At 41.3% G+C, this 72,089-nt stretch overlaps 2 protein-coding genes across 3 annotated transcripts; one reads left to right on the top strand and one right to left on the bottom strand.

Moving 5' to 3' along the window:
* The first annotated feature begins 573 nt into the window (after window positions 1-573).
* Window positions 574-25,898, top strand: NUDT4 (nudix hydrolase 4). Of its 2 annotated transcripts, none has more exons than XM_012500079.2 (5): window positions 574-1,111; window positions 16,837-16,947; window positions 18,017-18,061; window positions 21,940-22,024; window positions 22,285-25,898. In XM_012500079.2, exons 1-5 carry the CDS (start codon window positions 1,013-1,015, stop codon window positions 22,485-22,487), a joined length of 543 nt encoding a protein of 180 aa, XP_012355533.1. In that variant the 5' UTR covers window positions 574-1,012; the 3' UTR covers window positions 22,488-25,898. The 2 variants fall into 2 exon arrangements, with proteins under 2 accessions (XP_012355533.1, XP_030675722.1); XM_030819862.1 differs by having other exon boundaries at window positions 21,937-22,024.
* Window positions 25,899-31,734: 5,836 nt separating this feature from the next.
* On the bottom strand, window positions 31,735-66,568 carry UBE2N (ubiquitin conjugating enzyme E2 N). The gene is made up of 4 exons (XM_003259664.3): window positions 66,159-66,568; window positions 34,406-34,652; window positions 34,087-34,227; window positions 31,735-33,444 (listed from the first exon to the last, which is right to left on the bottom strand). The coding sequence occupies exons 1-4, from the start codon at window positions 66,186-66,188 to the stop codon at window positions 33,404-33,406; spliced, it is 459 nt and encodes a 152-aa protein (XP_003259712.1). The 5' UTR covers window positions 66,189-66,568; the 3' UTR covers window positions 31,735-33,403.
* Window positions 66,569-72,089: the final 5,521 nt, after the last annotated feature.

The following is a 72,089-nucleotide window of genomic DNA, read 5'->3' as shown; positions in this document are numbered from 1 at the left end:
GAGTTGACTCTTTAAAAAATACAAGCCATCCCCAACCAAAGATTAAAAATTTAAATACCAAAAAAAAAGGAAATTTGCCTACCCCTCATTTGTGAAAACAAAGAAAAAAAAACACTTAAGGTCTTAACCTTTCTAGGCCTTCACTCTCGCCTCTCCTCGCGCTACACGGGCGAATTCTGGACGTATCTACACAGTCACCGCAGAGTCTGCAATCGCCGCAACGTCCCCTGGCATTTCTTGGCCAGGCTGTAACTTTGGTGACGGTGTATGTAGTTAAATTCCCTGTAGTGCTGCCGGTATTTAGGGTCCTCATTGGCAAAGTTGAGGGTATAAGGAGGGAGGGAGGGGACCTTGGCTTCTTTCCATTCACTGGCATGTTTCCGGGGCACGGTCATCCCACGCTGGGCTCCAGCACCAGTCCCAAGGCCTCGCCGAACTCCAGCCCCGGAGTGCGCGCGGCCCCGCCCACCGGGCGGCCGAGGTCCCGCCCCTACCTCCCCCGCGCCACCTACCCACCCACCCCATTGCAACGGTCTCTATACGCAGGCGCAGTGGCGCGCGGGGGAGGCGGGGCGCATGTGGGCCTCACTTAAACCGAGCAGAGGGGGCGGCGCACGGTCGCCGCGGCGCTGCTGCTCAGTGGGAGCAGGTCTTCGCAACTGTCTCCGCGTGGCGCGCGCCTTTTAGCCGCCCTTCCTCTGGCGGCTACGGCCGGAGGGAGCGGAGGCGAGCAGGAGTCGGGCTCCATGGAGAGCGGCGGACAACTGGGCAGAGGCGGAGCCTTCATCTCGGCACCTGGGCTCCAGTGACCCGCGCTAGCGTCCCGTCCCGCCCGCGTCCGAGCGGCCGCCGGCCCCGGGACTGACCGGCCTCGCGGCACCTCCCGCACCGACTGGCGCTCCCGGGCGCTCCTGCGCCCGACTCGCCCTCGCCCCCACTCCCCGGCGGGGTGGCGGCGGCCGGGCCCCCACGGCGGCGGCCGGAGCAGCAGCAGCAGCAGGAGCCCGCCTCTATGATGAAGTTCAAGCCCAACCAGACGCGGACCTACGACCGCGAGGGCTTCAAGAAGCGGGCGGCGTGCCTGTGCTTCCGGAGCGAGCAGGAGGACGAGGTAGGGCGCCCGGCGCCGCACGCTGCCCTCCGGGGCTCCGGGATCTGGGGCCCGGGTGCTTCCCCTCGCTCCCCGCCCCTGCTCAGGCTGCCGGGCTGGGAGGGATTAGCCCCCTTCCTCCCTCCCTCCTTTCCTCCCTCACTTCTTCCTTCCTTTCTCTGGGTTGATAGATGAGACAAAGGGGGCTCGCCCAGCCGGTTTCTCCATCTGGGCACTCGAGAAGGCGCCTGGTCCCTGGGAAGGTCCCGGGCCGTGTAGTCTCGCCTAGCGGGAGTCACCATCTTAACGTGCGAATTCAGTTGAAAGCCGGATAAACCTCGAGTGCTTAGCGAGAGGAGGGTGGAAATGGCGTGAGTGTTGCAGCAGAGCCCTTGTGCCTCTTTTACATATTTTCCTTCCATGTTACAGCCGTTTGCGGTCTCGGATTCGATCTAAGCATGTCTGTGGAGTAACAGACAGTCCTCGTGCTTGGAATTGAGGACCCCACCGTCTAGTCTTTGCAATTCTTGTGGGTCCATGAACCCACAAGCTGTTGGGATAATTATGCCTCATTTTTAAAACGGCCTTCCTTTCTTAAAGTTTTCTGACTGCAGAAAAATGGTTAGTGAAAAATGTGGAATAATGCCAAAAGGGAGACGATGGACTAGAGATGGGCAAAGCTGCCATTTTCAGACAGTAATCTCCAGCTCTCAGCTTATGTGTAAAGGGTTCTTTGCTGTCTGGCTTGACATCTGGAAAGGAGTAGCCTTTCTCGTTCTAAGAGCAGTCGTTCTTCTGTAATTTACCCATCTGCATTGGGCTGAGAATGAGACCCTTGGGGTTTCCCTGGAGAGCGATTTTTACTTAATTCAGTCATATTTATTTAAAATGGCTAACTGTTGAAGTTTGCTTAGGGCAATAGTAGCCTTTTGGTATTGCCACTCTTAAGATAAATTACACAGGTGAAAAAAATTAATATTCTGAGTTCTGCTTTCATAACCAACCGTATATAAAATACTAGGCTAAGGCTGGAGATGGGAATTTAATGGCTTCCTTACTGCTAGTCCCTGTAGTTGTGATGAGTATGACACAGAATACACTCAGTGGCTTAGTTCTTGTTATGTTAACGAAAAGTTCTCGAAATTTGCCCTTCAAACCCTTGTTTTGCCTTTATTTTTTTGAAAAGAAACCAAGCCCTTTAAATGGGTTGCCCTGTGCTCACTCATAACCTTTACGTATTAGACTTGAATCCCAAACGAGTGTGCAGAGAAATACGGCCCCAGCCTTTGAGATGGGTCTGCTTAGGAGAGCTAGAAACTGCAAAGGGAAAGGTTATTAACTTTTACAAAATGAACAAGTCAACAAGCATTAAGTGTGTTCTGTAAAAAAGATAAAGCCTTAGCGGAAAGGGGCCATGTTGAGGCAAAGTAGTAAACTTTAAATATAAAAGAAATGGTAGCCAAAAGGGATCAAGATAGATCAAGGATCTTGTCTGGTTTCCTCAATATTGGGTAATGATATTCTTAATTGAGTGCTTACAATGTGCCAGGCGCTGCCAGAAGAAAACTTGTTATACATTTAATCCTTTTAACACTGGGAGGTAGTGAAGTTACTCCCATTTTATAGGTGAGGAGACAGTTGCAGAGCATAAGTACTTTCCCAAATGACACAATTAGGAAGTGGTAGAGTCAGGATTCAGGGTCCAGTCCTTACTCCTGACGGTGGGCTCTGTTGAATGAGTGAGATTTTTGTGAGGCTAAGTTTGGCAGCCTTTCTGAAAGTGGCGACTGAAGTGTTGCCATAATGTGAACTTGGAATTCAGGCTTTGTAAAAATACTAGACTCTAGGGGAAAATATGAGTGATGGAAATTGAAATGATGATCTATATTGTGTTTATGGTAAAGCAAAGACTGATAGAAGCTTTAGGAATGACTTTAGCAATAAAAATAAATGATTATTTTTATGCTTGGATATTCTTTCTACTGAAATAAATACTAAATTCATAGCGTCTGGTTGAGTCAAGAGACCAGTGTCATTAGGTAAGGTGAAGTAGGGGGCAAGTTTCGGAGAATGTATTAGAGAAATCCATTGTGTAAAACTTTGTAAATCTGATAACCTGTAGGTTGAGAATCAAGAGAGTGAGTCATCTTGTTAGAGGATATGATCTGAGGGAAGGCTCTAGAATTCTCCTTAAGTGAAATGCACAGCCAACTTTAACATCTGGTTTAGCTCTTCAGAATTTTCATTTCTGTGATTGTGTGTAGTTGAGGCTCTATCTATTACATGATGATTACAGAATAAACTCTGTTAGCTTTCCTGGAGATCCTATTGTTTCTCTATGAATTTGCCTTCACTGTTGAAATTGCATTGCCAGACTTCCCAGGACAGTCTAGAAAACCAGCTTGAACCCACCTCTCTAGTTAATAGGTGAGAAATGTTTCCCTCTACTGGATGAAAAACACCTAGATCCTGGTTAGGAGATTTAAATATATGTTTTGTTTGAGGATGAAATGTTTATATAGAGTACAAATGGAAGTTAAAAGAGTAATTGCAATTTGACCCCAAAAAAGCTATGTGGTGCTCCCATCTGGCTGTTCCTGTACTGAAGTTCTCAGTAAGTTTCTGCTTTAGAACAGATTGTTCTAGGAAAGAAGGTTGTTCTAAGAGCAGAGTTATTCTTTAAAGGTGGCTTTATATATTAAATATTTTCCATTTTATCTTTTGCTGTTCTATAGGGTAAATAAGTATTAGTATTTGTTTAGGAAGAAATTAGGTAGCAGAAGTAACCTATCCCAAGGTCACAGAAGCTGGCAGATCCTTTTGAGCTCTGGTCCTTTGTTTCTAAATGTTTTGTTTATTTGACCTACCTCCCCAGCTAGTTATTTCTGTGGGGAAGCACCCTCAGTTTTGGCAGCTGGGCTTCTAAACAGGCCTACAACTAATTGCCCTGTAGAGTAGCTGGGTTCTGTGCTTGTACAGTGAAAGATGACAATGCTTTTACAAATAGGTAATCAGAAATGGATTCTGTTGAATGTATTTGCATATATGATAGTTTAAAAGGGGATGAAGAGATGAGGTCTTAGCTCCTAAGAAACATTCTGTAGGGGAAGGTTGGACAAGGGATCAATGGAAAGGGAAATAAAGTAAGGGAAAAGTGCGGTCAGGTATTCTGGGGTTCAGATCCAATGTGAGTCATTTGGAGTTGGATGTGGGTGACTGGGAGAGGAGGGACCAGATGTCCCAAATAGAGCAAGACTTGGGGCTGTGGTAGATTTGGCTACAGCTTAGGGATAGCATAGAATCAGTAATAGTTGAAAAATATGCAACACTTCAAATGTAAGGTTGAGAAATTGCTACACAAGAACAAAGTTTTGTTTTGAACTTAGTTTTGAACAAAGAACATTTAGATATTAGATGTGTTCAAGCTTGAGAGTGATCTGGCAGCAAAATAGGTTTAGACTGCTAAAGGGAGAAGTAGAATGACTTGATCCTGGGTGAAATCCAGGCATAGTTGCAAGAGAGGCATTAACAAATCAGTCTTAAGGACTAACCACTACAGGCCAGACGGGTGGCTCAGGCCTGTCATCCCAGCACTTTGGGAGGCGGAGGTGGGCGGATCACCTGAAGTCAAGTGTTCGAGACCAGCCTGGCCAACATGGCGAAACCCTGTCTCTACTAAAAATACAAAATACAAAAAGTAGGTGGGCGTGGTGGCATGTGCCTGTAATCCCAGCTACTCAGGAGGCTGAGGCATGAGAATCCCTTGAACCTGGGAGGCGGAGGCTGCAGTGAGCCGAGATCATGCTATTGCACTCCAGCCTGGGCAACAGAGCAAGACCCTGTCTGCAAAAAAAAAAAAAAAAAAAGAAAGAAAAAAACCACTACTCTTCCATAGGACTTGCTGCCCTAATTAGCTTTTAAGCTGTATGAGCCAGGGGCTGTCTTCTACAGATGGTCTGCTATAATGCTGAATATATATTCCTGAAAAATCTTGAGTTGTACAAAATCATGCAGTAAAGCTTTCGTGGGAAAAGTCGAGTCTGAAAACCAGAGCTCCGATGAACAACAAAAATATTACTAGAGTTAAATCTCAACTAGCATTTTTATACTTAGAATCAATAGTCAGTCCACCCTTTTCACACATACTCTGGGGCTCATAGTTCTTCAGAGTTAAGTTCTTGAAGGTATTTGTTTCAAATGGAGACCACTTTCATCAAAAATAAGTACTATCCAAAGGTAGCCTTTCTTTTTTTTTTTTTTTTTTTTTTGAGACAGAGTCTCAAGGCTGGAGTGCAGTGGCGCCATCTCAGCTCACCGCAAGCTCCGCCTTCCAGGTTCACGCCATTCTCAAGTAGCTGGGACTACAGGCGCCCGCCACCATGCCCGGCTAATTTTTTGTATTTTTAGTAGAGATGGGGTTTCACTGTGTTAGCCAGGATGGTCTTGATCTCCTGAGCTCATGATCTTACCCACCTTGGCCTCCCGAAGTGCTGGGATTACAGGCATGAGCCACCGTGCCCGGCTTGGAAGCCTTTTTTAAACACAGGGAAGTGTCACCAACTTCTTCATCTGTGCCTCCAGCTCTCCCAGAAGGTTTCCTGTCATTAAACCAGGCATTAATGCAGAATTTGCATTGGATTTTTTTTTTTTTTTCCTTAGGGTCTTGGTGTAGCTCAAGCCTTTCTCTAATTGAAAAAAAGCTTACCCCATCACTTTAAAACATTGACCTGCTAGGTAAAAAAGCCATGGTCAACCTGACTTACCACATTATTGATAATACTTATCTACCAATCCTATATAACTTAGAGCTAAACATAGTTTAGAAGAAAGAACTGTTATTTCTGGTCTACTCTGCCTCTGTGGTCCAAAAAGAAGTACTAATTTTCTTAGTAATAGTAGATAGCTGTTTAGCATGTATCAAACCATCTTCATAACCTATGTTCTTTTAAAATGTCTATGTGCATAGTGGGTGTTCCTAATAACACTGCTGGCCTAATTTTGGCTAAATTTTGGTTAAATGTAGTAGAAGTAGGTTAACATGTAGTTTTAACCATTCATGATACCCTGATTCATGATAATTTGGAAACAAAGAACAGCAACCTCGAAACAGCCTCTAAGTAGGCCAGGTGCAGTGGATCACACCTGTAATCCCAGCCCTTTGGGAGGCCAAGGTGGGTGGATCACCTGAGGTCAGGGTTCAAAACCAGCCTGGGCAACATGGCAAAACCTCGTCTCTACTAAAAATACAATAATTAGCCAGGCGTGGTGGTGTGTGCCTGTAGTCCTGGCTACTCCAGAGGCTGAGGTAGGAGAATCCCTTGAACCCAGGAGGCGGAGGTTGCAGTGAGCTGAGATTGCTGCACTGCACTCCAGCCTGGGCGACAGAGCGAGACTGCATCTCAAAAACAGCAACAACAACAGTTTCTGAATAGCTACAGTTTTCATAATAAACCTCTTCATTCTTAGGGATCACTTGAGGTTCTCTGGATGGCTCCTCCACTTCTCTTCCTGGGAACAGAAGTGGTATCTGTAGTGGTTGGAGTTCCTAGAGCCAAGCCATGACAATTGCAGCTTTAAGGGTAAAAGCCGAAACACAAATAGGAATTCGAGGCCTAGGTACCTACAGCCTCTGAAGGCATAAATGCATTACATAGCCCTTGAACAGCACCCTTTTATACATCGCCAGCGAGGAGGACCCGTCAGGTGATAAAGGGTATAGATTCTATACAATAGATCAGGGGTGCCCAATCTTTTTTTTTTTTCTCACTCTGTCACCAGGCTGGAGTGCAGTGGTACAATCTCAGCTCACTGCAAACTCTGCCTCCTAGATGCAAGTGATTCTCCTGCCTCAGCCTCCCGAGTAGCTGAGACTACAGGCGTGTGCTACCACGCCCAGCTAATTTCTTGTATTTTTAGTAGAGACGGGGTTTCACTATGTTGGCCAGGATGGCCTCGATCTCCTGACCTCGTGATCTGCCCACCTCAGCCTCCCAAAGTGCTGGGATTACAGGCGTGAGCCACCGTGCCTGGCCTGGGGTGCCCGATCTTTTAGCTTCACTGGGCCTCATTGGAAGAATTGTCTTGGGCCATACATAAAATACACTAACATAAATGATAGCTGGTAAGCTAAAAAAGTAATAGTTGCAAAAATATTTTATAATATTTTAAGAAAGTTTACAAATTTGTGTTTGGCTGCATTCAAAGCCATCTTGGTCTGCATGCAGTCCACGGGCCACAGGTTGAGCAGGCTTGCAATAGATCATTCTAATTCACAGACTTTTATCTAGTAAGATTTACGGTTGGTTTCCTGTTGACTACTGTCAATACACTATTCTTTTTTTTTAAGAGTCTCACTCTGTCACCCAGGCTGGAGTGCAGTGGTGCGACCTCAGCTCACTGCAACCTCCGCCTCCCAGGTTCAAGCAATTCTCCTGCCTCAGCCTTCCAAGTAGCTGGGATTACAGGCGCATGCCATCACGCCCGGCTAATTTTTGTATTTTTAGTTGAATTTTTATTTGAATTTTAGTTAAATTTTGTATTTTTAGTCACCATGTTGGCCAAGCTGGTCTCTTACTCCTGACCTCAAATGGTCTACCTACCCCGGCCTCCTAAAGTGCTGGGATTACAGGTGTGAGCCACCATGGCCAGGTAATACACTATTCTTAAAGTGATAAATGCTTCTCTCCAAATGCTTAAAACCTTAGGTATCTAGGAAAAGAAATAACTCTTCAGCAGTGCCAGGTGAGCGGTGTTTTATTCTGGTAATTGTCAATACATGGAAAGAGGGAGTAAGATTTAGTAGTGTAGTAGGAAGAACGCTTATGTGAAGATAGGTTGAATAGAGTAGGAAGAGATGTCTTCACTTTTCACCACACTAATAGCGCTGGTTTTGGGATCTGAGTGTGCTCCAGGTCTGGCTCTGCAACCTGGTAGAATAAGTAGCATCCTTTTCGTAAATCTTTCATATGGTCACAGCTCTGATTTATCTGGAAGGTTGAATGCATCTTCCTTCATCTTTGTCATCACTAATGTAACAGACCGGCATCTTGATGGATACAGAAAATCTAATATACTCAGAGAAGGGAATTTCAAACCTATGAATGACCATGTGTGGCTCTGTCAACTATTGGTGTGTCTTTGTAGAATGAGCTTTTATAACCCATCTTTAGAGCATTAATTAGCATGCTAACTATACTAGTAGATTTGGGGGTATTATAGAAATGTATAGATGGCTGTTGTGTGCGTTTAGAGGGAGTATTGAAGAATAATGCATTGTGATAGGGTTCTAGAGATTGAGATTCTTCCACTTTTGTAGGAGGGGCTTAGGAGCAGCTGCCCATTATTTGAAATCAATATTATTGCAAGAAAAGCAACCGTTATGATTATGTTGCTGTGATTCAGCAAATGGCGCCCCCAAAACAAGCTAAAAAAAACTTTACAATAAATTGTGCTGAAATTTGATTTTAGATTTCTGCATGTATAGATTTTATATATATAGTAAATCTTTTAAAATATATATATGCGTGTATTATATATATATGTATATATATACATAATTTTTTTTCTTTTTGAGACAGAATCTCACTTCTGTTACCCAGGCTGGAGTGCAGTGGCACAATCATGGCTCACTGCAGCCTCGACTTCCCAGGCTCAGATGATTCTCCCACCTCAGCCCCCTGAGTAGCTTGGACTACAGGTACATGCCACCATGCCTGGCTAATTTATCAATTTTTTTGTGGAGACAGGGTCTTCGCCTAGGCTGGTCTTGAGCTCCTGGACTCAGTCCGCCTGCCTTGGCTTCCCAAAGCACCGGGATTACAGGTGTGAGCCATTGTGCCTGGCCTATAGAAGATATTAATAGTTCAGGCTGGGCACAGTGGCTCACACCTGTAATCCCGGTGCTTTGGGAGGCCGAGGTGGGTGGATCATTTGTGGTCAGGAGTTCAAAACCAGCCTGGCCAACGTGGTGAAACCCATTCTCCACTAAAAATACCAAAAAAAAATGAGCCGAGCATGTGTGTACCTGTAATCCCAGCTACTCAGGAGGCTTACGCACGAGAATTGCTTGAATCCAGGAGGCAAAGGTTGCAGTGAGCCGAGATCGCACCATTGCACTCCAACCTGGGTGACAGAGTGAGACTCTGTTTCAAAAAAAAAAAGCTATTAATAGTTGAGTTTTCCACAGAGTTTTAGTAGAAAAGATATAACGAAGCTGAAAAATGTGAATATATAACTAGTAAAAACACGGACTGCTCAGAACTAGTGTCTCCAAAATTTATGTAAGAAATAAAATTTCCGTTATTGACTATACTAGATATTTTCATCATTCTCAAGAAAAATTTTTTGTGGAACACTTAAAATTTGTATTAGCAGATACGTCAAATCTTTTGTCTAGGTTGGAAAACTCAACTGGAAGAACACAGCTAAATCTTTGATAGTGAAAGTATACCTTCTTATTAATTTTGGCCTCTGGAAAACAATACTGAATGGACTCTGATTTTTTTTATTATTATTTTTGAGACAGAGTCTCACTGTGTTGCCCAGGCTGGAATGCAGTTGTGCTGTCTCAGCTCACTGCAAACTGCCTCCTGGATTCAAGTGATTCTTCTGCCTCAGCCTCCCGAGTAGCTGGGATTACAGGCATGCACCACCATGCCCAGCTAGTTTTTATATTTTTAGTAGAGATGAGGTTTCACCATGTTGGCCAGGCTGGTCTTGAACTCCTGACCTCAAGTGATCCTCCTGCCTCGGCTTCCCAAAGTGCTGGGATTATAGGTATGAGCCACTGCACCCGGCTAGACTGTTTTATTTGCATGCTCTTTACCAAACGTGTTTTTTCAAGCTGAATTGCTTTAGTAGTTCTATAAAAATGTAGTCCAGAAAAATCTACATTGATGATTTTCATCTTCAACAGATTCCAAGTGACTTCAACAGAAAAGCTGTAATTCTTGAGTTCTTGATAGTTCTGGAGTGACAATACTCCACTACGGTGCAACTCCTCACCACCATCCCCAGTTTCTCTTTTATAATCTCAGGCTTTTTAACTTGGTGAAATGTTTTTCTGGAAAGAGAAATGGTCATATAGCACTGAACAATAGAGCAGGTGTGGGGGTTCTTAGGAAACACTGAGTTATGTTTTCATCTTAATCTCAACCCCTTGCCTAAAAAGTTGTTAGTGTCCTCTGTTGTCTGCCTAATTAAAATATAAACATGCTCCAATGTGATACCAACTTTTTTTCATCTGTACTGGTCTAGATCTAGTGCTGGGGACCGCTTCCAAGTGCATGACAGACCCCAGGTAATCACAGGATGGCCTAGCTATCACACTTGTTGGCCTTAAGTTAAAAAACTTTTCACTGTTATTGGGGTGGGGGGCAGGTAGGGGACTGCTTTAATTGTCCTTTCTACTAATGCTATTCATATTTTTCCACCCTGGCAGACATACACCATCATCCAGTCTATTCTCTTATCTGGAGCGTATCCCTCAGTTCTTGCTCACTCTTAGTCACTGCCATGTCCCCACCACCACCCCCAAGATGTGGCCTTGCCCTCATTTGAACACCCAAATGAACTATTCAAGATAAGTAGGCAAGTACTTAATGAAACAGACAGACTTTCAAATCTGTCACCATGACATCTGTGTGAGACCTCTTTTCATAAGCTAGTTGTTTAGATTGCCAATCATTTCTATATCACAGATATTAAGTACCCATTTAAAGCGATCATTTTATGGAAAGATAATTTGAAGTTATTGGTTTGACTAAATTTATTCTTCCTGGGATGTCAAGGGAGTCTTAGATGATAAGTTACTGGATTAGGCCAAATCGTTTGTCCACAATTTATAGTGATATAGATTTATATACATGTATATGTTCTTGCAGTTTTTAGACACAAAATATTGAGCATTCTATGTGACTTTACTCCAACCCCACCTCCAAGAATATAAGCTCTTTGAGGGAAAGATGTATATTCAGTATCTTTTCATCACATACAATTCTTGTTGAGTATCACACAATTAGTAGATAAGGAACAAAATCAGCAACTTCTTTCTCCACAGTGCTTCTCTTTAAGATGGAGAACTTGTGCTGAATTGTCACTTTTTGACAGGAGTCAGTCTGTTCTCTATCCTTCTAGAGGTTGAAGATTGTAAAGACAAAAGTGAATGGATTTAGTTTGGATACCATGTGCAAGATGCTTCTTTCCTGCTAGCCCATTTTCATGATTCTGATTTTCTTTTGAAAAGCGTTTTAAAGTGGTAAGGTTTTGCATGAAAATTAAAAGTGGATAAATAACTAACAGTTACATATTCTACCTGTTCTGAAAAGGATATACCAATAATTGGCTGTAGATGTCCGATATGTGACCCTTGAGATGAGCACTTGAAATATGACTGGACTAAGGAATTGAATTTTAAATTTTATTTAATCTTAAATTTAACCATGTGATGCTCGTGGTGACTGTGTTAGCTTTAGAGCCTCAAAAGCACAAAAGGTTCAAAAGTAGCAGAGTTTAGGACAGACTGGAATTAATTGGCAGATCAAGGGCCCAGAGGAGCCCAATTCCATCTGCAGGTTTGTCAATTTAGATGAGTAGACAAGTGCTTAATGATTTGAAACATACTGGATTTCAAAACTACCATCACCAAAAGTTGGATATTAGCAAATCTGCCTTAAGCTAGTAGTTTAGATGTGAATCATTTCTGGACCATAGATAATTACTCATTTAAATTTATCGGCTTTTTTTTGAAAGATACATTTGGCTGGGTGTGGTGGCTCATCCTGTAATCCCAGCAGCTTGGGAGGTTGAGGTGGGCAGATCACCTGAGGTCTGGAGTTTAAGACCAGGCTGACAAGCATGGAGAAACCCCGTCTCTACTAAAAATACAAAATTAGCTGGGCATGGTGGCACAGGTCTGTAATCCTAGCTACTTGGGAGGCTGAGGCAGGAGAATCGCTTGAACCGGGGAGGCGGAGGTTGCAGTGAGCCGAGATTCTTATATCATAAATTATTGGATTGTGCTAAATCACTTATCAAATTTATATACTATTTTCATGAGGCTTTCTAAAAAGTAATTTATGAAAGAGAGATGTTGAGACACAAGGGTTCCATGTTACTGACTTTTGGAAGAAAAGTTTAGTCGTGCTGATGTCTTGTAGATGCAGGATTGGTTTTAAATCTGAAGCATAGGCCAGGCGCGGTGGCTGACACCTGTAATCCCAGCATTTTGGGAGGCCAAGGCAGGTGGATCACGAGGTCAGGAGTTCAAGACCAGCCTGGCCAAGATGGTGAAACCCCATCTCTACTAAAAGTACCAAAATGAGCTGGGCTTGGTGGCGGGAGCCTGTAATCCCAGCTACTCGGGAGGCTGAGGGAGGGAATTGCTTGAACCAAGGAGGCGGAGGTTGCAGTGAGCCGAGATCACGCCACTACACTCAAGCCTGAATGACAGAGCGAGACTCCATCTCAAAAAAAAAAAAAAAATCTGAAGCATAAAATGTTTCTTCAGAAAAGCAGACACATCTTATACTAATGGGTTTTCAACATTATTAATCTCCTGTAATTTAGCTCTGTCTTGGAGAACTGGAAACATCATAGTCAATGACCTAGATACATGAGACTTTGCATTTCATTTATTCAGGACTGCAACATTTTGAATATGGATGATTTTGAACTCCCGTTACTATTTACTAAGTGATGATGTACTTTTCAGGCGGCTAGCCACCTGCGTTATGTCCCATTATTAACGTAATCCAGGACGTTGCTTAGAGAGCATAAAATTGTGTAACAAGAATTTCATCTAGGCAATAGAAACCAGTTTATTCCTAACCCATACCTAGTGACCAGAAAAAGAGGCCTGTAACTCTGCAGTCCGGACCAGTAGTTGCTGTTTACTTTTCCAGTGATGCGAGACAAACTCTTAACATTTTTATTTAACTTAAAAACTAACATTCACTTGCCAGTCTTGATAGAGGGCCAGTGCCTTTCGTTGCCATAGATCCTCTGTAAGCCTCCAATTTTGAATAAAATACAAAGGTTTTGAAATCTGATTTGTAGTTTCTCTGTTTAAAGTAGAATTTGAACTTAGAGACCCTTGCATGCACTTTTGGATTTTTAATTTTCTTTTTCTAATTTTCTATAAAGTCTCCTCTGGGTCCCCCACCCCCACCCCCCCTTTTTTTTGAGACAGTCTCATTCGGTCGCCCAGCCTGGAGTGCAGTGGCATGATCACAGCTCACTGTAGCCTCGACCTCCTGGGCTTAGGTGATCCTTTCCACCACAGCCATCTGAGTAACTGGTATTATGGGCACATGTCACCATGCATGGCTGATTTCTGTATTTTTTGTAGAGGGAGTTTTGCAATGTTGCCCAGGCTGTTCTCAAACTCCTTAGTTCAAGAAATCTGCCCACTTTGGCCTCCCAAAGTGCTGGGATGGGATTACAGGAGTGAGCCACCATGCCTGGCCTGGAATGCTGCTTTTCTAAGAGGGGGTTCTATGCCTAAATAGATATTCTCTTTTAACTCAGCATTTTGGGGACTTGAGAGAAAGCTGGGAGTTGCTGAATTGTCAACTTGAAACTTTCCAGTTTGGAAACGTTGAGTTCCTGGTAACTTAGTCAAATGAGAGAGGACTCCTGTGCTGGCTGTGAACTCTTAAAGGCCAGCAGCTCTTGGCAGCAGGGAGGGAGCAGGGCAGATAGAAGTAGCTGGCATGCATTTAAAAAAAAAAATCAGTCATGGCTCTTGCCTGTAATCCCAGTTGGGAGGCCAAGGTGAGAAGATCACTTGAGCCCATGGTTTTGAGACCTGTCTAGGCAACATGGCAAGACCCCACCAAAATAATACAAAAATCAGACTGGGCATGGTGGCTTACTCCTGTAATCGCAGCACTTTGGGAGGCCAAGGCAGGCAGATCACTTGAAGTCAGGAGTTTGAGATCAGTCTGGCCAACATGGCGAAACCCCATCTCTACTCAAAATACAAAAATTAGCTGGTCGTGGTGGCAGGTGCCTGTAATCCCAGCTACTTTGGAGGCTGAGGTGGGAGAATCACTTGAACCTGGGAGGCAGAGGTTGCTGTGAGCCAAGACCATGCTACTGCCCTCCAGCCTGGATGACAGGGCGAGACTCCATTTCAAAAAAAAAAAAAAGTACAAAAATTAGCCAGGCCTGGTGGTGGGTGCCTGTACTCCCAACTGCTCAGGAAGCTGGAGTGAGAGGATCACTTGATCCCGGGAAGTGAAGGCTGCAGTCAGCAGAGATTGTGTCACCACACTCCAACCTGGATGTCCAAGTGAGACCCTGTCTTAGTTATCATCATCATCTCTGTCCACACTGGGAATTAAACTTCGTGATAAACCCTATGTGTTTTCGAGGGAGAACTGTTTAAATTTACTTGAAGGTAGTATACTAAGATAATTTTGTGGACATTTTTGTTCAAATTGACTTATTTATTTTTATTTTTCATTTTTTTGAGACAGGGTCTTGCTCTGTCGCCCAGGCTGAAGTGCAGTGGTGCAATCTCGGCTCACTGCAACCTTTGCTTCCTGAATTCAAGCAATTCTTGTGCCTCAGCCTCCTGAGTAGTTGGGACTACAGGAATGTGCTATCACACCCAGCTAATTTTTGTATTTTCAGTAGAGATGGGGTTTCACCATGTTGGCCAGGCTGGTCTTGAACCCCTGACCTCAGATATCTGCCCACTTCAGCCTCCCAAAATGCTGGGATTATAAGTGTGAGCCACCACGCTCACCTCAAGTTGATTTTAACTTTAGTGAAGTTCAACCCAAGCTAGCCCACAAATATTCCTTTTTTTTTTTTTTTCCCTTTTTTTGAGATAGAATCTAGCTCTGTTGCCCAGGCTGGAGTGTAGTGGCATGATCTCGGCTCACTGCAACCTCCGCCTCCCTGGTTCAAGTGATTCTCCTGCCACAGCCTCCTAAGTAGCTGGGATTACAGGTGCCTGCCACCACGCCTGGCTAATTTTTTGTATTTTTAGTAGCGATGGGGTTTCACCATGTTGGCCAGGCTGGTCTTGAACTCCTGACCTCAGGTGATCTGCCCACCTCAGCCTCCCAAAGTGCTAGGATTACAGGCATGAGCCACCGCGCCTGGCCAAATATTCATTTAAAAGATGGGTATGTAATACCTGTTACCTGTTAAATAAAATCTAGGATACTTGTCTAAGGTAATAGGGTATTTTTGTAACAATTTGTACATTTCAGTCTTTTTTTTTTTTTTTTTTTTGAGATGGAGTCTAGCCCTGTTGCCCAGGCTGGAGTGCAGTGGTGCAGTCTCTGCTCACTACAACCTCCGCCTCGCGGGTTCAAGTGATTCTCATGCCTCAGTCTCCCAATTAGCTGGGATTACAGGCATGCACCACCACGCCCGGCTAATTTTTGTATTTTTAGTAGAGACGGGGTTTCACCATGTTGGCCAGCTGGTCTGGAACTCCTGACCTCAGGTGATCGCCCACCTTGGCCTCCTAAAGTGCTGGGATTATAGATGTGAGCCACCATGCCCGGCCACATTTCAATCTTAATACTATTCTTGGTAAGGGGTCCATAGACTTTTCCAAATTAAGGGCCAGATAAACATTTTAAGCTTTGAGGACCACACAGTCTCTGTCACAACTGCTTTGACTCTGCTGTTGTATCACTAAAACAACCATAGACAATATGTAAAAATGAGTGTGACTCGATTCTAATAATTCCATCTGTGGACACTGAAATTTGAATTTCACATAATTTTAAAATGTAAAAATACTTCTGGCTCACAGACTGTGCAGGTGGTGAGCTGCAGATTGCCATTCCTGTTCTAGATCATAAATGATAGCTGCCTGTTGGCAGAATGAAGTGACTTTTGCCCATGTATGCAGGTTTAAAATATGAAGGATGCTTCTTGCCACCTAATCATAACAGTAACAAGCACTCTGTATCAAGAATCAGCTTTATGTGCATTTCCCTATTTCTTTCTCACACATCTGTTATCTTCTTAGTATTCTTATATTTTAGGTGAGGAAACAAGGTAACCTACCTATGGTCATTTCCTTAAATTTGGAATATTCCATAACTAAAGAAACTTATGTGACCATAGACCTCAGTGCATACAACTCTGGCTAATAAGCCAAGTTTCTGTTTTTTGTTTTTTTGAGATGGAGTCTCTGTCACCCAGGCTGGAGTACGGTGGCACGATCTCGGTTCACTGCCACCTCCACCTCCTGGGTTCAAGCGATTCTCCTGCTTCAGCCTCCCAAGTAGCTGGGACTATAGGCGCCCGCTACCACACCTGGCTAATTTTTTTTAGTAGAGATGGGGTTTGCGGTTTCACCGTGTTAGCCAGGATGATCTCGATCTCCTGACCTCTTGATAACGCCCACCTCGGCCTCCCAAAGTGCTGGGATTATAGGTGTGAGCCACCCCACCCGGCCAAGTTTCTGTTTTTATCCTTTGTTAGTATCCAATAATTTGAGAGTTTTACCAATTGAATCTGGTAGTTTAAATTATTTTATTAGATACAGGTGATTTGGTAGTGTGACCATGTTAATATTAATTCTGATTTCAGAAAGATGGTGTTTAACAAAGGCTGTCAATTGCATTTTTGTGGTATAATTCGCACCCCTAATTTTAATTAAATTTTAAAGTGGATTAATCTAGAATAGAGTTACAGCCTTGCAGAGGTTTGAGAATGTTGTTTATATACGAAGTGCTTCTCAGGCTGGAAGTATACAGTTACGGTTCACCTTACAGGTGCTGCTGGTGAGTAGCAGCCGGTACCCAGACCAGTGGATTGTCCCAGGAGGAGGAATGGAACCCGAGGAGGAACCTGGAGGTGCTGCCGTGAGGGAAGTTTATGAGGAGGTGAGATGTTCTTTCACACAAATTCTGTTTTGGAGTTTTAAAAACAAGGCCCTTTGCTGCATAACACTAAGACAGGGAGACGGGTCCAGGAGTGCTTTTTGCCTGATGCAACTTAATTTTTAATTTTAATTTTTTTTTTTTTTTTTTTTTTTTGAGATGGAGTCTCGCTCTTTTGCCAGGCTGGAGTACAGTGGAGCGATCTTGGCTCACTGCCACCTCTGCCTCCCAGGTTCAAGTGATTATCCAGCTTCAGCCTCCTGAGTAGCTGGGATTACAGGCGCGTGCCACCGCGTCTGGCTAATTTTTTTTTTTTTTTTTTGAGACGGAGTCTCGCTCTGTCGCCCAGGCTGGAGTGCAGTGGCGCGACCTCGGCTCACTGCAAGCTCTGCCTCCTGGGTTCACGCCATTCTCCTGCCTCAGCCTCTCGAGTAGCTGGGACTACAGGCGCCTGCCACCACGCCCGGCTAATTTTTTGTATTTTTAGTAGAGACGAGGTTTCACCGTGTTAGCCAGGATGGTCTCGATCTCCTGACCTCGTGATCCGCCCGTCTCGGCCTCCCAAAGTGCTGGGATTACAGGCATGAGCTACCGCGCCCGGAATTTTTGTATTTTTAGTAGAGACAGGGTTTCACCATGTTGGCCAGACTGGTCTCGAACTCCTGACCTCGGGTGATCCGCCAGCCTCAGCCTCCCAAAGTACTGGGATTACAGGCGTGAGCCACTACGCCCGGCCTTAATTTTTGTATTTTTAGTAGGGACACGGTTTCACCATGTTGGCCAGGCTGGTCTCGAACTCCTGACCTCAAGTGATCCTTCTGCCTCAGCCTCCGAAAGTGCTGGGATTACAGGCATGAGCCACAGCGCCGAGCCAGAAATACTAATTTTTTATCAGTCCTTGCTACTTATGAAGTAAATGACAATAAAAACTTCACAGAAGCAGGAAGATAGTGAGTTGGTATGGGGAGGGGTATTGTATTTAGATTTAAGTAAATAGCCAGAGTATACCTTGTATTTATATACATTTTGTTATAAAAAGGTAAACATTTTATATTTCATCTTTTTTTAATAGGCTGGAGTCAAAGGAAAACTAGGCAGACTTCTGGGCATATTTGAGGTGAGTTAAAAAGTAATCTTCACTTTGCTGATAATAGAATTAATGATTTCTTCCTAACCAACCAAATAATGTGGCAGCAGCTTGAACCAGACATTTCTCTCAGACTAGCAGTAGGCAGTCAGTCCAGGATTAGGTAGGGAGGGAAGTAAAAGCCACTTTTTCATATGCCATCACTTTTATTTATTTATTTATTTTTAATTAATTTTTTTTTAAGACAGAGTCTCGCTCTGTCGCCAGGCTGGAGTGCAGTGGTGCAATCTTGGCTCACTACAACCTCTGCCTCCCAGATTCAAGCAATTCTCCTGCCTCATCCTCCCGAGTAGCTGGGACTACAGGCACGCGCCACCACGCCCAGCTAAGTTTTGTATTTTTAATAGAGACGAGGTTTCACCATGTTGGCCAGGATGGTCTCCATCACTTGACCTAGTGATCCGCCCACCTCGGCCTCCCAAAATGCTGGGATTACAGGCATGAGCCACCGCGCCCGGCTGCCATCACTTTTATACAGCATTACTATGGTAGTGGTTACTTCTGTTTGACAATACAGTGGAGCTGATACTGAAATGTTTATCTTAATCCACTGTAGACTGTTTAGGGTATAGATCTTTTAGGAGGTACAATATTTTTAGTATGACCTAAGAGCTTAGGTCTCGGCCGGGCGCGGTGGCTCACGCTTGTAATCCCAGCACTTTGGGAGGCCGAGGCGGGCGGATCACGAGGTCAGGAGATCGAGACCACGGTGAAACCCCGTCTCTACTAAAAATACAAAAATAATTAGCCGGGCGTGGTGGCGGGCGCCTGTAGTCCCAGCTACTCGGAGGAGCTGAGGCAGGAGAATGGCGTGAACCCAGGAGGTGGAGCTTGCAGTGAGCCGAGATCGCGCCACTGCACTCCAGCCTGGGCGACAGAGCGAGACTCCGTCTCAAAAAAAAAAAAAAAAAAAAAAAAAAGAGCTTAGGTCTCATATATTTTATCTGGAAATGTCCCTATTGCCCATAGCAAATAATATTATATGATATACCTAGTGACTTAAAGGATTGTATGAAGATATAAATCTCAGGTACATACAACAGATGCTAAAAGAATAGAATTCTCTTTCATGTATTTTCTTATTACTGAAGGCAGAATAGAATTTTCAGGGAGGGAATTTGAATGTGATAGGCACTCTCTGGAAGCCAGGGAGAAAGGAGGTCCAGATGTATTTTCATCCAAGATTCAGACCTAGATACACAGTGTACCAGAAACATGGTCAGTTTCCTTTTTTCAGGGTACTATTTATAGGTTAGTTCAGTCTTTATAGTAGAACCGTATAAATTTTATTTTTAAGCCTTAGGAATTGAGAAAAAATCCCGATTTTGTAGCACTTGGTAGAATTGATGATGTCTTTTACCGGAATACAGTAATTAGGAGTAAAGTTGGCCAGGCGTGGTGGCTCATGCCTGTAATCCCAGAACTTTGGGTCGGCCGAGGCAGGCGGATCGCGAGGTCAGGAATTCAAGACCAGCTTGGCCAATATGGTGAAACCCTGTCTCTACTAAAAATACAAAAATTAGCCGGGCGTGGTGACACACGCCTGTAGTCCCAGCTACTTGGGAGGCTGAGGCAGAATGGCTTGAACCCCGGAGGTGGAAGTTGCAGAGCGACACTCCATCTCAAAAAAAGTCATTCAGGTAGAATTCAATCTTTTCCAGAATTCAGCAATTGCTTCACCTAGTTAAATAGCACCATCTCCTGGTTAAATTGAAAAACATACTGAGGTTTTTACAAATAACACATTTGTCAATATGCTGACAAGGTTTTTGAAGAAAACGTCTCACATTATAAATAAAGCTTAAATAATATGGGAAGGTAACAGTATTAAGTGCTTTACAAATACTGTTTAACAGGATATGTCAATCAAAAAATACCTTTCCCCTTAGAAAATATAAGGGAAAATTGGATTGCCCTGCCTATTCATCCCAGTGATTTTTATGAATTTGTGAATATAGCATAATAAATGTATTGATTTGTCAGACATAGAAATAAAACAACTGATTCTTAAAAATAATGATGTGTTAAGTGACAGTTGCCTCTAATTTATTGTTGTTTTTATTCCTTCTCAGATATAAAAAGATAATCCTTCCCAGCTGTAAAAACCCACTGTTTTGAGTAGATTATTCAGGTTGTTTGTGGCCAAAATCAGGACAGTTATCTAAAGTCGTGGACTATGGCAAAGAAGGCTAATTTAATCAGGATGAAGGAAGGCCAACTTGTTTAATTTTTAACCCAGAAACAAGCTCAGGTGCCTGTTTTATTTAATTTATGTTTGTTTGTTTGTTTGTTTGTTTTCAGATAGGGTATCATTCTGTCATCCAGGCTGGAGTGCAGTGGCATGATCTGGGCTCATTGCCACGTCCGCCTCCTGGGCTCAAGCGATCCTTCACTTCAGCCTCCCAAGTAGCTGGATTACAGGCATGCCCCACCACGCCCGGCTAATGTTTTCGTATTTTTTAGTAGAGACAGGGTTTCACCATGTTGGACAGGCTGGGCTCAAACTCCTGACCTCAAGTGATCTGCCCGCCTTGGCCTCTCCCAAAGTACTGGGATTACAGGCGTGAGCTTCTGCGCCAGGCCATGGGCTATTCTTTATGTGCACCTTGATAGGCCTGCAGGAGGAGTGCTTAAAGGAACTGGTGCTGTTTGCTCTTACAAAGGCCCTAAAGGAAGCAGTTTTCCATGGCATTGAAAGGTTGTCAGGATTAGCCCCAGGGAAGAGGGGATAGGATAAAAACTATGGGAATGCAGGTCTATTATTTTAATAAGATTCCATTCAACTCTTAAGATTTTCTTTTTTTTTTTTTTTTTTTTTTTTGAGAAGGAGTCTTGCTCTTTCACCCAGGCTGGAGTGCAGTGGCGCGATCTCGGCTCACTACAGGCTCCTCCCCCCGGGGTTCACACCATTCTCCTGCCTCAGCCTCCCGCGAAGCTGGGACTACAGGCGCCCGCCACCTCGCCCGACTAATTTTTTGTATTTTTAGTAGAGACGGGGTTAAACTGTGTTAGCCAGGATGGTCTCGATCTCCTGACCTTGTGATCCGCCCGCCTTGGCCTCCCAAAGTACTGGGATTACAGGCGTGAGCCACTGGGCCCGGCCAAGATTTTCTTTATGAAAATAACATCACATAGGCCGGGTAAGGTGGCTCACACCTGTAATCCCAGCACTTTGGGAGGCCAAGGCGGGCGGATCATGAGGTCAGGGTTTGAGACCATCCTGACCAACATGGTGAAACCCCGTCTGTACTAAAAATACAAAAATTAGCCAGACGTGGTGGCACGCACATGTAATTCCAGCTACTCAGGAGGCTGAGGCAGGAGAATCACTTGAACCTGGGAGGCAGAGATTGTGGTGAGCTGAGATCGCGCCACTGCACTCCAGCCTGGGCTACAAAGCGAGACTCCCTGTCTCAAAAAAAAAAAAAAAGAAAAAAGAAAATAACATCAGATATATAGAAATAAGTGTTAAAAGTTTAGTACTGGAGGCTGGGTCCTCATACCTGTAAGCTCAGTTTTTGGGAAGGCCAAAGCAGGAGGTTCCCTTGAGGGCAGGAGTGGACCAGCCTGGGCAACATCTCCAGACTTCTGCAAAAAAAGTAGTATTGAGAGCCAATTTCACCGCCAGTAATGACGAAGCTCTAGTTCTGGTCTTCTGTTTAACTTTTAAATGTTTTTTCTTATATAAAATCACTTTTGTGTTGGACTATACAACTGAATATACTTGCCTGTGCTGGGAAATATGCTGTGCTAATCAGCAGTATGCCAGACTAATTTTTTTCCCTTGGAAAACGTGTCCACGACTAGCTCCTGTAGATTAAAATGCATTTCTTTTTATATTCAAGCAGAACCAAGACCGAAAGCACAGAACATATGTTTATGTTCTAACAGTCACTGAAATATTAGAAGATTGGGAAGATTCTGTTAATATAGGTAAGTTCCCTTTTGTTATCTGAATACTCTTAAATATATGCTTATATTCCTGTGTCCAGTTTCCATCTTAGATTTTTTTTTTTTGGTCACTTTTCATTTAGAGTAGGGAAGGTAATTCAAATGTAGAGATGCATATTCATCTTAATTCTTCCCCAACATATTGTTGTCTAACTCATTTATCGGGGAGTAAGTGGACATTACTTAAATGTCTTACTTTTTAAAATGGACTCTCTTGTAACCAATGTCATTCTTTTCTCTAGGAAGGAAGAGAGAGTGGTTCAAAGTAGAAGATGCTATCAAAGTTCTCCAGTGTCATAAACCTGTACATGCAGAGTATCTGGAAAAGCTAAAGCTGGGTTGTTCCCCAGCCAATGGAAATTCTACAGTCCCTTCCCTTCCAGATAATAATGCCTTGTTTGTAACCGCTGCACAGACCTCTGGGTTGCCATCTAGTGTAAGATAGAGAGAACTGGGTAGGCCTCTCCCACCATGTGCAGTCTCATGGGGAGAGGCTTCTTTCGTTTCCTCGTCAAACATCTGAATGACGCTTGCAAACTGTCTGAATTTGCCATGCAAGGTTTTCAAACAATTTGCATGTTTTTCAGATGCTTTCAAATCTTTTTTTTTTTTTTAAATAGTGTAAAATATTTTAATAAGCCAAAGCCATGTGGAATTTCTGTTTAGATGCCTTAACTGTGCCACACCCTGCAACCCCCTACACTATTGGTTGTCTATTTCTCACAGCATATTTTCAGTTTTGTGTCCATTTGACATCAGTCTGTGGTTTATTTTGTCATCAGATTACTTGTGGGTATACCTCCCCCAAAATTGTTTTCTCATTCACAGCATTAGCATATTCAGCAAATCCATCTGTGGTGGGAATTAAAAATATTATTGGTATTAAAGAAATCCGTTCACCCCAAAACTTGTTTTACAGGATTACAATTTTAATTCAAAATTTCCAGATTTGGGCTATTTCTGTATGATCCAGTAACTTATTTTGTCACAGGGCTTAATTTGCCATTTTTGGGGATTTGTTGACTAATTTGTCTGAATTTTCACAACTGGTATTGTCACTAGCTACCTGATATGGCTATTTCCCTTATAACTCAATAGTACCTTAACACAAAGTATAACTCTGTAGAGTTGGTGAATATTTTAGGGAAATATTAGCAAAATGCATGTAGTAAAGACATGAAAACTGTATTCATGGAATTTGATTTAGCATGCTCAGTTGCCAGTTCCCATTATCGATACTCTTTCTATGCAGAATACCTTAGAACCGTTATTTCCCTCAATGTAGATTGCTCTTAAAATGTATTCAGTTATTTAATCTAGTGGCCCCCAACAGGAGTGGAATCTTGAAACCTAACTCTAAATGCCAGTCAGTGATGATTGCATCACAGTTGAGTGAAATGGCTTTCCTGTTCAGCTGTTAGAGACTGAAGATTGTTAGGGCACCTTAGAATGTCTCATCTTTTCTAGGTTGTCAACAGGTACTATTTGTCACATAACTAACTTTCAAGGCACTGGAACATACCTGAACTAAGAATTAAATCTTTTACTTTATACTCACTTAAAATCAAGAATCCCATCTAAAACACATAGGTACCTTATCTGAAACTCTTGCACTTCCCCAACCAGGGCAGAAATGAGGTGGGAGAAGTTTGACTAAAATGAGGGATGGGGGAAAGTAAAAGTTTTTTTTTTTTTTTTTTTTTTTGAGACTCGCTTTGTCGCCCAGGCTGGAGTGCAATGGCACAATCTTGACTCACTGCAACCTCCGCCTCCTGGGTTCAAGCGATTCTCCTGCCTCAGCCTCCCAAGTAGTTGGGATTACAGGCGCCTGCCTCCATGCCTGGCTAATTTTGTATTTTTAGTAAAGACAGGGTTTCTTCATGTTGGTCAGGCTGGTCTCTAACTCCTAACCTCGTGATCCACCCACCTCGACCTCTCAAAGTGCTGGGATTACAGGCATGAGCCACCACGCCCAGCCAAAGATCATTTTTTTATAGACTTCAGCCCTTTGTAAATATTGTAACTGGGGAGTATAGAGTAGAATAAGGTATAGTTAAAACATTTGTTCTACAAATTAACCTTTAAAAATATAATTACTGCTAAAAATAGAGTGCTGTTACACTTAAGGAAAATTAGTGCCATTTTGAAAATGAGATCTTGTGCCATAAATACAGCTGAACTAAATATAAATGTTCACAAATTAATGCTGTCAAAGGAATGAGTAAAGCAGAAAAACTTTTAACCAGCAACATTTCATTCTGAAGTATGTAGTGTGATCAAACATTATCATCCAGAATTTTTATATTTTTTCTTTGTACAGAGGTTACGTATTCTGGGTGTTCTTTTATAAAGGAAACATTTTAAATCCCACAAATTGGCACTTTCTATCTTCAATGGACTAAGATTTTTTTGGTCAATAATCTCTGAAATTTCCTTAAATTATATACTTAACATAGCAGAGAAACTGGATTGTTTTTGTATATAAGACTGCTTCCACCTGAAATGCTATCATAAGTACTGGGGGGTGGGGGAGTGCCTATCTTGTACATGATATTCTTAGAGGTAATAAGGTAATAATGCATGAATTTATTTTATAAACTTGGACTGTGTATTTGACATGTAAAATATGTACAGTATTAATGTCAACCATCTCTTTAAAGTTAGCCTATAAATATTGTTGTATAATTTTCTTTGGTCAGAAACATTTGGACTGAGTAGTGACACTCAGTAAGGATTTTCAGTGCCATTTAGCAAACCGTCTTTAGTCTATGCAACTAGCAAAAATCTGCATAATACAACAATACAGTTTTCACACTTCAAATTTTACATGAGGGGTTCCTCACGATTCTCCTGGAACCCAGTCTAGCAAAATTAGAGGAAAGGCCCTAGGGAGATTTATTTCTGTTAAATAGTTAACTCTACTGAGTATAACAGATAGTGTCTACTATCTCAACCCTCCAAAATTTGCAGAGTGTTGGGACCGTCATTTGTGATTTTTTTTTTTTTTTGGGTGGGGTAGTTGAATAAAATTGGGCAGCTAAATTTTTCAGTTCCATGTGCCTCCCAAATAAAAAACAAAATAAGTAGTTTTTGTGAATTGACTTGCAGACAAAGTAGAAACTGTCCTGCATGATGTTGTTATTTTGTAAACAGATGACATTTTCCAACCAGGCACATGCCATCCAATTTTTTGTCAATCACACTGTTGTATAAAGCAGCAGAACTGAAGGGGAAAAATGATTGTTGTATACACTGAATTGCTTTGCATGGTCTCATTTGAGATAATTGATGTAAGAATCTTGACTTTTTTATATTTGGAAACATCAAATAAAAATGGAAAAAATGATCGTGGCTTTAAAAAAAAACAAGAAAACACAACACATGAACTCAGATTTGCAAACCAGGTTTCTGAAACTTTGGGTAAGGTGTATGCTTTTAACTTTGAAATGTATAAACACCCAGCGGAAACGTATACCTGTCAGTGCATAGTGCATTATGTGCTCACCATGGATTGTTTAAACTGTGTTCAAATATTCCCCCTCCAAGTGAAAGCCTGTCAGGAGTTCCACAGTAACACCTTTACTGTTCTCTCGTTGATGATCATATACATTACCTCTTCCTAGCGGTACATTTGTGTGATCCTTACTAGTGGAATTACTGGGTTAAAAGGAAATGCTTACCACTAAGATGTCAGTATTCTCCTCATGGATATTTTCCATCTTAATGTTGCCAGTCTAATAGTACAGTATGTGGTTGCTTTATTGCTGTTCTCCCCACCCCCATGGAGTTGTGTCATTATTTTAATGAATATGGGCCCTTGACTTACTCTAGAATTCTAATACAGATACTTTCTGCAGTAGTATCACTTGTATTATTGCAGTTCCATTTAAAAGCATAACTGGCTAAGGCACCCCCCCACCGCCTTTACATTTCCTAAAACATACTGCTGCTGAAGACCAACTGTAGAATACTTATGTAAAAGTCCTGTTCAAGTGTCATTTCATTTTTTATTAGGGTTTTTATTAGTTGGAGGGGATGAGAAACTTGGCCCTTTCCAATGTTGTCTTCACATTGGAGTATAAGAATTCTCTATAGGACTCTATTTAATTTTTTTTTTGGTAGAGATGGGGTCTTGCTGTGTTGCCTGGGCCAGTCTCAAACTCCTAGGCTTAAGCAATCCTCCAGCCTCAGCCTTCTCAAAATGCTAGGATGATTGGCATGAGCCACCTCGTCTGGCCTGCAGGTCTTTTTAAGCATTTGCTGTTCAATAACAAACATCTTCTTTATGCCTAGTATTTGTGATAAGAGCACAAAACAATTTTCTAATCTCAAAGAGCTTATATTCTAGTGGGGTAGAGATAAGTGATTTATCGTGTAGTTTTGGCTTTTTTTTTTTTTCTTTTTTTTCTGAGACGGAGTCTTGCTCTATCGCCCAGGCCGGAGTGCAGTGGCGCAATCTCGGCTCACTGCAAGCTCCGCCTCCCGGGTTCACGCCATTCTCCTGCCTCAGTCTCTCCGAGTAGCTGGGACTACAGGCGCCCACCACCACGCCCGGCTGATTTTTTGTATTTTTAGTAGAGACGGGGTTTCACTGTGGTCTCGATCTCCTGACCTCGTGATCCGCCCACCTCCCAAAGTGCTGGGATTACAAGCGTGAGCCACCGCGCCCGGCTTGGCTTGTTTGTTTTATTGAGACAGAGTCTCACACTGTCGCTCAGGCTGGAGTGCAGTGGTGCAATCTCAGCTCACTGCAACCTCCACCTCCCAGGTTCAAGCGATTCTCCTGCCTCAGCCTCCTGAGTAGCTGGGATTACAGGCGCCTGCCACCACGCCCGGCTAATTTTTTTGTATTTTTAGTAGAGACAGGGTTTCACCATATTGGCCAGGCTGGTCTCAAACTCCTGACCTCGTGATCTGCCTGCCTCGGCCTCCCAAAGTGCTGGGATTATGGGCACGAACCACTGCACCTGGCCTATCTTGGTGGTTTTACATCCTTCAGTATTTTTCAAGGTTTTACAGCTTTTTATCTATAGGCTTATAACATCTTCAAAAGCAATACAATTTTATTTATTTGTAGATGTGATTTCCCCCACCAAATGCACATTTTATGGAGCTCTAGGACAAAAGTCAGGATGAAAAGTTATCGCAGATGCTACTTTAATACCTTCCTGACTGGTGCCACTGGCTAAATTCTAGCAGTACGATAAGAGCCCTCATTAAGGCCTATCTTAGCAAGACATGATAGCAAAGACCTAAACACTCAAAGGTTCGACGTCTTCTAGCCAGGGAACTATTCTCTAATTCTTCCACCTTGATATGATTTCAGCAAATTCTGATACCCGGTATTACTCTTAATGCATTTTTGTAACATTTGACAAACATCTCCCAATATGTAGACTGCCACGCTAATCAGTATCAGACAATGAAAGTAAATTTTCCTGCTTTTCTCAACTTTTCCTCAAATTCATTGTTAGTGAAACACCTTCATTTGGCCACCATTATTTATCAACCTTAAGAAACATGCCTATTGACAAAGTAAATATACTAGGAATTCAACTTATCTACAGGAATGTGGACAAAGACTTATATACCAAGACAAGGCACTAGAGTGGAAAGCCATTAAAATAAAATGCTCAGCAGCAAAGGATTTGTAATGGTTAACTAACTTATAATATATCCATATAGTGGAATATTACAGTCATTAGAAATGACATTCGAGTAAGGATCTGAGTGTGGAAACTGATACAGCCTGTCGGAGAGCTACTGAGTAGTAGTTATCACAGCTGCATACATACCCTTTCACCCAACAGTTCCACTTCTGGGAGTCTAGTCAACAAATGGACAAGCTGCACAACCAAGCTATGGTCAAATATGTGTGTTGTAGGATTTATGAAACTGGTACCAATTTAATATTCAAATGTGATTAAGTCATGGCAATCTATTTACTGGATACTTTGTGGTTACCAAAGAGCTATGTGCTGCCACAGGGAGTCCTTTCAATAGTGACTGAAAAAGGCAGAACACTAGACAAAACTACCTGTTTTATGCACGTACTTGCATACATTGAAAAAGCTTAAGTCACTTAAAATGAGGTTGTACAGACTGTAGATTTTGTTTTTAAAGGCCTGTATGGTTTAAAAAATGTTTTGGGAAATAGACATGAGCAGGGCAGAGAACTACAACCTACAGGCCAAACCCCACCCCACTGCCTGTTTGTACGGCCAAGTTCAAAATTTTTTTTAATGTTTTAGGTGTTTTTGTTTTTGTTTTTTTAAATACTATGCCCATTTGTTTACAAATCGTCTATGGGTGCTTTCTCACTACAATGGTAGAATTCAGTAGTTGAGACAGACCTATGGCCCACAAAGGCCAAAATATTTACTGTTTTAGAAGAAAAAAACAACATGAATTGTAGTAACTTAGACCTACTTGGTTGCTCAGTCCTGATATGTCCTGCTAAAACCTAAGGGAAACAGCACCAAGTTCAATCTAGTGCAATCAACCTATCACATCTAAGCTGCTTTTGCCAGATCTGATATCTACTCCTGATCTTAAGCCAGGAGACTCTGTAAACTTACTAGGTTATAATAAAACTTAAGAACTGTCGACATTCATGGAACTATTTCAAAAGCAGTCATATGGTAATATGGATCAGGAGTCTTTAAAAAAGGAAATGCTATTCTAGGTGGTAATGGGGTTAAATCTTTTCTAATTTCTAAAACATTCTGTACCATAGAAAAGGTGATTGGCATTAAGAAAAAGTTCCTTAATAAGCACTATAAAATGCTCTGCTATAAGAAATTTAAGATCTAAACATTCAGGCACTTACATGCTTCTACAATCCACCAGAAACTGAGAAAGAAAAAATCATGGCAGCTAATGGCAAGTTACTCAGTACCATAAAGCCAACTCTTGGAATATACCTGATTTCCATGATAAAACAGAGACTAGTGCAGGGGTGAGTGTATAGTTAAGAAAACAAACAACATATTACCAGTCCAGGTGGTAGATTACAGACTTTTATTATTTACACTTCTCTCAAATTATTACATTCAGCATGTTTTGCTTTTTATGTTATTTAAAATATAAACCCTCATATAATTCCCTAAGATGGGTGGCATGCCAAGTAGCTAAATGAAATATCATCCCAGCCCAAAAGTACTTATTCCAATGAAATATTACATTTTTCTTAAAGTGATAAATTAGGTACCCTATTATCATGGTATTTTCTTTTTTGGCCAGCTTTTCTAGATAAGGTTGTATTGCTACTGCAACTAACAAAAAAGATGTGGCGGGGCTGGGCACGGTGGTTCACGCCTGTAATCCCAGCACTTTGGGAGGCCGAGGCGGGCAGACCATGAGGTCAGGAGATGGAGACCATCCTGGCCCAACATGGTGAAACCCCGTCTCTACTAAAAATACAAAAAATTAGCCGAGTGTGGTGGCAGGTGTCTGTAGTCCCAGCTACTCAGGAGGCTGAGGCAGGAGAATCGCTTGAACGTGGAAGGCGGAGCCTGCAGTGAGCCGAGATCATGCCACAGCACTCCAGCCTAAACTACAGAGCTAGACTGTCTCAAAAAAAAAAAAAAAAAAAAAAAAAAAAAAAGTGGCTAGAGCAGCCAAAAAAAAAAAACGGTTTCTGAACCATTCAATAGAAAAATAAGGCCTATTCCTATCATTTCCACGATCCAATTTAGTTCCACTTAGGTCACTGTGTTTATAATGTCTTGTAGGACAGATTCCCTTCCCCATTCTCCATAAAACCACCATAGCACTTGTGACTTTTATCTATTGGTTTCTATTTAATCTTATTTTTAAGTGCTTCTTTGAAATTGTTTTACAAGTACATTCTTGGTCTAGAGTAAGGTTCTATATAGTCGGCCCTCCATATCCATGGGTTCCACTTCCGTGGATTCGAAGAACCAGACAGAAAATATTCCAAAAAACATTGTGTCTGTAGTCAACATGTGTATTTTTGTCATTATTCCTTAAACAATAACTATTTACATAGCACTTACATTATAATAGGTATTATAAGTAATCTAAATATTAAAGTATGTGGGAGGATTTGTGTAGATTGTATGCAAATACAACATCATTTTATTCCAGAGACTTGAGCATCTGCGAATTTGGATATCCAAAGGAAGTCCTAGAACCAGTTCCCGACAAATACCGAGATGACTTTAGACCTAAGATCTTGCTAGACAGCCTTTGAGAGGACGAAGGATAACTACAGCAGAAGCAAATCGCAGTGAAGTAGATAGACTACAACAAATCAAAAAAGTCAAAAAACATAAAGCTCCTATCAACACTTCAAGATTTTAGAAACGCCTCTTAACGGGCAATATTCTTTTAAATAGAGACTGGGTCCCACTATGTTAGCCAGGCTGGTCACAAACTCCTGGACTCAAGTGATCCTCCTGCCTTGGCCTCCTAAAGTGCTGGGATTACAGGTGTGAGCCACTGTGCCCAGCCTGGGCAGTCGATTTTCAGGAAGCCACTTATGTTCAGATTCTTTTCTTCTCTCCCAGGACTTTGCAGATGCTGCTGTTTCCTCTGCCTGGAGATGTTCATCTGGCCTGAATCCAAAAGTCTGTCCAAGTTACTTCTCTTTTCCATAACAGAGTTACAACTATTTGTCTGTCTCCCTTCCCCATTAGAGTATATGGTCCCCAAAGGAAAGCTCCATGCCATTCACTCACCACCTAATCATCCCCAACAACTAGTGGGCAAACATGAAACACTTTTGTTGAATAATTTGTTTCCTTTAGCCCAGGGATTACAAAGTCAAAGGCTTACAAGGGGGAAGGACTAGCATGTGTGCTCGAACGGGACTCTAGCCAACTGGAGAGTAACTGGTGAGAAGACAATGACATGCTCTTAGAGTGTTTGCTACTCAGATCCTCTCAGTAAGTCCCATGCACAAAGGTGGGTCAGGTCTACTGTTGCCAGATCTTCAGATCATTCAAAAGTTACCAGAATTCTAGATTTTCATGCAAATCTCCCAATTTTTAAAAATGTTGGCATCAAATTCAGAATGTTTTAACCAGCCACACTGTGTGGGCCAGGGAAAACAGGCCCAAAGGCCAGGTGAAGCTGCAGTTTTCAACTGCTGCCTTGGCCTCTCCCAGAGCCCCTTAAGTCCTAAGAAGGCTCAGTCAACACACTGGCACTCGTTTCATCCCACTGGTGGAGAAAGCAAGTCTTATCAAAGTAATGGGGGATTCTTACCAAAACTGCAAAGGAAAAAAATATACCATGAAATTAAAATTCACTGCATTTGAAATGAAAATGACTTATTTCTGTACTTCTGTAACTCACAAATTTAGCAGACATCATTGACATTTTTGTAGTGCAACAGATTTAAATCTGGAATTTCATGGTTTGTAAATCACTATGTGATACTAGCTATAACCATGAGCAATATTACGGGCAGTAAATGTTGATCTCTGTTTCGTTTCTTGAAGTTTTGTGTGGTTCATTTTTAAAGTGAGATTCAATTTCCTTAGCTATAGTCAAATGTACCCTTTTAACAGCCCAAGAATTGTTATAAATGACAGCTGCTGTTATTAGTTTTCAAATTTTACAATATTAGGGTTGTTAACTATTTTATTGTGAATTAAGCTAACATTTGTTACCAAGCAATGCATTTATTTGGAAGGATACCAGTTACCAGTCATCAAAAGCTTTTGTATGTTGAAAATGTAATTTTAATAGTTAATTCTTCATCTTACATAGGAGCACAATAAAATACACCACAATCTGAAGAAACTCCAGAATTACGAGAATAAGAGTGAAGAAAATTCAAATGGGCTACAATATCCATTACCTTAAACTGCAAGAGACAAGGTTGCAACCCGAAGGTTAACACTTATGTATTTATGACTGGCTACATTTATGACTTAAAAATAACAAGAATCAGGAATTAGATATGGAGAGAGGTGGGAAAGAACAGTTTTGTGAGGGGAGGAATTCTGTCGATAAAGAAAAATTACTGAATTCCAAATTAAAGAATAAAACAAGCTCCCATAGCAAATACTAGAGGGATGAAAGCAAGAATCATTAATTGAGGACTTGATACTCTCAAAGGGATAAACCTTTCTGATGACACGCAAGCTGGATACTTGAGATCTGCTCATCAGGTTTATAAGGAAAACTCACAAATGCCTCAGCAAATCCCAAATGATTATCAGATCAGTGTTTCTTAACACACATGAAAGGTTACAGATGAAATTTTCAGACAAGAACCAAGAAAAAGGTCATAACCCAAATTTTAGGCAAAAATGTGGCACAACTGTGAAAGTCCTACATGTCAGTCACAACTGCTATCTTTGCTGTGACTTTCCTGTACAGTAATTTTTAAACATTGTGGCAAGACACCAATGATCATCTAATCAGACAACACAAACACATTTATTTCAAATTCCTAGAAGGTTAAAAAAAAGGTCAGATACTGATGCTTTATGCATGCTCAGGGCCAGTTTATAAATACTCCATTCAGTACTATCTTAACACAAATCTGCATCAGTGAAAAGAAACTGGCAAAATCCACCTCTTGCCACTCAATTTGTCAGATGGTGAAGACCCAGACAGAATGTTCCATCAGTTTTAATTTTAAAATACGATTGTCAAATTGGGAAAATGAAATAAACACAGTAAAATAAACTGTACAAAGGCAAAGTAGAATAACAAAAAATATTTTACTAAAACATAAGATTTACAGAAGTTTCCAGACAAGCCATACAAAATGGTCACAAGCTTTTTTTGAAGGGGGGAATCTACACTTGACAGCAATGTTATTAGTGAGGGCTGTGATGTTTGTTTAATGTTCCCATTTTGGTTCAAACAATCAAGCTTGTCCATCTACAGCGTCTAAATAAAGTTAGACTTGGCTAGAGCATATTCTAAAGACCTGGTTAGCTGCTTTTAACCAATGCAATTAGATCACCAAAAAAGGGGGAAAAGAGCCCATAAAATTAAAATAAAACTACCTCCCCCCTCAAAAAATAAAAACAAAATAAAAACACCCACACCCCTGCAGCTAACCTGACAACTACCTTCATTCACAGTGCTTTATACTTAAACCAGGATGGGGGAAATGAATAAAAGCAGGGAGGGGCCACTGCTTTTAAACGTTTCACAACAATCCAGATGATACTTCTAGCCTCTGCTCATGCTTTATGACAGTGAATCAGGACAAGACATAGATTTGCTAATGTGCATTTAATCACCAAAGGACTGAAGATGTCTGGGCTTTTTTATTCTGTAATGTTTCTAAGACTGTGTCCATTAAATGCAAACAAAGAGGAGGAAGTCTTGGCAGAACAGGAGAAGTGATGCACACTTGATGATCGGATCAATTTAAATATTATTCATGGCATATAGCCTAGTCCATGCTCTAGCTGTAGACAGAAACAAACATAGGATTATTATTTTACTTAGTTCAATATGTTACTTTCCAAACTATAAATGGCAAACAACCACTATTAATTATGGAAATGTCATGTTGTAATCTCTTAAATTCATGCCTTTTTCTATAAATTGGATCAGGGCTGAAAGATTTTGTAAATGTCCAATTACCAAAACACTACAATAAAATTAAGAAGTTCTAGAAAATTCAAGAGGATGAATCAAGTTGTCCATTTCTAGATACACAATTCTCCCCACTAATTTTCTTAAAATTTGTAGCAGAATGTTCTTGACTCCAAATTCTGTAGCCATAAACAGCTGAATACTTTAATCAAACGGGTTACAAAAATAGTTCAAGTTTTCCAGTATTCTTTACATATAACTAGATAAATGGTACACACTCAGTATTTGTTAAACCAGGTGTAGTTACAAGAGACTCCAAGATCTTCCAATTACAGGTTGTCTTTAAATTTGGGGGGTCCCATAGCAGGCCATTTTGTTAAGAGGTATTTACATACTATAAGTATTATATTTTTTTATATTTCTTTTCCTTGCCAAGAGCTTTAGAAAAGTTTAAGTGGTAATACAAATTTGTAAAAGTGGAAGTGGTGTGAAGGAGAATGAATATTAGATACCTGTTTCTATGGCTTGGGCTTCGTTGGTCTTCCACTGCTCCGCTACATCATTTGCTAATGGATCATCTGGATTGGGAGCACTTAACAAGGCCTGGATCGATAGCAGAACTGTGCGGATCTGCAGTGCTGGGGACCACTTATCTATGAAGGCAACAGGCCCAGTATGATAAAGCATGAAAAAAACAGGCCCAGAACTGCTTCACTTCCCTCCCACAGACCTCTCTGATCTTTGTATAATGTTTACATTCTAAACATGGAATGCTTAAGAGAAAAAGGAGAAAGCTTAATAATAACATATGCTGATAAAGATAACACTTACCTTTCAAAATATCTAAACATATTCTTCCCAACTTGTCTACATTAGGATGATAAATTTTGGTCATGAAACGTACTTTAGGGGCTGCCATTGGGTATTCTTCTGGAAGGAATAGTTCAAGTTTAAAAGTCCCTCCCTCAAAGGGGGAATCCTGAGGGCCAGCAATGACCACATGAAAATAACGGGCGTTGCTCTCATCTGGTTCTGCTTTGATGCCAGGAACTGGTTCTGCCAGCAAACGCTGGGTTTCCTATGACAGAAAAACAAACACATTTGTGAAACAAATGTCACTTTGCTAGACACCAAAAGTAAAATTAGAAAGTTCATCTCTTAGAACTAGGCATAATAGAACATCTCCAATCTCCCAACAGGATTTATTTAGCTTATAAAATGTCAAATTCAAAAAAATACCATTTAAATAATTACAACCAGCTGAATGAAACTGCAAGCGAATACCAATGATGTTATCATACATTTTGGCTACAAATGTCTACAAATATGTTAATAAAATTAGGTTAATAAAACTGATTTTTTTACTCAGGTAAAATAAAGTAACACTAGGATTACATAAGTAAGGCATCTTGCTCTAAACTCAACCAAAACCAAGCTATTTAAAAAGTAAAATTAGTTTTGGTGGCTTTTTTTGGTTTGTTTGTTTGTTTTTGAGACAAGGTCTCACTGTCACTCAGGCTGGAGTGCAGTGGCAAGATCTTGGCTCACTGCAGCCTTGACCTCCCTGGGCCCAGGTGATCCTCCCAACTCGGCCTCCTGAGTAGCTGGGATTACAGTTGTGCGCCACCACACCTAGCTAATTTTTGTATTTTTAGTAAAGACGGTATCGCCCTGTTGGCCAGGCTGGTCTTGAACTCCTGGCCTCAAGTGATCTGCCTGCCTTGGATTTCCAAAGTGCTGAGATTACAGGTATGGGCCAACACACTCGGCCAAAAATTAGTTTTTAAACCCACTGAAAACCTCCCCTCTGAAAAATGTAATGGACTAAAGAAAGGAGATAAGAAGAGGCCCAGGTACCCGAACAGGACTAAAGAAATATAACAATGCTGATTACTCTAAAATTGACAATTAACTTCAGAGGAACCCTTAATACTCCCAACAATCATATCATTAGTTCTCTTTTTCATCATTCTCCCTCTCCCCTAAATAACTGTATTATTATTCTTTCTCTTCTCTCTTCAAACCTCCAGCATCTCCATCCCCAACCTCACTTGTGGCTGATGTCCTGCTTCCTATTTCATGACAAGTTAGATACTTCCATCAGTTCCCACTGTAGCATTTGGACATTTCCCTGCATCTGCGCCCATATGCTCTGGCTTTTCTCCTGTATAGATGAAATGTCACATACTCTTGGCTAGGGCCAATCGGTCTTGAGCACTAGATCTTACTGATCTGTTTGAAATGTTTGTTCCTCGGTGACATAAAGAAATAGCACTTGAACATAAATTTAATTTATTTAGTAAGGCCATTTTTGCTTCCTGCAGAAAGGGTACACGCCAGGATTTTTGCCACAAGAGTACACTGAACAAAGGAGACAGGGTCATTTATAACCTGACGCATCCACCCTACTGCTGTGTCCGGTTTCCACTGGCTGGAACGGGACCTCACATTCTGTATTTGTCCTGATTGGCTAGCAACTTAGAACTTTTTAAGAGGTAAAGGTAGAGGGGAACAAAGGAAGGAGGAAGTAACTTGTGGAATGCTGAGAAAGGTAAAAACACTTTTAAATAAGGAAGAGGAACAGGCTATGACCTAATGCTTGCTTGGACCAGTATAAGCATGCCAGGGCAAATATTTAGGCTAAATTGTGGGAGCTAAGAACATATTGATTTATTATGGATAGCAGACATTTAAGAATGTTTGCACAGGTCTTCGAATAAATTTTGCTTCTAAGAGAAGTTACTATTTATTACTAATTAGATGGGGAGGAAAGTCTTGGAAGAGGAACCTCTACTTTGCTTGTCTCCAATCTCTCTCCTCCTCTTCTGTCTTGAATGCACCCTCCAATCAAGCTGTAGTTATCGCTAACTTGTTTGTTAAGGTCACCAATGATTTCCACAAGGTTAAATCAAATGTCCAGTGCTTAATCTTTATCTTACCTAAATGCAACATCTTATCCAGCTGGTCTCCTTCCTCTTTGCAAAGCTTTATCTAACTTCCTATAAACATTCTCATGGCTCTCTTCCTCCTTGTCTGGCAGCAGCTTCCTTTAGTTTCCTTGTTGGTTTCTTCCTATCTCCCAACATCGCAACACTGAAGTGCACTGGGGCTCTATTCTAGGGCTTCCTCTCTGTTTATACATTTCCACAGTGATCTCATGTAATGCAAAGAATTTAAATACTAAATACACTCTATAAGCTGAAGCCTCCCCTAATTCATATCTAGCCCAGACCTCTCCCCTCATCGTGCCTCTTGCCTCTATAACTACCTGCTTGATATATGCTCTTGAATGTCTAATAAGCATCCCAAACTTAACATGACCTCCCTATCCCCAACCTTTGCTCCTCCCATAAAGTCTTCCCCACATCAGTTACTGGCAAACCCATCTTTCCAAATGATCCACCTTTTCCTTCATATGCCACACACATCTAGCCTGATTGGCAAATTGGTTTTTTTTTATACTTCAAATTCCACTCATGATTGGACTGTTTCTCACCCTTCCACTGCTACACCTCTGATCCACGCAACCATCAGCTCTGATCTGGCATACTACAACAGCCTCCTAACCTGTTCTGCTTCTGACCTCACTACCTCCCTCGCAGGTCTATTATCCACAGACCCTTTAAAAGTCATAGTCCTGAGCCAGGTGGATTGCCTCAGGTCAGGAGTTCGAGACCAGCCTGATCAACATGGAGAAATCCCATCTCTACTAAAAATACAAAATCAGCCGGGCATGGTGGCGCATGCCCGTAATCCCAGCTACTCGGGAGGCTGAGGCAGGAGAATCATTTGAAGCCAGGAGACGGAGGTTGCAGTGAGCTGAGATCATGCCATTGCACTCCAGCCTGGGTGACAGGGCGAGACTCCATCTCAAAAAAAAAAAAAAAAGTCTGGGCATGTGGCTCACACCTGTAATCCCAGCACTTTGGGAGGCCGAGGTGGGTGGATCAGCTCAGGTCAGGAGTTCGGACCAGCCTGATCAACATGGAGAAACCCCATCACTACTAAAAATATAAAATTAGCCAGGCATGGTGGCGCATGCCTGTAATCCCAGCTACCTGGGAGGCTGAGGCAGGAGAATTGCTTGAACCCGCGAGGTGGAGGTTGCGGTGAGCCCACATCACACCATTGCACTCAAGCCTAGGCAAGAAGAGCGAAACTCCGTCTCAAAAAAAAAAAAAGTCATAGTCCTTGTAATGGTCCCCCAAAAGAGGCTCTATATGATGCCCTCACTCCACCTACCTCTCTGACTCATCTTCAGCTATTCTCTCTCCATCCCCTAACCTTCTCTGTTCCAGACAAAAATTAGCTTCCTTGTAGTTCTTCAACATGCCAGGCATCCTCTCACCTCTTCTTCCCCAAGATATCCGTATGTCTTGCTCCCTCAGCTCCTAAGATCTTCATGTGTTCTCAGTGAAGCCATCATAACTGAAATTGCAAGCCCCATTCAGCCCTACCCTGCACACTCCCTATCCCCACTCCCCGGCTTTATCTCCACAGCACTACTAACAAATCTCATTTCTACTTATTTTGTTCAGAATTTAAGCTCCATGAGAGGATGGATTTGAGTCTATTTTATGGACTGCTATATCCTCAGCATTTGGAACACTGCCTGGCACAATAGATATTCAATTAATATTTACCAAATTCTGAATCTATTTGATGTTATGAAGAGAGGAAAATAAACGATCAGAATTTCATCACTACCATCATTAAGGCAGGGTTATTTTCAAGGCAGGATGTGCACATTACAAAAGGAAAACAAAAGGAGCCACTCAGGTATGGGGAAAAATAGTCTAACTTCTACTTATATTTATTTTTCACCAGAAAAATGTTCATATTTAAATAAGCTTTTAGGTATGAAAAACAATAAATGAGAACATTTTATTTACACTGCCTTCACCTAAAAAAAAAATACATCATAAACTGTTTCATTCCACAAGCTATAGGGCATATGTTAAAAACAACAACAACAACTTCTCTCTCAGCACAGTAATATACTGAAATAGTCATAAGATGTAAATACAAATCACATGCTTCCCCAATATGTGTTAATTAAACCCATGGCCATTTTAGGTAATATCTCTGGTATTTTAGTTTAAGACTAGTTTTTTGTTTTGATCATGGCGATGTAAGAGCAAGTGGGAAACTGACATTTCTTTAGGTTCAAACTAAAACATTTTTAGAGCATTAAAAAGCTCAAGAGGCAATAATGAAGCCTCTGACCTTGGGAAGTCCTTTAACATGTGACCAGAACAAAAGAGGCTGGTCTTCATTTTTTAGGAAAAAAGTTACGGTATTAGGGATGAATAGCAGGAGTAGAACAATGAGAAAATAACTGGATGGTAAAATTCCTTGAATTCCGGGCTCTCCTCACCTCTATCCTTTAATTTTACTCCAGGTCTTCATGTTTTTAGAATGCCATAAATTGGGTGACTGGAAAAAAAGGAAAGCCAGGGCCCAAGAGTCCCAATCCACCACTCACCAGTTACACAAAGTAGTAGCAGCTCTGTATCTACTATAAAAAGCTACAGAAAGGCCTCCAAAAGCATATCCCAAAATAGCTTCAAAATCACTCTCAGTACACAGTGGCAGAGATAGATATGGCATTTACTTTCTCAACTTCAGTTCACCCTCAAAATCAGATATTCTTTGTAAAGAATGTACATATTAAGCATATCATGTGACCTGATCAAGCCTAGATTTAATCAGAACACATTCTAAAATAAGCTTTTGTGTGTAGAAAACATTTTGAAATAGTCCTTATAATATATGCTGCTCTCAAGTTCTAATAGACTGACACAAAAACATGCATAATTATTTCACTAAACTGTGTTGGTTTCCCTAACAAACCCACAGCATAAACTGTGGGAGGGAAAAAAAGGAATAAAATCCAAACTATATGAAACAAGTCTGAAATGGCAGCATCTGAAAAAGTCTCAACCACAGAAACTGATGTCAACTTTTTTCCTAAAAAGGCAAAAACTGGCTAGGAAATAAAATCTTTCCGGCCACTATTCAACACATGACTAACTAAAATACCTTCTGGTTTTACACTATTCTTTGGTAGAAAGATAGAGTACAGTATGATTTCTTTAAGTGAAGAAGTAAAGGGCTAAAATTCCTACTGTTTCACTTATCTTTTTTTTTTTTTGAGACAAGTCTCGCTCTGTTGCCCAGGCTGCAGTGCAGTGGCACGATCTCGGCTCACTGCAACCCCTGCCTCCTGGGTCCAAGCAAACACCTGGCTAATTTTTGCATGTTCAGCAGAGACGGGGTTTCACCATGTTAGCCAGGCAGGTCTCGAACTCCTGACTTAAAGTGATCTGCCTGCCTCAGCCTCCCAAAGTGCTGGGATTGTAAGCGTGAGGCACCACGCCCGGCCTTATCTATCTTTTGGCACAAGTAATTTACACTGCAGGTGGGACGCCATGGTTCACACCTGTAATCCCTGCACTTTGGGAGGCTGAGGCAGGCAGGGGAATCACTTGAGGCTAGGAGTTCCAGACCAAGCTGGGCAAGCATAGTGAAACCCCACTGCTACCAAAAAAAAAAAAAAAAAAAAAGTTGACAAATGAGATCACATAGGAAGGCCATAGTTGTTTATAGAAACCCAGAATAACTCTTAAATGCACTTTGTGATTCTATTATGTTTAAAAAAGCAGTCCAAGGATTGAATCCCAAATAGAAGTGAGTTCAGGGCCATGCATAATAGAAAGCACTGTAGACTCTGTTCAGGAAATTAGTTACTAAAATAGACAAGGAAGTTGGTAAAGGAATAGGGTATGGATTTAAATGGTGACAAAATTAAGTCTAAAGGAAGGTATCTCATCTTATAGAATGCATACAATAGTTAATGCTACAAATATTTTTAAAAGGAATCAAATATCACATCAAATTGATCTAATTATCAATAGATCCACTGGGACTTGAAAAGCAAACCCTAGGCTCATACTACAGTAAACTATATTGTAGTTAGTAAATTATAACAACTGACATTCTGTCAACCAATCTCTATTAACCAGGACTCTTATTTTTAAGTTGAAAAATAATTTGTGCTCAGTACGAAGCAATGCCAGGTCTTAGATGTTCTTCTGCAAGGCAATGATTAAATTATGTACAGTAAAATTTTTGGGTAATAAACAGTATTCTTAGAAAGAGTGCTAATTTGTGTGTGAGAAAAGTTGGTCCAGTTAGTAACTATCTATATCCCAGTGCATCCTGTCTACAGTGATTAGGTTTTTTAGAATATTCTCTGAAACACAAAATTGCAATGTATGATCAGTAATATCAACTGTAGATCTTTTAGCTCATCTCAAACAAGAGCTGTCTGATAACTCAATAACTGTCAATTTCATTATTGAAAAATAAGTGTTAAAAAACTGAGTGATGCTTCAATGATACCTACTCTGTAAACTCCAACCTGTCACTACATCTTTAAGCGATTCTAAAATATTAACAAACAGGGTTCTGGGCAAAGTTGTGTGTTATAGAAAAAAAAATTTAAATAAAGAAAAAACAAATTATGAAAAATTTGTAAGATAAAACAAACAGGGGCTCCTTTTTTGGGATCACTAATAAAGCAAGTCAATTCTTCATTATGTACACAACTGTAAATTACTTATGAGAATCTGCAAGTTCACCCTCTATATATGTAAGTGGGCATTTTTATTTATCACTTTTTTTGTAGAGATGTGTTTCTCTATGTTGCCCAGGCTGGTCTCCTGCCTCAAGCAATCTTCCCACCCTGACCTCCCAAAGCAATGGGATGACAGACGTGAGCCACCACACTTGGCCCCATAAGTGAGCATTTAAAAAATGTTACCACCAGCCTGGGCAACATAGCAAGACCCCATCTCTCCAAACCGAGAAACTAAAAAAATTAGCTGGGCATGCTGGCATATGCCTATAGTCCTAGCATACTTGGGAGGTTGAGGTGGGAGGACTGCCTGAGCCCAGGAGTTCAAGGTTACAGTTAGCTGTGATCACACCACTGCACCCCAGCATGGGCGATAGTGAGACCTTGTCTCTTAAAAAAAAAAAAGTTAATTATCATCAATGGACATTTTCAAGTGCATACCCCTTGCTTCATTTTATCTGTAAGCCCTGTGAATTTTACTACATGATTTTGTATAACATAACACTCTTAAGAACATATAATGTCTCATTATAGTAAAACTGACTGCCTATTTTCTAGCTGGGATTAGAAATAGAACCAAAGTTTTGCTCAAGCTCCCCACTACACTACTTCCTTACAAATCATAAGGCCACCTAGATACTAAGATAAAAATGGCTGATGAGTACTTTTCTCCACAGCACTGCTGTCCAACAGAAATATAATAGTCACATAAGTATTTTAAAATTTTCTAGTAGCCACATAAAAAGTAAAAAGAAACAAGTAAAATTAATTTTAATATATTTTATCTAAAAATGTATTCAAAATATTATTTCAACATGAAATCAGTATGAAATTAATGATGTATTTTATCTTTTATCATAGCCTTCAATGCCCACTGTGCAAATTACACTTGTAGCACATGTTAATTTAAACAAGTCATATTTCAACTACTCAACAGCCACATGGAATGATTAGTGGCTCCCAAATTAGTCTGGAGAGTGAAACACAAAACAATCATGTTATAATGTTACTGCCTGGTCATTATGAATAATTTATTTCATATAATAGGTAAAATTTTGTACAGAAACTTTAAAGCATCACTATTTTCCCCTCAAAAAATTCTATTCAAAAAGTAATGTCAGCCGGGCGTAGTGGCTCATGCCTATAATCCCAGCACTTTGGGAGGCAGAGGCGGGTGGATCACCTGAGGTCAGGAGTTCGAGACCAACATGGAAAAACCCTGTCTCTACTAAAAATATAAAATTAGCCAGGCATTGTGCTGATGCCTGTAATCCCAGCTACTCGGGAGGCTGAGGCAGGAGAATCACTTGAACCTGGGAGACGGAGGTTGCACTCCAGCCTGGGCAACAAGAGTGAAATTCCATCTCAAAAAAAAAAAAAAAAGTAATGTCAGAACATTTGACATCACTAATAACAGGAATGCATGTAACAAGAGTTACTGTTTGCTAGAGTCACAAGATTGTGTTTGAAAAAAACAATTTATGGCAATTTCAAAACACATTAAATGAACAAAAATTAATTCAAACTAGCTAACTGCATGATGAAGTAAAGAGTTCACTGAGGAACTATTTTAATTTTTACAGTACACACTACCCCCTAGTGGACATAAGACATCATCTACTTATTTCACCACCTTTCCTTCGCGAATGAAAAAACTGATGCTCTTAAAAGTTATTGTACCCAAGTTTGCTAAGCTTTTTAAACTTACATTATATGATCACTCCTTGCTTTGGTAAAACCAAACCAAAGTTAGCACCCACCTAAACACGTCCTTGAAAAAGACCTATAGATTCCAACAGTAAATAAAATGAAACTAGCTTAAGAAAACTAATAAAAGCAAACCAAGCAAAGCTAAGACAATTTTGTATTCCCTTTCTGCTTTCACCTCTTGTGCCTATCTTGCTCCTAACCACTTAGACTCCCCCAGATAAGCTAACTGGGTCCATGAGAATTTCCTGAAAATGTCTATCCTAAAGTCAAATGGAGAATAATGATTCTCAAGACACACCCCTCCCTTGTTCCTTCTTTTCCCTTCTACTCCCACATACTTAAATCTCACAATTTCTTATGTGGCAGATTCAGAGAAGAAAAAATGGAAGAAGCTATTTCTAAGACTCTGGGTACCAAAGACTAAATCTCAGAGTACTTTAGACCAGAGTATTCCTTTTTTGGGAAAAGCTTTATTTATGGGTTGATAGGTAACAAATAGGTAAGTACTCTCTATTCCACTTGAAGTAATAATGAACAGATGGAGCCAGATGACTTTGGCTAGAAATATCTACATCCTAATTTTTTCCCTCCAACCTAGACCAGATCAATGTTTCTGTGAAGCTCAGTGAAAAGGAATGGAGACTTGGGAGCTGGAGGGACTTCTGAAAGGCAAAGTATGTATAATCTGAGATACATCAGAATGTATCTCAGGTCTGAATTAGTCTAAAAGTTTCTCCCGGCCAGGCGCGGTGGCTCACACCTGTAATCCCAGCACTTTGGGAGGCCCAGGCGGGCGGATCACGAGGTCAGGGGATCGAGACCATCCTGGCTAACACGGTGAAACCCCGTCTCTACTAAAAATATGGAAAAAAAAAAATTAAAAGTTTCTGCCTTGTACTTCCAGTTTCATTACCACCTCTCCACTTACTGTAACTACGCACAATAACTGCTGGTTTACTTCTCAGACCCTAAACTATTTGAAGAGAGGAACCTCAGCTGGTAAATGGTGGTAAATTCTAAATAAACGCTTGCTCAGTGAACGAACGTCTGCAATGCTTAAGTACCACACAGAGCTGATGAGGAATACTGTATCTGCTGTGTTCATTGGTAAATTCCATCTCAGGAACAGCATTTAAGATTATTCCAATCACTGACAATGACAATGGACAAAAATCAGAATAATCCTACTAACAAATTGTCCCAGCAAGAAGAAAAACTGTTAAGTTGAATTCCTTTATTTCTTGTCTATCTTGCCTCCCCAATTCTTCTGCCCACTAAACACATCAGGTTGTATTATAGTCTGTGTATATTTTCCTCCCCACCAGTCTGTAAGGCCCATAAAAGCAGGGACCACATGCAATTATCAAGCACTGCTCCCAGATATGCAGAGAATCAATAAAAGAAAATCTCAGGTAACAGTTAAAAACAAACTATGCCAAATACTGACTTAAGTGCTACATATATATTAGCTCATTTAATCCTCATACCCATTTTACAACTGAGAAACAAAGAGTAATCAACCAAAGCTGGCGAATGACAGAGCGAAGATTCAAATCCAAGCTGTTGGGCTCTATTCAGTCTGGCTTCAGGGTGTGTTTCTTAACCTTTTCCTTTTTTTTGGGCGGGGGGGAGGGGGGACGGAGTCTCACTTTGTCACCCAGGCTGGAGTGCAGTGATGCGATCTCGGCTCACTGCAAGCTCCACCTCCAGGGTTCACGCCATTCTCCTGCCTCAGCCTACTGAGTAGCTGGGACTACAGGCACCCACTACCTCGCCCGGCTAATTTTTTATATTTTTAGTAGAGACGGAGTTTCACTGTGTTAGCCAGGATGGTCTTGATCTCCTGACCTCGTGATCCGCCCGCCTTGGCCTCCCAAAGTGCTGGGATTACAGGCGTGAGCCACTGGGCCCGGCCCATGTTTCTTAATCTTCATGGTATACAATAAAGACAATTAACTACATAAGCAGTAAATGTCAAATGTTTGGCAGGGACAGTAAACAGCACAGGAGTTAAAAGGGCTATTTTCAACCCTTCATACTCGTGAAGTGGTGCTTCATGAAAAAGGTAAATTTAAGCCATAATGTCATAAATTTTTTTTTCTTTTTGAACTGGCAACCAGAAAAGTATAGTCTTATTAAGATAAAAATAGGAAAAAAAAATCGCTTTATTTGACTGAAAAATTGGTATATATTATTTTGACTTGGAATTATCAGATGGTAAACCATTTTGCCTATCTTTGATAGTGCATGAAATCAACATGCTCTAAAATGTTTCGTGACTTTGAAATATAAATTTACTTACAAACGTTTATTCATTGCTTATTTTGTTCATGGCATTGTGGTATTAAACAACCGGAAGGAAGAGTAAAACTTCTTGGCATCCAGCAGTTTATTTCATTGTGAGTAGTCAAGGTCTTAAGAGAAGGTACAGGACGTGTGAGTTAGGATACTATTAATATATGAAGAGCAGAACCAGATTACAGGGCTATTATGTTCTTCTTTATTTCCAAAGACATTTTTTAAGTTTTCTGGAAAGATTAAAAATCTCATCTCCATCTTTTTTACCTCTTTGTTTTTTCAAAGATTTCCAAATATTGGCATCACAGCTAAAGATGGTGTCAACCATTCCTTCATAAAACACTCATGAAGTTCTTGGTGGTAAAAATGTCCTTTGAATATTCAGCACTATAATTAGTAGACTCATGGCAGTTAAGCGTCTCCATTTTCTACGGTTCCTGATTTGATGAATGACATAACACTTCATTGCCTGAACTTTTCTTAGCACCAGCTCAAAAAATAAAAATAAGACTTTAGTGATTTAAATAATGTAGCTGTCTATCTTAATGAACTCTGTATCTCAGGAATGATTTGACAGTGATATCTCAGAATGCTGAATGAAAAGAAAGGACCTAGCTTAGTAACACAGTTCATTGGGACTGCTGTGTGCCATGGTCCTCAAGGCACTATTAACAAACCCATTGCATATTTTAGGTTCTGGGAGTGGGTATATAACTTAGCAGGCGAGGTAGGAAATGTTCTTCTGTATTCATCTTGAATTAAAATTAGGGAAATTTTTTAAAAGCCTGTTTTATGTGGTGAACACTAAAATCATAAGATTTATTAGCAAAAACTAGTGAACTTGGTTTTTTTCTTTGATCCAGCTTTTATGTAAAAAATTATGTAGATTGTGGGGTTTTTTTCTTCCATAAAATTTTACTTGTTTTTTTCAAGTTGGTCATTCATTTCAGGCCCTTATGTGTAATTTTAGTCATTTGTCTATGTTAACTATTAAACAATCGTAAAAATTCCCCCACTCATTCCTATGTTCCTTTAGCTCCCACTCTTTAGTATAATGTTGGAGCTGGGAGATTAAGAAAATTGTAAAAATTTTAAGTAACTTGTAGAAAAAGAAAAACTTACCCGTGGTCACACAAAAGGACTGCCTGGAAGCATTTAGGGCAAAATGAGGTTGGTAGTATGCATGCAGCACTCCTTGCGCATCACAAGCAAAGAAATAACCCATTCTGGAGAGAACTGCAGTAGTTACCACTAAGATAGCAACAGAGTTCTAGTGGTAGCATTCTGCGCTTGACATCAACAATCACACCGCACACACTGTAGAATGTGTTACACACAGTGTGGGCAGTGAAATCATCGTGATGTGATTCTGAAGTTTGTTCCTGGCTCCCTCTTTTCTTTGGCCCTCCTGAAGAATGTGAGGTACCTAATAACTCTTAATATCATTTCTGCTTAAACTAGCCAAAGCTGGCTTCTGTTGGTTGCTAAAAATAAAGTCTAAACTCAATAGGAAAGGAAGTGAAGAAAAGGTTAAGAGTTAGCAGACCAAGACAGGAGGGGGTTGGGGGCTGGTAAATAAGTTAAGAAGCTAAATATCTCTTTGGGATTAAATGAAGTCAAAAGTCACAAGTCAACTAAACTCTTTATCAAAGAACTTCTACTTAAAAGCTTTTAAAGGAGGAGCTAATTTCACACTAGACAGTTAAATTCAACTAAGCAGCCTGGTGTACCTAGCATGGGGCGGGGAAGAGGCTCAAGAGTTAGCACATCTGAATTTAATTCCAATTTTAATTGTACCAATGTGATATGTGACCATAGGCAAATCGTTTACCTCTCCAGCCTTCTAAAATGTCCCTTGAACATTTAAAAGGTTCTCTATAGCACCAAAATTGACTGAACACTTTATTATTATTAGAATGAGTTAAATCTTATTGGTATATGCTTCTTTCTACTGGAAGGTCTCCTTTTGTAATAATATTCTTTAGGCCTATAATTACTGTTTTAGTCTTCCCTGCTGAAGGAGAAGGATATTATGAACTGTAATCCTGGTATTTATGCCAAAGTTCAGTATCTAAATAAAGAGAAAATTTGTTGCTAAGGGCACCTGCTTTTTTCCCAAGTTTTTTTCACTTTCTCATTAAAGAAACACATAAAATTATTCTAAATAAAATTAGCCATTCTCCTAATAACCAAAATCCAATTAACATTCTAGAATTTTTTTTTTGTTGTTCTGATAAAGACAAAAGCCCTTAAAAACAGTTTAATATGTTTACATTTTTTCACTCCTGTGTCACTGCAGCCACTTTCCTCAAGGCTGGTTGATTTACAGACAAATCAATACTCTTTAAAAACCATATGGCATAAACAGGTACTTTTCCTGGCCTACAAGCTAGTGACTATACTAGTATAGCTACCATGTATTTACTTACTCGACCTTTTTTCTTCAGGTTACTTCTGGTTTCAAATGCAGCAATCACAACAAAATTTAATGCCTGAGGACTCCATAATAGGTAAGGCAAGACAAGAACAGATGGAAGCAGAGCAGTTGAACTTTTCAGCGAAGCAAACAAAAAAACAAGTTACATTTCCCTCAGATTTGCATTCTCAATCCAATTGTGCCACTAACACCATTTTGTATAAAATCCAAACCATCAGGAAAGAAAAATTAAAACAGTCTTTCACACTCTGCATACTAACTCTGAGATAAATTAGGAAGCATGAAAGCATGCAGATATTGGAGGGTTGTCTCCCACCCAGTAAGCATCCTCTCTCAGGGCTAACCACACCGCACAGCTTCAGGAGAGGACTATTCGTATGACAGTCTGCATAAATGGCACCTCTTGAAGTTATACAGTGAAATACTTTGGATTAAAAAATAAAACTTCAATTTAGCAGTTGCAAAGATCAACTTTATTATTACCTAACCCATGGAAAATGGATTACACATATGATAATTTTAATGAAATCAAAATGTTATTTACCCAAAACATCCCATTTTGCTACCCACTGTCGGTAAATGAACATTCACTGTGCTTTCACAAAATCTATGCCTCACTTCAGAGAGTTACATTTAATGTTATCTATTTTGTGAAACAAATACATAAATGAACAAACCATTTCCCCACACACTAGGAAGACATTCAATCTTTTTATGTTTATGGTGAAGCAGCATCTTTGCAAAGTCAGAAAACAGTAATAACCAACACTATATAAGGCTCAGTATTATGTTAGGGTCTGTTCTTTACACTCTAATCCTTCCAATTACTATAGAGCTAGATTAGTATATTAAGCAGATAAAGAAGCAAAGAGGTCAAATGAGGTTGCCCAAGCAAATATTTGGCAGAGCTAGAAATCAAACTCAAGAGTCTGGCCTCAGATTCTTTGTTCCTGCCATACATAAACATACATTTCATATTCCCTAAATCAGTGTTTTGCTCTAGAGAATTAGGAAGTAAGGCTCTCTGAGCCATAAAACATTATTTTAGTCATGAAAAGCAGCATTTCTACCATCTTGAAAGTCAACTGTCAATTAAGAGGTCAGCAACAGACTACAATAGGAATGAACGTTCTGTAAGCCATCCCTTACATACTTTGCTACCTTACTGTCTCTCCAACTAAACTAGTTCCTAGAGATCAAGGCCTGTGTCTAACATTTGCAGACCCAATGCTGGACACCAGTGTGTCTCGCATTTCTTACTGGTTAATGAACAGATCAACTGCAGAACTACCTGAGACCAACCCCACAGAGCAAGGAAAATCACTGACTGGGTAAAAAGGAAATTCAAGAACTTCCAAAAATGGTAGGCCTAGCCAAGCGGTGACTGTAAAGAGCAGGAGTATGCAGAAAAAAAAGACTTGCAAGACTCCAGACCGAATCTTTACAAACTATTTCACATGTCTGTCCAAAAGCCTTAGCTTTGACACTATCCCTACAGGTCATACACTTAAACGGACCAATTACGAAGCACCAGAGATACCAGCCTTATCACTTCTTTTGCCCCTCAAGGCAGCTTCAACAATCTAATAAGCATTTTCCTCAATTTAAAAAAGTGATAATTGCCTCAATAATCACGAGTTGACATATTAAAGATGATTCTTTCCCCTACCTCAAGGTTTTGGGAAGAATCTGAAATGAAACAGCTTGGTTAGAGACTTTAATATTTCACAGATTATCAATTAGGTCTGAAATTTGAACAGTCTTAAGAGATCCAGCTGGAGTAAATAACTCAGAATTTTTCATTCTTCTGTGATTTCAGATTATCTCGTCCCGCACTACTATGCCAGAGGAGGAAATGATCCAGACAACTCAGATTTTAATGTAACTGAAATAAGCACAAACTTACACATTAGGGCTGATATATTACAATAGGGTACCCATGGACAATAATACTGGGTCAAATTCATCCACTTCATGTGGACAGCTTGAGTCTCCAAAAGAATGCGACAATACATTCAAAGAATATAAATGCTGGAATCAGTTCTTGCTAGCAACACGAGCCAGCAATGTATTATGTGAAACTGCATCCAAAAAAAAAATAAAGCTACAAAGTCATAAAAATAGCCCTGAGAATAACTAATTTAAATAGTGTAAGTAAACAGTTTTCTTGAGGAAGGTAATCGGGTGGCTGGAACACAGGAGACACCCTGCAAGTCAAACAAGCTTAATCAAAACAAGAGCAAAAAACCCTATAAAACCCCTAATCTGACAAGTCTGAAGTCAAGCCACATACTGCCACATCTCAAGGGCTTCTTCCCCATCCTTATCTATCATAGGCTGGGCCAGGCCAGGCAGTTTTCTAAAAAATCTCTGCCTTAGGAAACTAGTAAGTCAGATAAAAAGTCAATCAATGTCTCTCACTTTCCTTCTACACTTTTGTGATTCTGGAGGTGGGACTCTGCCAGGGGCTCCTAGTTTAAGTCTGCAGATAAGGGGGTGTTAAGGGAAAACTGCGAGAGAGGACAGTGCTGTCTCCCCTCTCATGGGTGCATCAGCAGATTTTTTTTTTTTTTTGAGACGGAGTGTCGCCCTGTCGCCCAGGCTGGAGTGCAGTGGCGCAATCTCGGTTCACTGCAAGCTCCGCCTCCCGGGTTCACGCCATTCTCCTGCCTCAGCCTCTCCGAGTAGCTGGGACTACAGGCGCCCGCCACCACGCCCGGCTAATTTTTTTGTATTTTTAGTAGAGACAGGGTTTCACCGTGGTCTCTCGATCTCCTGACCTCGTGATCCGCCCGCCTCGGCCTCCCAAAGTGCTGGGATTACAAGCGTGAGCCACCGCGCCCGGCCCTGATTTTTTTTTTTTTTTTTTAAGCTCATCGGCTATCATTAGTGTTAGTGTATTTTATGTGCGGCCTAAGACAATTCTTTTTTTTTTTTTCTTTTGTCGCCCAGACTGGAGTGCAGTGGCACGATCTCGGCTCACTGCAGCCTCTGCTTCCCAGGTTGAAGCAATTCTCCCACCTCAGCCTCCCAAGTAGCTGGGATTACAGGCGTGTGCCACCAAACCGGCTAATTTTTGTATTTTTAGTAGAGACAGGGTTTCACCATGTTGGCCAGGCTGGTCTCGAGCTCCTGACCTCAAGGGATCGGCCCGCCTCGGCCTCCCAAAGGGCTGGGATTACAGACGTGAGCCACCGTGCCCAGCCACAAGACAATTCTTATTCCAATGTGGCCCAGGGAAGCCAAAAGGTTGGAAACCCCTGTTCTAAAGCAATGCAGGCTTCAAATGTGACTAGTTTTATGAGAGCCAACAGATTACCTATCTCCTAAAAATTCTACCTTGCTTCCCTTCAGCACTGTCATTTTTTAAAAGATTTTATTTAGAAAACACTTCAGCTAAAATATTTACAAAGGAATGAAGTACTAATACATGCTACAATATACATGAACCTTGAAAACATGCTAAATGAAAGAAGCCAGAAAGACAAGGCCACATATTGTATAATTCCATTTATATGAAGTGTGTAAAATATGAAAATCCATAGAATTGGAAAGCAGATAAATGGTTGCCAGGGGTTGAAGGTAGAGTGACTGCTAATGGGCACAGGGTTTTTCTTTTTGGGGTGACAAAAATCTTCTAATTAGCAAGTGATGATGATGTACTGCTTTGTGAATATATGAAAAACCATTCAACTGTACACTTTGAGTGGGTGAATTTTATGGTATGAGAATTATACCTCAAAAAAATAAATGAAGCATGAGTTTTCCTTCAATATTCAGTGAGATTTTGGAATCTTACCGATGAATTAGAGATTGGAATAGTAAAAGTAAGTGAAGAGAAAATAATTTATTAATATCTATTACTTGACTATTTAGTATATAACATATTCACAGCATGTTAACAGAGTTTTCAGTTTTTTGAGACAGGATCTTCTCTGTCGCCCAGGCTAAATAAAGTATAGTGGCACAATCTTGGCTCACTGCCGCCTCAACCTCCCAGACTCAAGTGATCCACCCATTTCATCCTCCCAACTAGTAGCTGGGACTACAGACGTGTGCCACCACACATGGCTAATTTTTGTATTTTTTTGTAGACATGGGACTTCTTCATGTTGCCCAGGCTGTTTTCGAACTCTTGGGCTCAAGCAACCCACCTGCTTCGGCCTCCCAAAGTGCTGGGATCACAGACATGAGCCACCGCACCCAGCCAACAGAATTTTTAGTAATGAATATATATTCATGAACTACACTTCTGAAGAAAAGAAACTTCAAATTAAAAGATTACTTTTGAAGCTAAGTATCTGTGATCCAAGCATAGACATGCTGACTCAAGTTACACAGTCTTAGTTCAAATATCTCCTGGGTCTGGTATGTCTAACCTAGAATGACATTCTACTCCCCCTTTTCTACTTATGCTTCAAAATTCAGCTCAAATATCACCCTCTAAAAACCTTTCCCTAAACCAGTCTTGAGGATTTTCCAGGCCAGTCTGTCATTTCTTTGGTGTTCCCATTGATGCCTTTCTATTCTATATACAAAGCAGCGCTAGCTGTATGATTTTACTTTTGTCTCACATTCTACCCATCTTTGCATTGAAGCCAAGCACTCATATGACCAGTGTTTCTGCAAAGTGTACACTAAAATCAAAAGCAGCTCTTAAAACAACAAAAATATGTTGGGCTGGCAATGTTAAATTTACAAACATCCCCAGATAATTCCAATGTATAACTATGAACTAAGTACTCAGACTAGAAACAAGTGTTCAGAGAAAATAGCCCATAGATTCTTGTCTTGGTATCCTTGACAATACATCAGCAGCCCTGCCAATTAAACTAGGAGAAGAAATAGGCAAGGTCTGGCCAAGTACTTCTCTAATCACAGTCAGTGCTGGCCCCTGAATAGAGCTTACAGCACTTTTAGTTTAAACCTTACCCGAACCACAACACTAAAGACAGGGTCCTGGACAGTGAGCTTTACTTGAAAAAGTGTAGGCCCGGCGCGGTGGCTCATGCCTGTAATCCCAGCACTTTCGGAGGCTGAGGCGGGCAGATCACGAGGTCAGGAGTTCAAGACCAGCCTGACCAACATGGTGAAACCCAGTCTCCACTAAAAATACAAAAATTAGCTGGGCGTGGTGGTGCATGCCTGTAGTCCCAGCTACTCAGGAGGCTGAGGAAGCAGAGCTGCTTGAACCCAGGAGGCGGAGGTTGCAGTGAGCCAAGATCACGCCATTGCACTCCAGCCTGGGCGACAGAGGGAGACTGTCTCAAAAAAAAAAAAAAAAAGAAAACACAAAAGTCAACTTGACATATAAATGAATGCAAGATAACTCTAATATATTTTTAGGCTTACTGAGAAAAAAAATTCTTGTTTAAAATTAGTCTGATTCAGTGGTACTTTAAATACAGTCATGCGCTGTATGAGTTTCAGTCAATGATGAACTGCACAAAAGACAGTGGTCCCACAAAATTATAATGGAACTGAAAAATTTCTATTGCCTAGTATTTACTATACTATACTTTTAACGATTGAGTGTATTCCTTCTGCTTATTTAAAAAAAAAAAAAAAAAGTTGACTGTAAAACAGGTTCAGGCAGGTCCTTCAGGAGGTACTCCAGAAGGCATTGTTGTCATAGGAGATGACAGCTCCATGTGTGTTAACTGCCCCTGAAGACCTTCGAGTAGGACAAGAGGAGCTGGAAGACAGTGATACTGATGATCCTGAATAGGCCTAATATGTGTGTGTATGTCTTAGTTTTTCACAAAAAAGTTTTTTTAAAAAAGATTGTAACAGAGCAAAAAGCTTATAGGATATAAAGAAAAAATATTTTTGCACGGCTGTATGATATGTGTTTTAAGCTAAATGTTAATACAAAAAAATCAAAAGTTTAAAAATGTAACTTTATAAAATAAAAAAGTTACAGTAAGCCAAGGCTTATTATTGAAGAAACATTTTAAAAAATAATTTTTTGGTGTAGCCTAAGTGTACAATGCTTATAAAGTCTATCGTCGTGTACAGTAATGTCCTAGCCCTTCAAATCCACTCACCACTCACTCACCCAGGGCAACTTCCAGACCTGCAAGCTTCCTTCATGGTAAGTGCCCTATACAGGTATACCATTTTTTATCTTTTATACCAGATTTTTACTGTACGTTTCCTATTTTGATACACACATACTTACCACTGCATTACAACTGCCTACAGTATTAAGTACAGTAACATACTAAACAGGTTTGTAGCCCAGGATCAACAGACTATACAACATAGCCTAGGTGTGTAGCATGCTACACTATCTAGGTTTGTATAAATACACTCTATGATGTTCACACAATGATGAAATTGCCTATGGTGCATTTCTCAGAAAGTAACTCCATCGTTAAGTGATTCAAGACTGTATATTTTGCTGGTAAGAAAGAGTAGCAAAGAGTCCCTTCTCACCAGAACCACAAACTTCCTCAAATCCAGGACTGGCTGGGTGGGGAGGGGGAGGAAAAGAATATGCTATCCAGACCAGAGGCATTCCATCTTAAGGTGAACTATGTTACTAAACAGGGTCTCATGTTTGTAGGAAAGCCTCTAATTAAATTACAATAAACAGACTTCTGATTAAAAAAAAAAAACAAGAAAGCAGCAGGCTCAGTGGCTCACGCCTGTAATCCCAACACTGTGGGAGGCTGAGACAGGAGGATAACTTGAGCCCAGGAGTTCAAAACCAGCCTGAGCAACATAGGGAGACCCTGTCTCTATGTAATATATATTATATATGTATATATATATTATATATATACATATATAATATATATTATACGTAATATAAATTATATATATATAAAATATATATTATACGTAATATAAATTATATATATATAAAATATATATTATACGTAATATAAATTATATATATATATAATATATATTATACGTAATATAAATTATATATATATATAAATATAATAAAAAAAAAAAAAAAAAAAAAAAAAAAAAAAAAAAAAAAAAAAAAAAAAAAAAAAAAAAAAAAAAATAAAATATAATATATATTATACATAATATAAATTATATATATATATAAATATTTTTTAAATTAGTTGGGGATGGTAGTGCATGCCTGTGATCCCAGCTACTCGGGACGCTGAGGCTGCAGTGAGCCATGATCATGCCTGGGCAACACAGTGAGATCCTATCTTAAAAAAAACAAAACAAAACAAAACAAAAAACAAAAACACAGCCAGGCGCAGTGGCTCATGCCTGTAATCCCACCACTTTGGGAGGCCAAGGCGGGCAAATTACGAGGTCAGGAGTTCGACCAGCCTGGCCAACATGGTGAAACCTCGTCTCTACTAAAAATACAAAAATTAGCCGGGTGTGGTGGCGGGCACCTGTAATCCCAGCTACTTGGAAGGCTGAGGCAGGAGAATCACTTGAACCTGGGAGGCGGAGATTGCAGTGAGCTGAGATCGTGCCACTGCACTTCAGCCTGGGCAACAAGAGCAAAACTCCGTCTCAAAAAAAGCCAACCAAACAAAACACAACCCCAAAACAAGTAAGCTAAGCACTTACATCCTGTTCTTAAACATGTTTCCACTTCATGTGTCCAAATGATACAGTATAAAAATACATGCACTGCCAGTTATTATCTAGGAATAGATATGTTCTGGCGTATTCTATCTTCAGTACCCACAGTCTACAGAATCAGACCACCTGGGTTCAAATCACAGCTCTACAAACTAATAAATCCCTCTGTGCAGGTTCCCATAGCTATAAAATAGGAATAATACTAACATCCATACATCATAAAACTGCAATTAGAATTAAGTAAATTAATGCATGTAACATGCTTAGAACAGTGCCTGTTACACAATGCCAATGAAAGATGTCTATTTTTACATAATAAAAATTATATGACCAACCTCACTTCAGAACAGTTGCCACACTGCATGCTGGTGAATAGGTCACAGACTAAACACAAATTGCATAATTAGAAACACTTTGTTTGCCTAACAATTCTTGATGCCAACTCTTTGAACACAGTCATTAAACAGTAATAATTATTTTTGATGAGACCCTGATTCTATTATCTATCACATACTATATTTCTAGATGATGCCATGCTTTCTGTCTCTCCTTCTAGCTTTGATATCTGCTGCCCCATGTGCCCAAAACTCACCCACACTCCCTCCTTCTCTTGGCCCGGCAAACTCTTACTCTTCAAGTTTAAAAACACTTCCTCGGCTGGGCATGGTGGCTCCTGCCTGTAATCCCAGCACTTTGGGAGGCCGAGGCAGGCGGATCACAAGGTTCGAGACCAGCCTGACCAACATGGTGAAACCCTGTCTCTACTAAAAAATACCACAATTAGCCGGGTGTGGTGGCAGGCACCTGTAATCTCAGCTACTCAGGAGGCTGAGGCAGGAGAATTGCTTGAACCTGGGAGGCGGAGGTTGCAGTGAGCCAAGATCACGTCACTGCATTCCAGCCTGGGCCACAGAAATTTCATGTTTCATGACTGTGTTTTCCATTACATAGGGATGCCTTTCTTGTTCACCTGGCTTACCGGTAAATGCATATTATGCATTCAATGAATGTCCAATTAATTGAACTGAAAAAAAAAATCTCATGAATGGATAAAGAGATACACAAATCACAAGGTACAGAAAACTGAAATTTGGCCTCGGGATCGGCCTATGTTACTAAAACCACTTTGTCCCTGCCTCATACTAAGATGGTAATCTAGCTGTCTTTAAGAGTCACAAAAAAACAAAACAAAAACAGCTACTTACTAACATTTTCCTGAGTATAAGCTATAAAGTAATCTTAAGAAAGTTATAGAGCAATAAAAAAATCACCAGTAGGCCGGGCGTGGTGGCTCACGCTTGTAATCCCAGCACTTTGGGAGGCCGAGACGGGCGAATCACGAGGTCAGGAGATCGAGACCACGGTGAAACCCCGTCTCTACTAAAAATACAAAAAAATTAGCCGGGCGTGGTGGCGGGCGCCTGTAGTCCCAGCTACTCGGAGAGGCTGAGGCAGGAGAATGGCGTGAACCCGGGAGGCGGAGCTTGCAGTGAGCCAAGATTGCGCCACTGCACTCCAGCCTGGGCGACACAGCGAGACTCCGTCTCAAAAAAAAAAAAAAAAAAAAAAAATCACCAGTAGTCTCATGATATAAACTTGTTATCAGTTCTTTCTACTGTTTCCTTAACTACAATGCCTTCAATCCCTAGAACTGTAAAGACTTTGAAAATATAAATTCATTTGCCCAAAATTAACCAAACTGACAGAGACATAATGTGAAGGTATTGAAAACTAAAAAAAAATCTGAAAATCTAAAGACAACATAGCCAATTGTTTCAACGCAAAATATGTCAATCTTAGATTCTGAAACCAGTATCTAAAATTACTTTAAATTACAGTAGAATCCTAATTATTCAGAAGCATCTCAGTTACCGGCCAATTCAAAACTGTAAAAATGTCTGTGCCTAAGCACTCAAATTTTAGAATAGCTTCATCCAGGATTATTTTTTTTTGAGACGGAGTCTCACTCTGTTGCCCAGGCTGGAGTGCAGTGGCATGATCTCGGCTCACTGCAAGCTCTGCCGCTCCCAAGTTCACGCCATTCTCCTGCCTCAGCCTCCCGACTAGCTGGGACTACAGGCACCCGCCACCACGCCCAGCTAATTTTTTTGTATTTTCAGTAGAGACGGGGTTTCACTGTGTTAGCCAGGATGGTCTCGATCTCCTGACCTTGTGATCCTCCTGCCTCGGCCTCCCAAAGTGCTGGGATTACAGGTGTGAGCCACCGCGCCTGGCCAGGATTTTTAAAAAATATAAAATGCCCCCAATGGTGTCATGTAGCCCTTGAAAGAATGAATAATAATGAAGTATTTCTGTTGATTCTGAGGACTCTTAACCAATTATCCAGTTCTTCCAACCACACAGTCATGTTTCTGCCACAAGAGACCCTAGGGGCATCAATCACTTCACTTGGGAAGAAATTTTAAAAGCTGCTAAGATTTGAGCTGAAGTTAAAAGATTCCCTATTATTTCATCCCCTAATTGGTATATCCACGTTGATTCCTTCATACATTATATTTGCAAAGAAAATTTCAACTCTATAATGAAACAACAGTCCAACTCGTTTTTCACATACACACATAAGAATTCTTTTTCTTGATATATTATTACATATACTATGCCTCTCAGATTTATTTTGTTTTTAGAAAGCAGCACTGTATAAGATACAAATTTGGCACCTAAATCAGAACTATGATTACTATAATTGTAATGTCAAAAACCCCTGCTGGATGCTGCTGTCCTCATTTCCTTGTTTCTAGTATTTATTTCTATAGCACATATGCATTCATAATTCATTATAACAGAAAATACAATGTGTGTTCAGAATCCATACAACTTGAATCTGTAGCATATTTTCTTCTTAAATCCATTTACACAGGTAAACTATCCTATAAGGTATAGGGAAAAACTATCCTATAAGGTATAGGGAAAAACTATCCTATAAGGTACAGGGAAAAAAGAAGAACCGAATTGTACATCAGGAATCTGGTCATCCAACTTCTTTGGCCTCCAAATTCCCACCAGAGAAAGAATAGGATACAACAGACATTCTCTAATGTGTAAAACTCTGGTGGCTCACTCCCAGCACTTTGGGAGGCCGAGGTGGGCGGATTACGAGGTCAGGAGATTGAAACCATCCTGGCCAACATGGTGAAACTCGTCTCTACCAAAAATAAAAAATTAGCTGGGTGTGGTGGCACGTGCCTGTAATTCCAGCTACTCGGGAGGCTGAGGCAGGAGAATCGCTTGAACCTGGGAGGTGGAGATTGCAGTGAGCTGAGTTCATGCCACTGCACTCCAGCCTGGCGACAGAGCGAGACTCCGTCTCAAAAAAAAAATAAAAAAAAAAAAAGCCTGGTTTTAAGAGTGGTCATTAACACGTGTGGAAAAAATTCCAAACTTCAGCAAAGCAAATGCATAACATTTCCAGTCACAGTCATTTAGCAAAATGAATACTAAAAGTGCTTGATAATTTGACAAAACTTAATTTCGATTGTGCAGGAGTTGATCAATCTGGACTAAAGGAACTGCTTGACACAGAAGAGCTTAAAAAAGAATACTGAACTGGCTGCTATTTTTAAATTACTTTCAGTTATGTTCACATTTCATAATCAAAACATTAGATAGTATATTAAAACAGTATCTTTAGAGCCTGAAAGTTTAATCACTACCAAAAGCAGTCCAGGGATTCTTAACATGGAGCACATGGAGACCTAGGGAATCCACAAATAAACTTGGCAAGAATCTGAATCCCCAGAAGTCATACGTTAAAAAAAAATAGCTTTTTTTCCTAGGAAGAGGTCAGAAAATTCTTAAGTGAGACAACTGAAAGAACTAAAGAACCACTGTTCCTGGTCAAATTTTTTACAAGTTTTTTTTTAAATTCCAAAGGTGATTTTAATTACAACTTATAACAAATCCGTCTTCATCATAATGAGTTTTTTTATTTTTTTTTTTTAAGAGACAGGGTCTTGCCTCTATTACCCAGGCTGGGGTGCAGTGGTGCCACTAATAGGTCACTGCAGCCTTGGCCTCCTGGATTCAAAGGATCCTCCTGCCTCAGTCTTCTGTTAGGATTACTGCATGAACCACCATACCTGGCTAAGTTCCCCTGCCCCCACCCGGAGGTAGGTATATTTCTGAAACATCATGGTAACTTTTCCATGCCTTCTTTTAGTTGGAAAAAAATATTATCAGAAAAGTATTTTCAGAGCTTAAAACAACAGGTAGGCCAGGCGCGGTGGCTCACACCTGTAGTCCCAGCACTTTGGGAAACCGAGGTCAGCAGATCACCAAAGGTCAGGAGTTCGAGACCAGCCTGACCAACATGGTGAAACCCTGCCTCTACTAAAAATACAAAAATTAGCTGGGCATGGTGGCATACACCTGTAATCCCAGCTACTAGGGAGGCTGAGGCAGGAGAATTGCTTGAACCCAGGGGGCAGAGGTTGCAGTAAGTCGAGATCACGCCATTGCACTCCAGCCTGGGCAACAACAGCAAAACTTCATTTCAAAAAAAGAAAAAAAAGAAAAAAAAGTCCAACGCAGAGAGTAAAGCTACTCCAGAGGCTGGGGCAGGAGAACTGCTTGAACCTGGGAGGCAAAGGTTGCAGTAAGCCAAGATTGTGCCATTGCACTCCAGCCTGGGCAACAGAGCAAGACTCCTGTCTCAAATAAATAAATAAATAAATAAGTAAGTAAGTAAGTAAATAAATAAATAAATGGTGAGTTTTCTAAATCACTTTTCTTACCAAAAAAAAATACCTTATGCACTAGAATACCTATCAAATGAGTGGCTTTTAAACAGTAATAGGAAAAAATAATGCGTGTACTTCAAAAAATCCTATTAAAAAAGTAAACTCAAGTCTCAATGTAAAATCATCCATATCTGATTTTTAAGATTTTGAGGCTAAATCACACCAAATAGAAGAGTAAAGTTTTCCACTGCATTTCAGCCTGGGTGACAGAGACCCTGTCTCAAAAAATTAATTAAATGTATTTTTTTGAGTAAATTTTTCAGCACCATAGACAAGGGACCAGTGGGGAAGGGAGACATAAAGTAAATTTTGCGAAAGACTGGTAACATTCTAATTCCAGCAGGTTGACTCACTAGGTTTTAATCAAATAAGTCAACCCCTAGGGTAAGTTAACTACTTTTTCCCAAGACTGTATTTTATCATTTTCATTATTATAATTATTACTATTTTGAGATAGGGTTTCACTCTGTCGCCCAGGCTGGAGTGCAGTGGCGTGACCTAGGCTCACTGCAGTCTCAACTTCCTGGGCCAAACTAATCCTCCCATCTGTCTCCTGAGTAGCTGGGACTACAGATGTGTGCCACAACACCTGGCTAGTTTTCATTTTATTTTTTTGTACAGACAAGGTCTCACTATGTTGTACAGCCCAGTCTCGAAACCTTGGGCTCAAGGGATCCTCCTGCCTCAGCCTCCCAAAGTACTGAGATTATAGGCATGAGCCACAGTGCCCAGCCCTCATGATTAATTCTGAAAAGACGATGAAAGGAATGTCAGTCACTATATCAATGTAACATGTAAAGCTGAAACAGATTTGGTTTTGACCAAGGCCATAACTATAGATCTCACTTATCAGTTCCCGAAAGTGATTCTTCTTTATGACAGGATTATTCAGAACCTCTCATTTGAGGAACATTTTAGGTCCTCTTAACCTTTGTGACTTTAAGCTTTAACTGCTCACTTTTTTTTTTGGTGGAGACGGAGATCTCACTATGTTCCTCAGGCTGGTCTCAACTCCTGGCTTCAAGCAATCCTTGGGCCTCAGTCTCCCAAAGAGCTGTTATTACAGGTGTGAACCACCGTGCCCAGCTTCAGTCACTTTTATTGGCTAAAAGAGCTTTGGTCCAGAAGATAAGGCAGAAAAACGAAACCAAAGATTCTAGCTTAAAACAGAACTACCAAGACTCAATATCACTCACACTTGTGCAAAATGCCATACATACAAAACTTCATTACAGCATTTTTTATATAACACAATTTAGGAAACATTCTGAAAGTTATGAACAAGCAATTAGTTACAATAAAGTCTAGGCCAGGCACAGTGGTTCATGCCTGTAACCCCAGCACTTTGGGAGGCCGAGGTGGAAGAATCACTTGAGCCCAGCAGATCGAGAACAGCCTAGGCAACATGGCAAGACCCCATCTCTATTGAAAAAGTATTACATTTCCAATATTTAAAAAAATAAAATAAAGTCTAACCATAAGGTTCCATTAAACAGCCCTTCGAAAAAAAAAAAATGAGCCAAAGCGGGACACTATGATGCATGCCTATAATCCCAGATACTGGAGGCTGAAAGTAGAGGATCACCTGATATCAGGAATTTGAGGCTGTATGTATATAGTGTACTATGATCACGCCTGTGGAAAGCCACTGCACTCCAGCCTGGGCAACAAAGCAGCGATCTGTCTCTTAAAAAAAATAAAAAAGGCAACTTGAAGATACATAGGTGGTTAGAGGGGAAGAGAAGGGAATCGAGGTATTTGCATGAGGAGAAGACGCCTAACTTATAGCAGAGAGTTGCTCTGGTCTTCTTGTAAGGATACACAATAAAAATAGTGGTTGAAGTCGGGTGCAGTGGCTCACACCTGTAATCCTAGCACTTTGGGAGGCTGAGGCAGGTGGATGGATCACTTGAGGAGTTTGAGACCAGCATTGCCAACATAGTGAAACCCCATCTCTACTAAAAATTAGCCAGGCATGGTGGCACGTGCCTGTAGTCTCAGCTACTTAAGAGACTGAGGCAGGAGAATGACTTGAACCTGGGAGGTGGAGTTTGCAGTGAGCCAAGGTTGTACCACTGCACTCCAGGCTGGGCAACAGGGAGAGACTCCGTCTCAAAAAAACAAACAAACAAAAACAGTGGTTGTCTACGCAGGGGAACTGGAATGCTGAAGGACAGATGAGGGATTCTCTATGTATCCTTCAGAGCCTTTCCAATGTGCTCTATGTGTGCATTTCCTAGTTAATAACAAAAGATACATAAGCAGAGTAGGCACACAAAAAAGAAATAATGTAGAAGATTGATGTTGGTTTTTAAATGAGCTTATGGGTGGAAAATGAGACTAGCTTTAACTTTTAGTTCAGACATTGGTTCAGACAGAATATACCAAGCAGTAACAATGTCAAATTATCGCTTATTGAGATTAAGGCTCATCTATTCAGTTAGTCTATTAATATTTCAGTATCTACTATGTGCCAAGGATTGGTCTAGGCATGAATGAGCAATGCCCGGGATATCCAAGAATCCCTAACTTCATGAAGGTTTAATGGGGAATAGAGAGAAATAAACAGTAAATAACGTAACTTTGAACAGTAATAAGCACTTATACAGAAGAAAGGGAGATAGGAGGATAAAATTGTGGGGGAGGAAAAAGGGAAACTGGTTTATAGGGGGCAGGTTAGGTAGAGGGTATGACATATGAGCTAAGAACGGAACAACTGGACAAAGCAAGCAATGCAGCAAACAGGAGGAAAGTCCTGTGACTGGAATAAGCTCAACCACTTATTGTTCAGGGTACAGCAAAGCAACAGTGTGGCCACAGTGGAGTGACCCAAGAAGAGAAGTGCAGATGCGCTCAGAAGTAGGCATCCCAGATGAATGTAGGGCCTTATAGCTAAGGGGGGGAAAGGCAAGATTCTAATGTAAGTGTGATGAGAACCTCTACAGAGTTTTTAGCAGGGGAGTAACATGGTCTATATTTTAAGAAGATAACACTAGCTGCTGCTCCAAGATAGGCTAATACAGGAGGCCAGGCAGTAAATGATGGAAGTGAACAGAGGTTTGAAAGACACAGGGGGGAAAGTTGTCTGATTTAGTGCATATATTGAAAGCAGAACCTACAGAATTAGCTACTGGATTAGATACAGGAATCTAAATGAGATAGCAACTGGGTGAATAGTAGTCCAGAAAATCATCTTGTATTTGTAGTTAGTCATTTTACAGTAACAACAGACAGGGGAATGTTACACTAATCAAGATCCAAATTCTGCCTCTTACCAGCTTTACCTTAGGAAAGTCATTTAAGTCAGTTTCTAGACTGCAAAATATATTGTCTAGTTCACAAAAATGTCTGTAAGAATCAAATGGTTAAGAAATCTACAAATGTAAATAGTGATCATTGTAAGTTAGAAAGCATCATATTAACAGTCATGCAAATCAAGCCACCTTATTTTAACATTTTCATTAGATGAGAATGGTAACACTGATGTTATATCAACACTAAATTTCATCCTTTGAAAGTCAAAGGTCAGGCGGGGCACAGTGGCTCATGCCTGTGATCCCAGCACTTTGGGAGGCTGAAGTGGGTGGATTGTGTGAGGTCAAGAGTTTGAGACCAGCCTGGGCAACATGGCGAAACCCCGTCTCTACAAAAAGTAGCTGGGTGTGGTGGCATGCACCTTGCAGTCCCAGCTATTCAGGAGGCTTAAGTGGGAGGATCATCTAAGACCAGGAGATCAAGGCTGTGGTAAGCCATGACCCTGCCACTGCACTGCAGCCTGGGAGCGCAGTGAGACGAGTCTCAAGAAAAGAAAAAGAAAAAAGAAAAGAAGAAAGTCAAAGATTACCCAGAAATAAAACAAATTAACAGTCCAATCTACAAAGTCATGTCCCTATTGCTTCAGGACAATACTGCTACCCCCATCCACCATACAGAACTTTGTATAGTGATTGACAGAAAAGAGGCAACTTTTAAAAATAAATTGATTTTTTTTAAAGCATTGTCACTGATTATGAACAACGTACATAACACAAGCATAGACACTTTTAAAAATCTAGTATTTTAGTCTTCTGTTTAAGGATTGGAGAAAACCATCCTTTTAAGCTATAAATGACATTAAACTAATAAGATAAAACCCAAATCAAGGTACCATTCATTAGATAGATGTTCTCAACAAGATACCGTAAAATTAAGATTATATATCACAGTATGAGTTACTACTTAGTTTGAACAGCAAAATGTAAATGCCCAGTGTAAATTAAATTACTGTGTGCCAAATGAATTGAATCATGAGGACTTCAACTTATTGCCTTAAACCATTTCTGTAAATTTATAAACAAGGTTCCACAGAATTTATTTTTTCATCCAAGGCTTTCATATTACCGGGCATATCTTCATAACCAGAAATAGAAAAATGCGTGTTAAATCCTTATGTATTTTAAAGAATTATCATGAATGTCAACTTGCATTATATACTTAGTCAATAACCTAAATAACAACAAAAACAAGGATATTTGATGTATGGCTCTATCACTCCCTATTCATTTTTCAACTGGGGCCTCAATAAACATGATCTTTGGGGACCATGTGACTGCATTATAAATAAAACCACGTTGTAAGGACCTGCCAATACATATGACAATTAAAACTCCTTAGACAGAATCCTAGATAAATCCACACACAACAAATTTCGGACTATGAAGATTCACATTATTAGACTCCAGTGCTCCCTGACAATCTGCTCTACTTCTCTCATTTCTAAGAATTTCTACCATACAAAAACGTCTTATTTCTCTACATCATCACCCTTAGGTCAGTGACATCTCCCTCATCTCCGATATATTTAAATGCAATTGGATGAAGCGGTATACAGTACAACATCCTCAAAGCCTAATAGGTCTTCCACTTAGTATGCATCTCCCCATAGATTTCACAAGAATGAACAAGATTAACACACACGTTCACCAGGTTATATCAAGCAAAATGATGCTGCAATTGAGTCACTTTAACTGGCGCATTTAGCCACATAAATGTTCAACTAATTTCCTTCATAAAAACTGACACAAAAATTTAAGGTTTAGTTGTTGTGATGACAAGGAATATCTCACGTCTGAAGGCTTGTCGATATTTCCTTAAGACTTTACAAAATCAAAGAATCGAAAATGTCATGGTTCCATATATACTTGTCAAAACACAGTATTCATAAACAGCCAATTAATAATTAAAACGCACAAAATTAAGGGGCAAAAGATGTCACGAGATCCCCCATAGAGGCCAAGGTAGGAAGATCTCTGAAGCCAGGAGTTTTGGAATCCGCCTGGGCACTATAGCGAGGCCTCATATCTACGAAAAAGAGAGGAGAGAGAGAAGAGAGAAGAGAGAATCCCCCATAACTGCGGCCCTCCCCCAGCCTTGTGTTAAAACTATTTCCTCCGAACAGCTCTGAAAGAGTTTGCCAACCAGAGTAAAATCACTTCGCAGAGATAAACGAGCGGAAACGTATTTAGAAGAGAGAGATCGCGGAAGCAAGGGCAGCGGGGCGCGGGGCCCCCCCGTCCCCGGACCCAGGCAGCCGCCGCAACCAGGGGCGAGCATGTGCTGACCGCGGCAAGACGCGCGGGCCTCCCAGAGCCACTTCCCGGGGCGCAGGGCCCCGCCCGGCCTGACCCTCCCGGTTCATTCATTCTGCACCCGCGGCTGCCGCACCTCCGCGGCCCAGTCGGGGCGGAGAAGAGGGGCTCGGCTGCCGAGGGACCTTGTCGGGCCACAATCCCCGCCAGGAGTCCGAGCCCCGCCGCGATTCCCGCGCGCCCGCGGCCTCCGGCGGGGGGTGGTCTCAGAAGCTATGGAGGCCCGCGCCCAAGCCCAGAGACCCGCAGCCTTGCCGCCCCACCCTCCGCCGGGGCGCGGGACAGCACTCCCCAGCCCGCCGGGCGGCCGCCTGAAAGCCCCGGGTCCCCGCTGTCCGGCTGCCCCGCCGCGGCCGGAAGTCTCCCCGGCGCCCCCTCCCCAGCACCCGACTTCCCTCGCCGCCGCGGCCAACCCCTCTCCGCGCCGCCTCGGGCCTCCCAGAGCGGGCGGGCCGCAGGCCGAAGGAGGCGAGAGGCCGCGCTGCCTGCCCAGCTAAGCCGACGAGAGCAGAGCGAAGAGCTGGAGGCCGGCCTGGGCGGTTACCTTAATGATCCTGCGGGGCAGCCCGGCCATCTTGTCAGAACCCGAGTTCGGCCTCTGATCTCGTCTCCGGCTCCTCTCGCCTCACGCACGAGTGGAAGTCCCGGGCTCCACTTCCGGGGGACGTTGCCGCGCCCGTCGCCGCAGCCGCCGCCGAGGCCCCTCGGGAAATGTAGTCCCTGCTCGGGCGCGGGCTCGGGCACGGGCGGGCTTCCCTCCGACCTGGCCCCCTCCCCCGTGCGCCCCGCCCAACCGCGGCCCGGGGTGGCGGAAGTGACGCTCTGCGGCGGTGCAGGGACTTGGGAGAGGCCGCGCGGGGAGGCGCGGGGCTCCGGCGCTCGTGGCCGAGCCTGCCCGCGACAGTGGTACGGCACGGCCCGCGCGCGCCCGCGCGCGCGGCTCTCTTAACCGTGGCCACGCCCGCGCCGGTGGAAGACGTAACAGAGGCCTGGCGTCCGACGTAGCCCATTCATTCATTCACGCGTTCGTTCTTTCAGCTCAGCCTGCATTGCGCGCGTTCCCTGCTGTGAACGACTGAGGTGGGGCTCATCGTCTTGCTCCTTCCTCAAAGGGAGGGCAAGACTGAAACTCGGTGGCAAAGCTCTGACTGGGGGTCTCTCCAGTTACTCACACGCTGTTGGGGGAGTTTTGATGTTTAAATTGTATAAATCGGACCTCTCACACGCCCCGTAGGCCCAGGGTAGGCAGAAGGAAAAGGGTTTGGAGCGAGTTGGAGGCGGGAAGAATGGTTCTGAACGCCTAGACCTAACAGTTGAGACTCAGAATTGTTAACAGGACGAATGACCAAGGAGAGGTTTAAAGAACCCAGAGTAATCCGTAAACCAGAGATTACTCATAGAGTGCGAGGTCCTATGAGAGAATTAGAGTGGGGGTGCCCGAAAATTGAATTGTTGGGGAAGCATTTTATCCTGATGACGGATGGTTTGCTGTGTGATGGACTGTTAGCAAGCACTTGACTTCATCTTCACAGCAATCGTAAGGAGGAGGTGTTGTTTCCATTTTACAAATGAGGCTTAGAGAGTTAACCTTTTCCAAGGAGCTGTTAACTACTTAACCACAGTGTTTCCTAGCACACTAACAGACAGTAGATGGTGAATAAATGAAGACAGGACTGACCATGCCTCCCAGGAACTTACATTCTAAGGGAGAAGAGAGCCCAGTAAACAATTAGTTACAATCCAATGTGTTAAGGGCTGTAATAGAGGTTCCTCCAAGGTGCTATTTTAGCAGAGAGGCATTAACTGCTTGAGAACTCAGGGAAGCCTTCTTAAATAAGTGGAGTCCTAAATGATGAGTAAGAACCTATCTGACCTTGTAGGGAAGAGTATGCCAAGCATAGGAAATGGCCTGTGAAATGGCATTGAGCTATGAGAGAGAAAAAATAGTGCACTAAAGAAACTGGAGCTCTGAATACAAGAAACCTACTAAGAACAATAAGAAATATTTAGTGCTGGCACGATGCTAAATGATTACATAAATTTAATACGTCATTCAATTATAAAACAGATGAGGTAGGCTCTATTATTAACAGAACGTTTTAGATGAGAAGCCAAGGTTCAGAGGTAATAATGAGAATTTCAAACAACCAGAAGTCTGCAGTAGGTGGTTCTGTGACTAGAAGAATCTGCAAAAGTAAATGAAACTGGACAAATACACTTTTCAGAATATTTTATAGAGGACCCAGGATAATTCATGCTGGTAGGCAGAAAGGCGGAGTGCTGTTGTGTTGGGAGTGTGTAGGTCTGCAGTCTGGGCAGGGCTTGGCAGGAAGGCACACTCTGCTTGTGCTGCATCAGCCTGTGCAACCAGAAAATTGGCTTCCATGTTGGTTCACAAGGCGAGCAAGTTGGTGCTGGCTTTTAGTTTCACTCCAGGTGGGCCTCTCCCTGGGGCATCTTGGGCTTCCCCATTGCATGGTGGCTGGGCTCCAAGAGTTAAGTGTTCTAGCAAGCTGAAATGGACACTAAATCGCCATTTTTGACCCAGCCATGGAAATCACATGGCCTCGTGGAAGTCACATGGCATCACAATAACCATAATCCATCAGTCAACCAGCCACAAAACCCACCCTGTCTCAAGGGCAGGGAACATGGACACCACCTCTTGAAAGGGGAGCTGCAAAACTCTAGGAACTAGCAGCATATATGTGATGGAAAGTATGGTTGTGGCCAATTTTGGGAAAGAAACTGCCATATGTACAATATTTGTCAGAGTATGCTGACCAGCCACCCGCCTTGGAATCATCTAGGGCACTGTTTTTTTTTGTTTGTTTGTTTGTTTAAAAAAAGCATTCCTGCAGCTGGAGCCCTTCCCCCAGGGATTCTAATTCTCTAGGTCAGTGCTGAGACCTGGGAATCTGCATTTAAACATCAGGGGTAATTTTGATGGATACTAACACTTGAAGACAAAAAATTCTGAACAGACGAGAACAAAAAAACAAAAGAGGTGCCGGGTGCTTTTTTTTTTTTTTTTTTGACACAGTCTCTCACTCTGTCACCCAGGCTGGAGTGCAGTGACATGATCTTGGCTCACTGCAACCTCTCCCTCCGAGATTCAAGCAGTTCTTCTGCCTCAGCCTCCAGAGTAGCTGAGATTACAGGTGTGTGCCACTGCCCCCTGCTAATTTTTGTAATTTTAGTAGAGATGGAGTTTCACCATGTTGGCTAAGCTGGTCTCGAATTCCTGGCCTCAAGTGATCCGCCTGCCTCGGCCCTTCCAAAATTTTGGGATTACAGGTGTGAGCCACTCCACCTGGCCTCCTTTTGTCTGTTTTCTATCAGAACAGACATAAGTATCATTCAGGTTAAGAGTGAGAGCTCTGGAGCCCCCAGTCTGGGTTTGAAAACACACTTTGCTTAATTTCTCTGTCCTTTGTTTTCTTCACCTATTAAATATACTTACCTTCATGTGGTTGTTGGGAAGTTTAAATGATGTAATTTGTATAAGGTACTTAGAACAGTACACAGCACTTAGCAATCACTTATTTTTTGTAATTTCATAGAACCATGTGTAGTTTTCTTTAGGAAACCAGATTTTTAAAACTTGATAGTATAACCTTGTTTGGTAGAGATTGGTTTGATGGCATAAAATTCTCTGAGAGTATTAACACTTTAACGTATACATTTTTCCTGTCTCTCCAAATTGTTTTTTCTGTTTTTTTCCCTCTTGAGGACAGCTCACACTAAACTCATCTGGAAATGAAAATCTGAACTTCTGATTCATATAAATCCTGTGGAACAGGATATACTCTAGAAGAACAGGTTGTCACAGGGCTGAGATACGGTTCTCAAATTAGAAGGCTAGTTAAGAATCCTATTTACTATACCTAATACAGAGATAGACAACAAAACAGTGGTTACCCGGAGCAGGTTGTGGGGTGGAGTGATGGAGAATCAGAGATGTAGATCAGAGGGTACAAAGTAGCAGATGTTTAGGACAAGTCTAGAGAGCCAATGTACATGAGAACAAGCCTAGAGAGCTAATGTATATGAGAGCTATAGGTAATAAGTTTACACTGTGTATAAGATTCATGCTAAATAAGTAGATTTTAGCTACTGTTGTCACAAAAACATAGGTAACTATGTGAGACGATGGATATGTTAATTTGCTTCACAATAGTAACCTATTTACTATTGATACACGACATATTCCATAACATCATGTTGTATACGTTCAATATACACAATAAAATAATTTAGTTTGGCCACGCACAGTAGCTCACCCCTATAATTCCAGCACTTTGGGAGGCTGCGGCAGGTGGATCACTCGAGGTCAGGAGTTCGAGACCAGCCTGACCAACACGATGAAACCCTGTCTCTACTAAAAATACAAAATTAGCTGGGTGTGGTGGCGCATGCCTGTAATCTCAGCTACTTGGGAGACTGAGACAGGAGAATCACTTGAACCCGGGAGGCAGAGTTTGCAGTTAGCCGAGATGGCACCATTGCACTCCAGCCTGGACAACAAGAGCTAAACTAGGTCTCAAAAAATAAATAAAATAAAAAAAATGTTTTGAGGCAAGATCTCACTTGTTGCCCAGTCTGGAGTGCAGTGGTACAAACATGGCTTACTGCAGCCTCAGCCTCAACCTCCTGGGCTCAAGTGGGCCTCAGCCTCCTGAGAAGCTGGGACTACAGATGCACACCACCACGCCCGGCTAATTTTTAAATTTTTTTTTAGAAGCAGGGTTTCACCATGTTGCCTAGGATGGTCTCGAACTCCTGGGCTTGAGAGACCCCTCCCACCTCAGCCTCCTGAAGTGCTAGATTACAGGCGTGAGCCACCATTCCTGGCCAAAACTTATTTTTAAAAATCCTACTTACTATACCCATAAAATATGATAAAATAGGATATCTAAAAAACTAACTGATCATGTACCTCATAAATGTATATACCTACTATTTACCCACAAAACGTTTTTTTAAAAAACTAATTGGATTCCTTCAGTGGTGGGATATTGAGCAGCGAGAGAACAAATGTAAAAGGGAGGCTTTTTACTGTGTACTCTTATACTTTTTGAATTACGAGCCATGTGACTGTTTTACCTATTCAAAATGTGAAGTATGTATTCAGTTCACTAATTTCGATAGACTGCTCAAGAGGTATTCAAAGCTCTAACAATGCTGATCAGGAATTATATAATACACTCAAAACTCAGCAAAAAGATGCTGGTCCAGGTCCATGGTACTGAATAAATGATGACAGTGGCCAGATAGCTTCACTAAGCTGAGCAGTGCTAGCCATAACTCTTTTTTTTTTTTTTTTTTTAAGAGACAGGGTCTTGCTCTTTTGCCCCAGGCTGGAGTGCAGTGGCGCAATCGTAATTCAATGTAGTCTCCAACTCCTCCCCACTCAGCCTCCACCATGCCTGGGTAATTTTTAATTTTTTTGTAGAGACTGGGTCTGGCTATGTTGTGCAGGCTGGTCTCAAGCTCCTGGCCTCGAGAAATTCTCCTGCCTCTGCCTCCCAAAATGCTGGACTTACAGGTGTGAGCCACCATGTCTGGCCCAGTACTCTTTTTTCTTTCTTTTTTTCTTTTTTTTTCTTTTTTGAGACAGAGTCTCTCGCTTTGTTGCCCAGGCTGGAGTGCAGTGGTGCGATCACAGCTCACTGCAACCTCCGCCTCTCGGGTTCAAGCAATTCTCCTGCCTCAGCCTTCTGAGTAGCTGGGACTACAGGCACACATCACCACACTCGGCTAATTTTTGTATTTTTTAGTATAGACGGGATTTTGCCATGTTGGTCATGGCTGGTCTCGAACTCATGACCTCAGGTGATCCACCCATCTCAAGCCTCCCAAAATGCTGAGATTACAGACGTGAGCCACCACGCCCGGACCAGAACTCTTAGCTAATTAGTCTTTTTTTGGTTCTTTGTCAGGCCGCAGTCTTCTTGTTTTTTTCCAGTCTCTGCTCCTTCTGGGACTCAAAGTGCAAGTGCCTTTGCATTATCTTACAGGGCACAAGCAAACAAGAATGAATGCTGTGTTGGAGGCATTAGAGGAGTCCCGTTGTATGAGAAACTCTTACTCCCCCAAACAATATTTTACTGCCCCTTGCTGCTTCCTCATTACCCACCCCCAAATATTCCAGGTTTTCTACTTTGGTCTTGTAATGGCAGAGACCTAAGTACTATTTACCCTATAGGCAATAACTTAGGACATATGTGCCTGATCTTCTCAGAGTCAGGGATCTTCTCTGTCTTGGTCACCACTGTATCCTGGGCCCAAGTGCAGGGACTGCTACATGTATGCTCTCACAAAATACTTGTCGAGGGAATAAATCAGTCGGTGCAGGCTGTATATAAACACCTGTTTGAGAATGGTTGCCGTAGATTCATGATCTGTAAGTGAACACTTACAGAAAGCACAGGATGTTTATGTCAATCTCTAGACCTTTCAACTTGACTTTCTG

This window comes from Nomascus leucogenys, chromosome 10 (genome assembly GCF_006542625.1).
Source record: "Nomascus leucogenys isolate Asia chromosome 10, Asia_NLE_v1, whole genome shotgun sequence".
Classification (NCBI taxonomy): Eukaryota; Metazoa; Chordata; class Mammalia; order Primates; family Hylobatidae; genus Nomascus; species Nomascus leucogenys.
The sequence above is the reverse complement of the archived record's forward strand: the minus strand, read 5'-3'. Positions and strand labels throughout refer to the sequence as shown.

What these genes read in the sequence shown, in the direction of transcription:
- UBE2N (XM_003259664.3), bottom strand. Translation starts at nt 66,188, where the DNA reads ATGGCCGGGCTGCCCCGCAGGATCATTAAG. An exon ending in TGCCCCGCAGGATCATTAAG is followed by an intron (nt 34,653 to 66,158) that starts GTAACCGCCCAG and finishes TTTCTGTCATAG; the next exon opens with GAAACCCAGCGTTTGCTGGC. An exon ending in ATGTTTAGATATTTTGAAAG is followed by an intron (nt 34,228 to 34,405) that starts GTAAGTGTTATC and finishes TTGCCTTCATAG; the next exon opens with ATAAGTGGTCCCCAGCACTG.
- NUDT4 (XM_030819862.1), top strand. Translation starts at nt 1,013, where the DNA reads ATGATGAAGTTCAAGCCCAACCAGACGCGGACCTACGACCGCGAGGGC. An exon ending in TGAGGGAAGTTTATGAGGAG is followed by an intron (nt 16,948 to 18,016) that starts GTGAGATGTTCT and finishes TTTTTTTAATAG; the next exon opens with GCTGGAGTCAAAGGAAAACT. An exon ending in GGAAGATTCTGTTAATATAG is followed by an intron (nt 22,025 to 22,284) that starts GTAAGTTCCCTT and finishes TCTTTTCTCTAG; the next exon opens with GAAGGAAGAGAGAGTGGTTC.